Source organism: Aplidium turbinatum, chromosome 7 (assembly GCF_918807975.1).
Source record: "Aplidium turbinatum chromosome 7, kaAplTurb1.1, whole genome shotgun sequence".
Lineage (NCBI taxonomy): Eukaryota > Metazoa > Chordata > Ascidiacea > Aplousobranchia > Polyclinidae > Aplidium > Aplidium turbinatum.
This window is the reverse complement of record NC_137478.1, coordinates 2,756,161-2,814,070: the sequence shown is the minus strand read 5'-3', so window position 1 is coordinate 2,814,070 and position 57,910 is coordinate 2,756,161. Positions and strand designations below refer to the sequence as shown.

At 38.8% G+C, this 57,910-nt stretch overlaps 2 protein-coding genes across 2 annotated transcripts; both read right to left on the bottom strand.

Moving 5' to 3' along the window:
• Positions 1-4,666: 4,666 nt before the first annotated feature.
• On the bottom strand, positions 4,667-45,468 carry LOC145774087 (centriolin-like). The gene is made up of 44 exons (XM_082585235.1): positions 45,296-45,468; positions 44,699-44,829; positions 44,229-44,356; positions 43,433-43,563; positions 42,956-43,097; positions 42,378-42,564; positions 41,392-41,585; positions 39,959-40,063; positions 39,238-39,348; positions 38,792-38,867; positions 38,326-38,501; positions 37,885-38,013; positions 37,052-37,205; positions 36,040-36,263; positions 33,547-33,680; positions 32,647-32,800; positions 32,009-32,228; positions 31,630-31,718; positions 31,179-31,310; positions 30,452-30,558; positions 25,134-25,278; positions 18,125-18,259; positions 17,333-17,449; positions 16,964-17,153; positions 16,504-16,661; positions 15,917-16,164; positions 15,402-15,594; positions 14,940-15,146; positions 14,350-14,496; positions 13,712-13,834; positions 12,840-12,983; positions 12,002-12,093; positions 10,985-11,183; positions 10,675-10,821; positions 10,206-10,334; positions 9,538-9,639; positions 8,700-8,888; positions 8,438-8,607; positions 7,793-7,994; positions 7,171-7,334; positions 6,485-6,680; positions 5,984-6,109; positions 5,607-5,702; positions 4,667-5,171 (listed from the first exon to the last, which is right to left on the bottom strand). Exons 1-44 carry the CDS (start codon positions 45,451-45,453, stop codon positions 5,049-5,051), a joined length of 6,624 nt encoding a protein of 2,207 aa, XP_082441361.1. The 5' UTR covers positions 45,454-45,468; the 3' UTR covers positions 4,667-5,048.
• Positions 45,469-55,126: 9,658 nt separating this feature from the next.
• On the bottom strand, positions 55,127-57,606 carry LOC145774159 (death-associated protein 1 homolog). The gene is made up of 3 exons (XM_082585330.1): positions 57,496-57,606; positions 57,004-57,103; positions 55,127-56,797 (listed from the first exon to the last, which is right to left on the bottom strand). Exons 1-3 carry the CDS (start codon positions 57,548-57,550, stop codon positions 56,641-56,643), a joined length of 312 nt encoding a protein of 103 aa, XP_082441456.1. The 5' UTR covers positions 57,551-57,606; the 3' UTR covers positions 55,127-56,640.
• Between the last annotated feature and the right edge of the window lie 304 nt (positions 57,607-57,910).

The window sequence follows — 57,910 nt, the reverse complement described above, 5'->3', positions numbered from 1 at the left end:
GCATGGGTTTAGTGATGCTTCGAATCAAGCTTTCTCTTCTGTTGTTTACTTACGTAGACTGGTTAACGGAGTTCCGAGTGTGTCTTTCGTTCTGGGTAAATCTACCATTGTTGTAAAAAATCAGTTTTCTTGGCCGATAGCTAGGAAAGAGCTTGTTGCCGCTTTGAATACAGCAAGACTCGTGAAGCAGGCCTACGAGGCATTGAAGATGCCCGACTGCCTTAAGTATTTTGGTGTGATTCTCGTACTGTGTTGCAGTGGGTTAAAAACCATGATTTACGTTTGAATAAGTTTATTACGCGTCGAGTTGAGCATATTTTATTGTTGTCTGGAGCCCAGGATTGGCGTTTTTGCCCTACCGATATGAACCCAGCTGATGTTGGCACAAGACCAAATCTTATTACAAAGAAAGAATTTCGAGAGTTGTGGTTAGCCTAAATGGTTCTAGTCTTCTCTACCAGTGTGAGGAAATTCCATCTGTAGAAAATGCCACTCCAGTACCTGTCCATAGCCTATATCTTCGTGACGAAGAGGAGTCGCTTGACGTTGGACAGGGTGGTCTTCACAGATTGATCGAGGCCGCACCTTCTTTGTATGTTATGAAAAAGAGAATCGCTTATTTGGTTGCTTTTGTTGAATTTTTGTGCTGTAAAACGAGAAAGCGTAGCTTTGTGAAGCCAAAACTGGATGCATCTTATCTTAACAGTGCTTCAGAGTTGGCTGTGAAGTTTGTTCAGAAGAGCGTGTATGGCGATGTGGTACATTTAATGACCAAACGATCGCCGGATGCCCTTGAGGAAGTGATAAAGCGAGGTAGTGTTGGCGCTTCGCAACGTGAGAAGGAACGGTTGAAAGAATTACGTTCACTTAAAAAGTACAGACCTTGTGTAGATGACGCTGGTGTAATCCGCATTGAAGGGCGCTTAAGTAATTCTCCCGAGATCTCTCTTGAAGCAAAGCATCCGATTGTTTTGCCTTCGAAGCACCCCTTCACTAGGCTTGTTGTACTGTCGCATCATAATGGAAATGCGCACTGTGGAGTACAGCACACTTTGTTGTCTACGCGACAGAAGTTTTGGATCGCTAATGGTAATGCCTCCGTGAAGAGGTATCTTAATGACTGTGGTGTATGCGCGATTGAGAAAGCTCGACCTATAAGGCAGCTCATGTCTGATTTACCTTTGTCTCGCACAACTGCGCATAGGAAACCCTTTTTTGATTGCGGCTTAGACTATCTTGGACCTTTAACTTTCGTTGAAGGTAGAAGTCACAAAAAAGCTTGGGGACTCTTGTTCACATGTATGGCATCTCGCGCTATTCATGTTGAGCTGGTTACGTCATTGTCGCTGAGTGATTTTTTACTTGCCTTTACAAGGTTTACAGATTTACGTGGGCAGGTTAATGCTATCTATTCCGACAATGGAAGTACCTTTCAGGCAGCATCTAAGAAGTTACCCGAGTTGATAGGATCAGCTGAATTTCACAACGCCCTGAGACAGAGAGAGATAAACTGGGAATTTATACCTCCGTATGCTCCGGCGCAAGGTGGCGCCTGGGAGGCAATGGTTAAACAATTTAAAATTGCATTTTTTCACATTTTGGACTCTTCAATTCGTAAGCCCAAATTTATTGAACTGCTTACATACACCAGTAGTGCCGTTCGGATCGTGAACGAACGCCCTTTGGTACCTTTGAGTGACGACCCTAGGGATTTTACTGTCATCACCCCTGCCTCACTTTTGACCCCATACTTAGACCCATACTGTGCTGTTGGGCAACCACATGATCGTGACCAATTAAGAAGGGATTATCGGTTCAATTTGTCACTTTCTCAGCAGTTTTGGAGTAAATGGATCGATTTTTACTTGCCAGGTCTTCAGGGTCGGAAAAAATGGCTAAAAATGGCCGAGAATTTGGAGCCTGGTCAACTTGTAGTGGTAGGTTCTCTCCAGGACATTGGTAAACGTGGGAAGTATCAACTTGGGAGGGTGCATGAGGTAGTTCCACAAATTAGGAAAGGGAAGCCTGTAGTTCGTAGAGCTAAAGTTGCCGTCTGCAACTATGATGAGAGTACGGGGAAAGTGAAAGTAGACTGTGTGTTGAGGGATATTTCGTGCCTCGCCCCCGTAAAGAACACCTAAGTGTTAGGGTTTGAGCCTGGTTTTGTCTGCGGTGGCCGACACTTTTCTGAGCCCAGAACAGTCGGTTATTATCGCAACCATGGTATATAGCGTCATTTTTTTGCGTGTACCTACTATCTATGGTACCAATTTCATGTATCGTCGTGTTTATTCTTATTGCTGTTCATTCTTTGCATGCCCTTTGTATTTGCGTATTAACTTAAACGTGAGTGATTCAAACAATTTGTGTATCATGTGTTTTTATTCATTGGCTCACAATTGTCGTCAATTCTTTTTTAGTTATGCCATGTCAGACTGTCATAACTAGGGGCCGCTATGTTACAGACGGTTGTTCGCCTGGTCAAACGTCATGTAGAAACCGTTCGGGTCTACTGAATATTACGTCATGGAAATTCCTAAAACATGAGCCAAAATTGCACCATCGTCCGTAAGACTCGTGTCAGACCGGTTTAAACCTGTTTCAGTTTGAGACCTGTTTGGACATGAAATATTGCGTCACGAACTGCTCTCGTGCCTTTGAGTTATCACAAATTTTTCTGATTCATTCTCGAAGTTGTTTGTTGGAAGTCGGTCGCACATTTAACTGGTTTATTTGGTGCTTGCTAGCTGGACAAACTCTCCGTCTTTTATCCAAGTAATCTGTATTGTAGTGACAGTTTTTAGGTGTACGGCGTTGCACCAGTCATTTCGATAGCCGCGGGCTAATTTTACTGGAATACACTTTTGAATAGACGTTTCGAAAGTGTGTTTATTTTTGGGTCATTGCATGCAGACGAACGGATTTGGGAATCTTACGTTACAATTTTCCCACGAAGAGATTATGGTTTACCGCTGTGACCAAAAAGACAGCCAAAACTTTATATGCAACAAATATGAAGAGATGAAGAAACAATACGAGACCGTGGTTAAATCAAACAAGGTACAGGAAACAGAAATTGAAAAACTAAATACTAGTGCAAAGAAATTAGAAACCAAAACAAACGAAGAATGTATCAAATTAGATAATCTAGAACAATATGAAAGACGACAAAATCTTGAGTTTGTCGGAATACCAGTGAAGAAAAATGAAGACATTTGCAATATCGTTGTTCAACTGGCCAGCAAACTCGATGTTGAAGTAAAAGAAGATGAAATTATAGCAGCACATCGACTACAACAGAAGGATAATGCGAAACCACCTGCGGTCATTGTGCGCTTCAGCAATCGCATCTATAAAAATCGCAAAGCTGCTCGAGACCAAGTATTCCCAATAGAAGGAATGAGAGAACTGTATATCAACGAAAATTTAACACAGCAACGAAAGAGGCTTTTCTGGCTCTGCAAACAAAAAGCAAAAAGCAAAGAATACCGATATGTTTGGACTACAAATGGACGGATATATGTGAGAAAGAGTGATGGTTTCGATTCAATTATAATTAACAAAGAAGACGATCTAAAAAAGCTGTGATGGTGGGTGTATTTGTTATTCCTCTTGTCTTTTCTTTACTTATTACTTTTACCTGTTTTTAACTGTTTTGGAAATACCACAACGGTATGCTTATGGAATTAATAGATGAAGACTTTAGTAGTAACTATCGAAATGTATGTGAAAAACACACAACCACCAGTGTCATAAAAGAATTACTTACTAACACGACGTCAGATCTAATTGTTTGTCATGTTAACATAGTGAGTCTAAATAAAAACATAGAAAAACTAGATCAACTCCTTTCTGACACTTCAAAACTTTCTTTACACATGTATCAGCTATTCATTCGTATAACACCCGACGTTCAAGTTCCAATTCACTTTATACTAAACTGGCAAATACCCAATTATTTCAAAAAAGTTTAAAATGCATGGGAATCAAGGTATGGGACAGTTTACCTCAAAATATGAAAAAAAACATGAACAAAGGCTTCAAATATTTCAGTAAAATGTGCAAAATACACTTCTTCAATAATCAAGAGCTATAAAAACGACATCCACTACCTGACTATGTTAATTGTTATTATTGTTTGTAGCATCTGTATTTGTTTTGTTTTTTCTGTTCTTTCTTCCTTCTTTTTTGTGTCAATTTGCAACAATATTAACAACGCAATACTTTCTTTTGTGTAACTATTTGAATGAGAGAGTGCAGACTCGACGACCTCCAACGCCTTCAGGGCTACGGTCTTTCGCACTCTCTCATTGGATGCACACTGTCAGTTTTTGTTTTATGTATGTTTCGGCGTTTCGCATCCAAACAAAAATAAAATGACCATCCATCCATTTTAAACTGAATTTGCTGACTTTTGACATGTCATGTTTATGCTTGCTCAGGTCGCCTAGGCTATTACTTTCTCAGTTTCATCATTTACAAAACTTCAGCCACTTGCTGAAATGTTGCTAGCCCAGTTGTCATTTTCTCAGTTGTCGCTTGCTCAGTAGGCTACACAACTTGACCTATGCTCACAATAAGTCCTACTTTGATGCTTTGTAATTTACTCCTTCGATCTACCCTTAAAGTAGGCTACTGTCAGACTACCAACAACTTGCTGTTTGAAACATCATGGAATGTGTATTTGTAGTTACACAGTACGCACGCAATACGAAAGCGTCTAAAATTAAGACACAAATATTTTATCCCAAAGGGATATTCAAAGATTTACTGCTGAAAACACACAGTGCACCAAATTTCAGGTCATTAAAACTAAAAGAAAATAAAAATCTTGAAAATGTGCTTCTAAAAACGAGGACGGACAAAATTTGATTTAAAAGGAATATACTTTGGCAAATTAAATAATCTACACAAGATTTTGCATGGCACTAATTCGGTGAATTGTCTCGCGCTAAGCAAATGCACAATCAGCGGACACACGGGAGGGCTGCCAATCAGGCCACGAATCAACTCTATCATCTTTTCACAAAATCAATCATAAAATGAAATCATAAGTAGTCTCTTTCAGGAGGGATGACATTTTCTCTTTCTTCCAAACTTGGAAGAAGCCTTGAAGGAGATAGGTCTCTTCCTCTAGAGTGCGACAGAGAGTCCATAGAGGTGTTGCTTACCTGAGTTATCATAACGTAATATAAATACAAAACATAAAAAATCTATCGCATTGAAATATAGTGGAGTATGGTGACCATTTTGGGGTGTTCACTTGCATTAGAAAGTTTCAAACACATGCTTGATTTGCACAGTGACTGCCGAGTGAGTGCCATATCACATCAGTTTATTTTGATATGATTGTGACAGCCATTGAACAAACTGCAAACCTGTGTGTGTTTAAAGCCTGTTGAAAAAAATGAACACCCAAAAAATGGTTGAGGTACGGCACTACCGGCACTATTAAAATATATATCGCTTGAAAGCTTACAAAAGCTCAGATTTAAGCACAAAAAAACTTTTTATTTCGAAAATTAACTTCTAACAAGCCTATAGCCTACACGACCACTTTTAGGGAACATAACAGTTTTTTTGTTTTTTTTAAAACAAAAGGTTACCAGTTCATCCAACGTGTCGACTTTCTTCTTTAGTGATCTCAATTTTCCTTCCGATTGTAACTTCCTTGCCTCCCATTGCTCTCTGTGCTTACACATCTGCAATCAACAGATCCTTGTTAGCTGCGAAAGTCAGCAAAGCTCAACAAATGTGACAATAATAAAGTGGAAAGGAGTTGCTTTGGTCCATTAGACCGCATCTGGAAAAAGAACAGAGTGTATCGACAACGTTCTAGATTGGAGAGTTGGACTCGGCAAAACGAAAAAAGCTGCTCTAAAGAGATATGCCTACGGCCTTCTTTAGGGCTGTGGTCTGCTGAACTGAACTCTTCTTGTTTTACATGGATGGCACGAAATGATGATGAAAGATCATCACGTACCTGTGTGCGGATTTGAAGAGCGATCTCTTCCTGTTTGGCTTTAAGATCTTCTTGGAGGTTCTGCATAGTTCTATCCTGCCTCCGGGATGAAGGATAACTCCGTTGTGGAGATCGGCTTCTTTGAATCTGTGGAAGACAAAGATCTTATCCACAACGAGGCATATCTCCAGAACTATTTGATATATGACAGGTAAAAATATAAGCTGCCACTATGCTGAAACACCTATCTCTTCTGTATATGTGATTGCACTGATGTAAAATTTGACAAAATAAATTGAATCAAAAAGACATACTAGGGAAAATAAATACTTGGATTAGCTCTGCTTTGCGTTGTATTTCACGTTGACCACTTTAATGAGGTATTTAACAATTAATTGTGGATTAGACATAACCAACGCTAGGGGTGGGCTCAACGGCTCTCCACAAGTTTCCAACCCCTGCTTTAAGAAGCAGAAACAAATGAAGAAATAATCTGAAAGTAAAAATCATCATCCTCTTCACCTCTCGGAGGGTGTTGATCTTCTTCTCGTTGTTCTCCTTCTGCATATAGAGCTCCTTTATGTCATCTACAGCTCCGGAATGGGAGGAGTCGAGGATTTGAACGGTTTCTTCCACCTTGTCGTCAACTTCCTCACGGATGCGACGGGAGTGTCTCTGCATCTCAAGACGTTGTTTTTCCCGTTCTTCCTCAAGGAAGCTAAAGAATACAAAGATAAACTCAACCAAACAAACGTTCTCTCATTCAGGAAAAAAAACAAAAAAAAACGTTTTAATTAAGAAGAATTGTTGATAAAATACAGAATATAAAAAAGATTCATTAATGGCAACAATACTCAATGAATGAAACAGATATGGTCAATTGTGTTCAAACAGGCAGTCAGCTTAAAAAATTACCAAATAATTTGAATAGCTCTATAAAACATTGATCCTAGAAAAACTAAGTTTAACATACAATATATTCGTCATTGCACATGACTAGGGAACTCTGCTCTGAAAGCTAGTGCAAACCGTTGCTACCACAGCGAAGCCGTAGCATCAGGCTAAAGCAGGTCGTTTGTATCTTCTATCTACATTTGTAAAGCTAACATGACAACGATCATGCTGAAAGGCGACGTCAGTATTTGCAATTCGTCTGTGGGCTACGTTTTAAGAAACTGTTGCAAATAACGTAGGAGAGATGTCCGCACCGGATTTCCTTCTTCACTCTGATATGTTCCGCTCTCAGTTGATTGAGCTCGCTTGCCATTCTGGTGGCTCGCTCACAATGATCCTGGGCCATCCTCTCCAGTGACGCAATCTCACTCTCGCTCCTGTTCTTCGCTCTTTCATTTTCTTCTTTAAGGCCGTCAATCTACGTCACAGTTAGAAAGATAAATTTTAGTTCTCTTTCACTTCTTTGATGGAACATGTAATATCTAATATCTGTAAAAGACTTATGTTTATAAATCTCAAAATCGCAAAAATCAGAGGCATCTCATAATTTTTCCAGACTATTTCATCAATGCGAGCTAAAGGAATGCGGAAAAGAAGGATCTTGAATAACAGATTAGTTAGATGAGATTAGCGAAAGATTGAGCGGTGTGGGAACATCTGCCAGCAGAGGCACGACCGGTTGATGATGATAAGAAGACTTTTAGGATTTCGCTTTTTTTACCCAAATTCTTGTATGCTGTCGAAGACAATTTGGAACGAACATCAGATGAACAATCGCACTTGTCTTCCATCCAGTGTAGCGTCATATTGGCAGATGCAGCAAGCCGAAGCTTGCTGAAGTTGAGCATACAAAATGGATTTAAATTATGACCTCACCTTTTCATGCAATCTGCGGACTTCATGGTCAGACTCTACTTTGGTGGCTTTTAACTCTCCCTCCGTGCTGGCAAGGGCTCCTTTAACATCAGCTCGCTCCCGTTGAAGTTGATGGACTTCTCTTTCCCGCTCCGCCAGTCTCGCCTCCAGGACCTCGATGCGAGATTCTGTCTCCTCGTATTTATCTTCCAACCTTCCTAACCTGGAGGATGAGAATAAAATCCATTAAAATGAATAGAAATGAAGACTGTTCTTATTTCAGAGAATTAGCGCAAAGCCATTAGAGTTAATGGACGTTGGTTCGCTGCCCCGGAGGATCAACCAAACACAATAATGTCACCGGATTGTGCTTTTACTCCAAGCCCACTAATAACGGATGACATTTCATGGGATTTTTTTCTCACCTGCAGCACTATGCATCTGCACTGAAACTGTCTGCAGTTAGAAGAAACATTATGATAGGCGCGTGGACCAACAATAAAATGTGATTATGTAATTGATGGCAGCGATAAAATATATAAAACATATTCAATGAAAAAAAAAACTTTTGGAGCTGTAATACCACATGTAAATCTCGCATTAAATGAGTAAATAAAAAGCTGAAGGTATGTTTCCAATGTATGAAGAAATGCATTGTTGTCCTGCCTTTCCATATCTCTCTTCACAGTGTCTCTTTTGATGATGGTGGATTCCAACTCGTCCCGGTTTTCAGCTAACTCGCATTGCAAACGTTGGATGTCGCTATTGAGCTCGGCCACGGTTCTGGATAACCTGTCATCTTCCCGCTGGATGTCGCGTGAGAGGCGCTCAATTTCCTGAAAGTAAACAATTTATTTGTTGACATCAAAGAACGTAGAAGCTCAACTCTCCATGAAAAGGTTTGATTATGACTTTACAATCCACGTACCCTTTCTTTGTCCTCGAGCTCCTCTCGCCTGTCTCTAGCGAGGTCCTCTGCTCTCTGTGCCTCCTCTTTCTTCCTCTTTACTTGCTGATTGAGGAGATCAACTTCCTGGGATCGCGACTTCATTTCCTCCCTGAGCGTGATCACTTCCATTGTGATGTCATCGACTTGCTTGGTGCTGGAGCGGAGATCCTGAAGGTGGAAGATGTAGAGGATGAACACATCAGATTTCAATAATCGATTAGTTCTTCTCAAGGAAATCATTCATCCTCTCAATAACGCTCATTAGATGATGATAAAACCACAAGAAACGGGAATCATGGGGAAGTATGCGATGCATTTTTCAATTTAAGTGGAATGTGTTGAGTGTATACAATGTGTGTACTGTAAAAAACAAAGCACAATTGGTGAACAATGGTCTCTTTCTCCATTTTGCTTCAAAGGAGCCTGGTGCCCAACCAAAACATTAGCACTCACCAATTCTGTAGTGACACAGCCAATCATGATAAGTTACTTGTATTTCTAAAAGTTTACTCAATTATCGTTGGTCAATACTACAGTAAAGTGTCGAAGTCCATTTGCCTATACTTTAATGTGCACTGTTTAGTGTTTACCCTTCCAAATGGGCTAGCTTTTAACAAGACAAGTGTCAATCGAGAGAGTTTTTAACAGATGTTTTTTTTTACATATAGCTGATACATTACATATATATACCCCCACTAGTGGGGAACAAACCGACGATGGATTATGATGATGATGATGACCAGGAATCGAACCGGAATCCTGTAGCACTCGAAACTAACCACCTATCAATCCAGATTGCAGCGCTAAGTGGACTTACCTGTTCCAACAGTTGAAGCTGTTCTTGTGTGTCTTGCAGCTCAGCTTTGTAGGATGCCACTTCTGCGGCTGTGTCTTTGGCACTCGCGCTCATTGTGACGATCTAAGAGGGATTTCAGAAGGATATATTTTGATGAGATGAACAATATGCAATATCCTCCAGCGTGCATCATGTTTGGAACACAGGCCATGAAAAACTTCTATCTTCAAATTGTTTGACTAACACAACAAGCACTAACACCTTGACCTGATAGATTGAGTTTTCGTTTTTATCAGCATGATCGTTGTTTACTTCACAATTAGCCTGATACTGCAGCATCAGGCTAAAACAGGTCGTTTGCATCTCCAATTGTGAAGTAATCTCGACCTACGCATGACTTGCTCACTGGGATTGTATTGTTTGATTTACACCATATTATTCTTCACGGTTTAATAAAACAACTGTGATTACTTTTCATTGTCGGCAGTCGATTGTAGCAAGAATTGACAGCGATAGACACGTGTTTCGCCCATGAGGCTGAGCTCATCAGTATCGCACCACTAATCCATGCCGCAGAGTTCTCACCCGCTATTTTTATTTGCTACTGCATTTAAAACTCCACATCTTTACAAGTAGCAGAGATACGATAAGCATTCGAGCCTCCAATGCATTGAACGCGCCACTCTCACCTCTTTGTTAAGAACAGCCTTCTGCTGGTTCGACTGGTAGACTTCCTTCCTGACGTGACTCAGCTCCTGCTCAAGCTGATCAAGTGTGGCACTGGATTTTTCGATCCCAGTTCGAATCTCGTATAAGTTCTGATATCAAAATTTTCTTTTTTAATAAAATACAAAATATCAGCAATGTTAACGATAAATTAATGTAAAAAAACGTTGTAAGTAAAAATAACATCATTTTTACTGCACCATGGCCGACACCTACAAGAACTTATTCTCAACGCACTTAAGACAAACATGTCAATATGATTCCGAATCCGAGTCCGATCCGTTGGTCCAATACGATATCTCCGTGGACAAGTCAACGACCAACACAGTAATGATTGCTCAAGTTATGCTTTCGCTCAACAAACCAGCAACAATGCCGCTACTCTGTGACATAACACTAATATCATTCACACAGGCATTGTGAATAAGCTACCTTTTTGCCAAGCTGTATCTTGTCTTCCAAGTTTAACGCGGTGTTCGAGAGAATGTCTTTCTCTTTCATCAATGACGTCACAGTGTCTTCGAGAGTTGAGCGTTGTGACGTCAAACAATCGACGTCAGAGCGCAACTTCTCAACGCCCTGGAAAAAGTAAAACTCTCATAGATGCAAAGAAAAGATGACAGTTTGAATTGGAGGTAAAATGGGGTACTACTATTACGCGTGTTATGTATTGAAAGTGGTCAAATATTCTCTTTGGTTGTAACATTTTATTTCATGCCAACGTCTCTACTTTTCCACTAACCTGTTTAACTCTGCTCAAATCAGCCTCCCTCCTTCCAACATCACTGTTCATCCTCTCCAACTCGGCTCTCTCCTCCAGTAATCTTCTTTGTGTATCCGCAAGCTCCGACGACTTGCTTTCATGCTGCCTCCTCAAGCTGTCCAGCTCCTGCTGCTCCAAAGCCACCATTTCAAGGATGTGCTTCAGTTCAGACTTTTGTCTGAAGACAAGAGTAGCCATGACAACCACCAGTCGCAAAAAATTTAGTACTGATGGAAAGTTTCCCACAAGAAAGGAAAGTTTCCCAGAAAGTATTCCTAACAAAGAAACGACACTTGTTTCAACTCCGCTCGTCATTGCACATGCCTAGGGAACTGTGTTTTGAAACCTTGTGACAAACCGCTACTACCACAGCGAACCCGCAACAACGAACAGGTCATTTGTGTCTATTTGTGAAATACAGAAACAGATGATGGAAAGAGTAAAAACGTGGTATGGTGTTATTGGGGAAGGGGGATTCCACTTATTTTGGCTACTACTGGTCCAACATTGTCTCTTTCAATAGGCAGTGGACTAAACTAATAGAAGACCATTGAAAACGGATACCCTGTATCAATATTTGACCATGTGCCCTTTCAAATTAACCGCCTTGTAGTCCAGCAAGTTCACAAATGGACTTGTGAACAACAGGAAATTTAATCAGGTCACTCTAAAATATGTTTGCTTCAGAATAAACAGTGGAGAAGTGGTAAACATCAATTGGCAGTAAACCAGATGGTCATGCATGACCGAAGGGCCACGATAAGGGAGGCCATATAAAAAAAAGGTACCCCCTTACGATATTAAAAAAATGATAAACTTAAAAACACAAATCTGAGAAAAAATACAAAATACAAAAAAAAAATTAAAAAACACTAAATCATATAAAATCGCATCTCCACAGTTGACTGACAGAACACCAGATGATTATTTTATGGAGAAAAATTCCAATAGAAATTGACCAAATAGAATTAGATAATTCGATAGATAGCCACTTACTTGCTGACATCGGATATCCTATTCTGTAGTTCCTCTGATGCTTTGTCCGAGCTCTCGCGTATTCCGGCTATCTCGCTCTTTCGCCGCGATACCTGGAGACGCAATACACGTGACCTTGCAAAGATTGTCAACTCATCACCATATATGGAAGAATAGAAATTATGACGCACGGACTCAGACACCGCATGAAGACGCGCGCTGTTGCACAATGTGAACAGTGAATACTGAGTGGTTACAATATATTTCCAACAAGGGACATGCTAACTATTACTAGCGTGAAAACTCAAATGATGGATGGTTAAGTGTTAGATATTTGTTTATCCCTCGCAAAACATCCACATATTGATGCGTTGTGGTGAAATCAGACGGCAAAATATTTAATTTTCATTTACGCAAGCTTGAAAAAGAAAGGAAGTATCGGTGGAAGGAAATAGATGCAAACAGACGTGTGATAAGTCTTGAAATGATGGAATGGTTGTGGAGTTCAATTTTAAAGAACAAGTTATAAACAAGGACGTTGAGAGATTTCAATTGAAAATACAGAATCTAAAGTGCAGCACTATAATTGTATTTAGCAAACGTTTCATAACTAAACTATTTCCATCTTCAGTGGGATAATACAAAAATAGTGAGATAGAGTTTTCTAAGTGTTTGCTGAATTTGAGTTTAGTTTTGTGTTTAGGACTCTGTACACAACAGGACCAAACGTTTAAAAAATTTTGCTCTAAAAATTAAAACCACCTACTTTGCCAACATTCTTAAAGGTTTTTACAACAACCAAACTACTTCGCCAGAAACCGGGTCGATTTGTGGTCATGGTTGATTGAACACTACCCACCTGGGTTTCCAAATCGCTTTTTGTAGATATTAAATCGTCCACATCGTGGCGCAATTGCTTTATTTGTTTTTGTTTCTCCTGAACGTCAGCCTTCCCTTCCTTCAGGACGTTGGAAAGTTCAATTTGATGCTGCTCGATGTTCTCCTGAGAACAACACAACACAGACTATGACGTCACAAAACAATAACGACATAATGGATCTGCTAGCTACAAGACTTCTCCCACATGGCTGCACCACCGCACGGTAGTGAGAAAGAGTTGTTGTGAACGGTTATTATTTATATTTACGGGTTAATGTTTTTCAACATGAAAGGGAAAAGCAATGCTGATGCAAAGAAACAAAAATTTACCAACAAAACACTGTAGCAGATTTGCAACGCTGACTAATATTGGGTTTTAATAAAAGAACCGGCGTGAAGAGAAGTATGTTGGAGAGAGAATATATAGAAGATCGTAGTTGGTAGAGAGCATTGCTTTCAAGCAAAACCCAGAATTAAAACTGATAGAGAGGAAAACTGTTGAAAACGTGACTTAATTATCAAAATAAGTGGCACAAATAATAATATAAACAAAAAAGGCCCAACGCTCAATTGGCTAGTGTTCCGTATTAGGAAATAAGCTTTCGTTGTACTAAGACCTACGTCACCAATGTACAGTAGTGGTGGCTGATTCCACTCTGTTACTACTCCTTTACCCCTATCTAATTTATTGAACCCAAGACGGAGCAAAGCGGTGCTTATTGAAAGCCAGCTTAGCCAAGCGTCGAACCAACTTTAGCATATTTTTTGTTGTAGCATTCTAAAGAAAGGCGGAGCCGTTTGAATAACCGAGAAACATTTGAGCTTTGCACTTGTAGCGATGTAAAAACATACTTGCAACAATTGGAGCTCCGTGTTTTTCTTCCCCAACATCCTGTCGAGGCCCTCCACTTCATCTCGTTGGGTGAGAGCTTGATCCTTCATCTTGCTCATCTCTTCCCTTCGTTCCGAGAGGATCTGAAGATGGTAAACAAACATTTTTTTATCATAACATGATCTGAAAATGCAAGTTAAACGTTACACAAAAAACATCTTCCAAATGAGAACAACTTTTATAACAAAAAGCTAAACTTTTATAAAGTATAAAAAGTTCAAGAAGAGATTCAGGAATTCTTTCTGTTCCCAATCCAAAGCCCATCCTTTGTCACTCCTCAAAATGCTAACAGTGCAACCAATGATGACCCACCAACCAAAGCAAGCAATGCAAACAATGTTTGAAAGCTCACTAGGTAGATTTTGATTCAAGTCAATGATTTTATGGTTAAAATTGTTTTGGAAGCCATTATGCTGTTGGTGACGGTAAAATGTAGAAAAAATGTTAAATTAAATTTTAAATGTTCAAGCAAAATGTTTTCAATATTTTTGCAAATAAAAGTGTAATGTGATTTCAAGCGTCGACTGAAGCAGCTAATAGCAAAAGCGTTGAAACAATCCATCGCACTTCACTGTTCAATATAAAAACGACATGTCACCTTCTCACTCTCCCTTAGAGCAGCCAGTCTTTCGGCTTCTTTCTCTTCCGCTAAGATCAGCTCCGACTGGAGTCTCTCTAAACTTCCGGTCATGTGGTCAGTCTTTTGTTCCAAGGCGGTAAATTCAGCTTCTTTGTTGGTGACCAACTAAAGAAAAAAAAAAAAAACAGAATTAACCAAATTATTTCGGCTGCGTGACCGCGTGGTGAAAGCGTCCGCCTGACATGCGTAGGTCCGTCTGTTCAACTCCAGCCGAGACAACGTAGGTTGTATTTTAAGAAAAACAATTTCTTTGAAGATGAACACGTAGTTTGACACTCTCTTGCCTTGTCGTGCAGTTAATCTAAATATTTAGCCACGAGACATAATCTTAGACGCATGACACAAGCCTAGATATAAGCACATACATGGCCTTCGCCATGCTATAGCGGCTATTTGTCAAATGAAGTGGTCAGTGGTTTGATTGGGTCAAATTTAAACACAGCATTATTGTTTTATGAAGTCAATGAAACATATACTAATAATAATCTGAAAGTACAAGGAAAAAAGTTACAAGACCAAATATGACAAGTAGTGGAGTCAACACTGACCCTCGCTAGCTGTCTACACTGGTCATCCAGCTGTATCCTCCGGCCCTCTGAGTCTTTGACTTGTTCCTGCAGCTGCCTCAGCTCTTTGCGTGCCCGCACTAATTTTGCTCCGGTGTCCGAAGCTTGACGTTCCAGCTCCTCAGCATCTTGTTCCACGTCGTGCAATCCGTTCCTGGCACTTTCAAACCTCTTCATCATGATTTCCGCCTGAGAGGAACATATTGTCTACTTAAAGTTCCAAAATTGTACCAAAATTATCCGCGTGCCTCAACACATAAGCAATCAGCATCATATACCAAAGAAGGGATAAGTGTCTTCAGTGGAGCCTAATGGAGGTGCGTTGCTCGACTGCACACAAGTTAAAAACTAAACCATAAAAGCTAAATCATTGATCTTGAGATATTCTTTCTCCATATGCTCAAGTGCTTTTCAAAAGTCAAGAAAATAAAAACATTTTCATACCTTCTCTTCCGATCTATCCGACTCTTCCCTTGTTTCCCTGAACAACCTCTCCGCATCTTTGAGTTCTGCTCTTCTCCTGTTGATTGTTCTTTCAAGGGATGATAGTTCCTCTTGCATCTCCTCCTTTTGTATCAACGCTTCTTCAGTGCGCAGTTCTCCAAGAAGATTTTCCACTCTTTCCTCCAACTGATGCCTGAATAGAAAACACAGCGCCACTAAAATAAACAAAGCATCATAATATCTCCTATGGCGGTATGGCCTTGCGGATTAGCTCTCAAGCAGCAACCGTCGCCTAAGCTTCAGCTTCATCAATGCTCGTCGCATTTGTAAAGTCTCATGAAACAAGCTTAAGAGAAACATTTATTAAAAAAGCTTCCCGTGATTGAGATGGATGCTGGTAGGTCAAGGAATAAATCATAACAACTAAGCGAAAAGATAAAAACGTGAGAGACAAGATTGAAAATAAAACGTAAATGGTTAAAAGCTAGTTTCGATGGCAATCAGATCTTGCTTACTTTCTTTGTAGCTTGTTGTTTAGAGTGTCCTTCACGTCAGCTAACTCCCTGGATGTTTCGACCTTTTCTTTTGCCATCCGGTTCTCATCTTCAACTAACTTCTTTATCGTATCTTCATGGGATTGAATGACTTCCTTAAGATGATGCAATCTTGCCTCTCCCTCTTCCAGAGGACCAACAAGTTTCATTGTTTCTTCCAGTTCCATCCGGCTGTTCTTTCTCTTCTCTTTGCACCTCTCTAAGGCATCCTGCAACATCATCATCATTATTATTAACGTATAATGTTGATGCTTGAACTCACAATCTGGCAAAGCATAAGGTGTAGGTTCGGTTCCAGCGTAAATAAAATTGTCTTGTTTAACAAAAATGATATGACATTAGCGAAAGCAAAGGGTCTCTCTTGGCCGCTTACATGTGGGCAACTACGCTGTCTGTCAAACTTGAATTATTCTGCTTCATGATGCTTTTCATGGTGTTTTTAACTTGTTTACGATAAGATTTAAAAACGAGTCCTTCAGATCTTATTCCAACCAGCTGCCAATTGGAAGTTTTCATTGATATGGTGACGTGCAGGAACAATTCGTTACCCGAAGCTCGTTGATTTCATCTTCCAGGTCATGATGTTCCGGAACGTTGCAAAATAATCCTTCAAACGGAACAAGAACAAACGTCCCATCTTCCTGGAGGGCAATCATACCGGGACACCCTGGCTGAAGGCCATGAGATGAAGGATCGACCGGGATCCCTGAAGAAGAGACATCAATCATGCATGGAATGCTAGCGACAACACCAAGCGAGTAATCAGAAATAAGAAACCAACACTGAGAATACAAAAAGCACAAAGTGGGTTGCTAAATTGCACCACACATAAAGCACGGGCTACAAATGACTGAAATAAACGCTAACCTAGCTGTAAAAATTGACCTGTCACGGCTGCAGATGAATAAAAGCTATAATAAAAAAACATCATTGCTGCATAAACACATGAAACTTTAATTGTTCAAAATTGTAGGATCCCTCTTAATATAAGGATAGGATCGCACTTACCTTGAACATGAACCCCAGTGGGAACGGGAGGACCGCTTTTGGACCGTCCCTTGTTGCACACCCAGCGTCCAGGTGGGTCCCCTCCTTCCGGGACATAATAATAGTATCCGGGCCACATGGTTCGTATGTGTTGGTTGTTGGAGGCCAAGGCATTCCGCAAGGCGTCAACTTCGTCCAGCAGGCGATCGATCTAATTGATCATCAAATCGATAATTAATTTATCGTTTTGAAGGCGTAATGCCAAACATCTGACAACCAGCAGCCTACATTCGACCGTAATGGATGAACTTACAAAAAAATAAGCTACCATGAGGTAGGGAGCAAACAATCCTCGACGTATTTAAAAGTGAAGAAAATCCATTAACTCACTTCATCCTGGGACAGAGTGTTGCGTCCGCGGAGAGCAATTTTCAGTCTGTCCACCTCATTCTGCCGGTTTGCGAGAGTGTCCCTGAGTTTCTTCATTGAGCCTCGTCCTCGTACGCCCTGTTTTGAGGTAAGGGAAGCATCGAGATTTTCACATTGCAACAACGGCATTTAACATCGAATTAATACAAATATACTCGACTTACAACCACAGGTGTAAAGTTGGAGTCAAGGAAAGTGTGGAAAAATTGATAAAAATATATCATTTTAAGTTACATCAAAATTAGATGCTAACTCACTAAAAACCTTAACATCCTGTTTCACCTATTAAGTTCCTTCTGATGATTCTATTGAGGTGAAACAGGCTGTTAATATTTTTACTGAACTTTTAACTAATTTTGATGTAATTCGGTCCACTTGGCTTTTCGCTTGGCATTGAGTACTTTTTGTGGCATTAACAGCATTTATTGTTTGATTTCAAGTTATGTGTTTTTTACCTTCAATGCTGTGGATTTAACGGTTGCGTGAGTAAGCAGCAGGTGCTGTGATGCATATTGCGTACATGCACTAAAGCAACAATTGGATGATTATACGACGTGTAGAAGTCCATCCTTGAATATGAGAAAAGAAATCTATTCTCTAACTCTATCAACAAGATGTAAACAAAATGTATAAACATGATAGAAAAGATACAAGGGAATTAGAGTGAAGACAGGTCCAAGGATAGGAACTAAAACAATGGCCCTGAAGACATTGAGCGAAGAAACTACAGAAAGATGTTATTTGTCACATCACCTCCACTCCTTCATGGGCGCGTAGAAGCTCCTCCAGTGCAACAATCTCCTCTTCAGCATGAGCGAGATCACGAAGAGCTTTTGCAGCAGTTGCCTCCGCATCCATGGTATTGGCCAGCTCGTTGGCTCGTTCCTCCTAAGATGAAGATAAATCATAAAGATGAAGCAGGATAAAACAAGTTCAGAAATATCTAATTGCCTAGACTCTAGAGCACCGTGTGTCCGGGATCTAACTTGGAAGAAATAAAAATGAATAAAACAATTTTGGCAAAAGCAGCCGTCGAGAGCTCTTTGACATGAATTAGGAGTGAAATACTAATGGCCCGGCCTTATGGGCGAAGCACGTGTCTATGTTTGTTACAGTACACTGCCGAGAGACAAAAACTTCGCCATAAACAACATCAATGATGCAACTGCTAAAGGAAAACTAATGACTATTTACATGAATCGCGAATGCTTTAGCTTAAAATATATAAGCATGTCTGTGGTACAAGCAATATATAAGTAGCAACCGAAGATAGCTGAGTCGCCTGAAACTATCTACCCACTCTCAACAAACCACTAATGTTTAAGCAGCATTCAACAAACTAAGCACCAGTGTAGTCTTGAAGCGTCTGGCACTACTGCTCGTCCAATCAGACGAGTGATCGTCAGTAAACGATGTCTCGGTCATACTGGAACGTAACCTTTCAGAAATGTAACGTCAAAACAGCACTAATTAACTGTCATAAGCACCAAACGTAGATTCTACATAGATTTGAAAAGCCACGTTACTAAACAATAGCACGCTACACTACACCCAGACAGCAAAATCCGTCATTCTAACATAGATTCAGTTTACATTATCTCAGTAAACATCAATAATCCTATGTGGGTCTACTTTTAATAATCATAAGATAAGACCATCCGAGCTGAAGGTTGCATCTTACAAATTGAACATTGGAACTTTTAACCCTCAACAACTTCCATTAGTTTGGTTAGGCTCTATGTTGTCAAGTGTGATGATTGTGATACATTTCTCCATCAATATTGTAACGATGATGAAAAGCATTTGGGAAAAAATCCAATAATTTAACAATATAGAAATATAGATGTTGTTCAAACTATTTTGACAAATAAATATTTCTGATTGTTAACAAACAATCCAAAGTAGGTGCACTCTGTTGTCCCCTAACTGAGCAATAACGCTTTACATCTTCAGTGATGGGATCACGATACAACTTATCATGAAACGACAAAATGCATGGAAAATATCGCTTTTAACTACATCCTTTCTCAAGCAATGTCAATCAAAACCTTATAGCTATGAAATGCAGCGTTATCTGTAAGCGAAACATCCTTAACCCCTTCTGCTCGAAATAACCTCACAAAAACGCCATAATGTAAAAGCAAGCATAACATCAGACTGAGAACCTCTTGTACCATTCGACTGCTCTTCACTGGAACTGATCACTAACTGGGAAACAGCAGAGTTCGCCTCAAAGTTTGAGGCCAAAATAAAAGTGAAAGCTTTTTAATTGTCCTTCATTCAGTGTTTCTTATCGTCTAAAGTCGTTGCTGTGTTGGCTACATACAAAGCATTTCTATTCAACCCAATCAAACCAGTTAAAACCGGATTAAACCAGTAATTATAAGCAGATCCAAATGCTAACAAGCTAACATCGCTATTTCTAGGTGATTTAGAAACATTTATTGTAAAAATTTTATAAAAAGACTGCAATTACACAAAAAGTGACCAGCCCACTTCAAGAGTGACAACAAGATACATTCCATCCAAAGCAAATAGCATAAAATCTTTGGATGGACAGTGCAGGATTTATGCAGCAAGTAATAATTACTTACCCTTTTTAAGTATTAACTTAATACTTTTCCAGAGCAGTTTGACGTCAGACCTTGGCTGACAAGCGCGCTAACTAGTAGATTCAAACATAACCTTATAAACAACCGGACAAATAGAAATGGCAACAAAAACCAACTGAACTGAGCGTTCCTGCCCTGAGCCACTTGACAAAGTGAAGAGGCGTCAATGAGAAACACAAACATTCAACAAAGACTTCACTTTCGGAAGAACGTTTTATCTGAATGAACAGTTTATAAGTCTGACATTTTATGACGTCATAAACTGCATCTCAGTGCTTAATCAACGACGACAATTACTTTTAGACCGAGAGCCTACGACAGAAGATTTCACCCCATAAGGTACAAAAGGTTTGACCCCTTGAAGTTACTGGGGTCAACCATGTCACTCACAAAAAGTATGGAAGATTGACCGCGCCGGGTGGATCTGGTCCCTAGAGCCCCCTAAAAAGCCCAAAAAGGGGGTTAATTTCACCCCATAAGGGACATGGACCAAACTTGGCGAATACGAAGTTTTATGTCAGGACATCACAAAAATATCAAATCTAACAATATTTTCGAGTGGAAAGGTGATGTAAGACCCCCCCGAAAGTGACCCCCCGGGGGGTTAATTTCACCCCATAAGGTACATGGACCAAAGTTGGTCAAAACGAAGTCTTATGTCAGGACATCACAAAAATATCAAATCTAACAATATTTTCGGGTGGAAAGGTGATGTAAGATGCCTTCAAAGTGACTTCCCTTAATGTGACCCCCTCGGAAGGTTTATTTCACCCCATAAAGTACATGCACCAAACTTGGTCAAAATGGAGTTTTATGTCTGGACATCACAAAAATATCAAATCTAACAATATTTTCGGGTGGAAAGGTGATGTAAGATGACTTCAAAGTGACTTCCCATAATGTGACCCCTCGGAAGGTTTATTTCACCCCATAAAGTACATGGACCAAACTTGGTCAAAACGAAGTCTTATGTCAGGACATCACAAAAATATCAAATCTAACAATAGTTTTGGGAGGAAAGATGATGTAAGACTCCCCTAAAGTGACCCCCCAGGGGGTAATTGCACACCATAAGGTAGGCTACATGGACTAAAGTAGGTTAAATCGAAGTCTTATTTCACGGCATAACAAAAATATCAAATCTAACAATATTTTCGGGTGGAAAGGTGATGTAAGATGTCATCAAAGTAACCCCCAGAGGGTTTATTTCATCATAGAGTACATGGACCAAACGTGGTCAAAACGAAGTCTTACAGGTCCTAGGACACCACAAAATATCAAATCTAACAATACTCTCAGTTGGGAAGATGATAAAAGACCTACCCAAAAGTGAATCTCCTCCTATAGTTTAATTTACTTCATTCCTTACTCGAACCAACCTTGGTGTAACGGAAGTGCTATGCCAGGACAGTACCAATAGATTAAATCTAAAAATATTTTTATATAGGTTTTGGTGAAATACATTCACAAGCTGTCCCATGATGCATGAAATGGAACTATAGCCTACTTTACAAAAAATTTTTGTATAAATCATATTCAGTCAATCGAAAAAAGGCAACAGGACATAACAATACATGGCTTTGTAACACCAAAAACACAAAGTACATGAGAAGTATATAGGCTACAGTCATGGGCGCCGATCGCTCTCTAAGATTGGTGGGGACATTTACTAGGAAAGGGCAGACGAGCGAAGCGAGCTGAAAGATTGGGGTCTGTTCAACAAACAAACAAATAGGCCTACAGTAGATAGGCTACAAGTCTAATGCGATGTATTTTAATTGTCAGTGTCAGCATTGGACAGCAGAAGTCCAAACACTGCAACTCGGCAACGAGTCTCCGGCGAATTAAAAACGAAGTCCTTGGTTGATCCTTGGCTTGTAACGAAGGTTGATCGAATTCAAAACTTTATTATGCACATAGCAGACCATTGCATGATTTGGCCGTTTCTGTGTCATGGTAGATCGTAACAAAGTTTTGATACGTCGCAAAGTTGAAAATGAGCGTTCAGCTGAACACGAGCGGGCTGGTGATATGAGCAAAAGTTCCACTTGCGGAAACATTTGCCGAACAGCGGATGGTATCTTCTTGAATATCATTCAAAAATCTTGTGCAAGGGACTCTGTGTCAAAGAACTGAAGATAATCGTCTACCAAATGTGATTGTAGCTTTCCACTAAACAGTGATTCTTGTAGAATTTTGTAGTGCTCAAGATCGGTCGACTTGAAATAGTCAGTAAGATTTTGCTGCGAGCTGTCAATGACTGCAAAATACTCTGACCGATCGATCTTGAAGTTTAGGAGGTTGACCATGGCCATGTCCATACTGAAGACGATTTGGAACGTGACAAGTCTTTTAAAAATTGGGTAGGGTAAGAGTTTTTTCAATTGAAAAAAAGCTGCCTGCCAGCCTTCCAACTGCTGATTTTCCTTTATACAATTTTTTGCCAAACCGGTTAAGACATTTCAGCAGCTCTTAACCTCAATGTAATAATAACTGAAAAAATAGCTTTTTTCTTATACAAAAGTAACACAAGCTACACTTACTACACTACATGCTTGTACGACTCTTTCAAAGTAATTCTAAAACTCTGCACTGTGTGGCCCTGGCGTAACCAAATTAAATACAATTTGCGAGTTACACCAGGGTTTCTCTGCCTAATAAAACATTTCTACTACGGTTGGGGCTTCCTCGCATAAAACAAAAATGTTGTCCCCTCCTTTCAATATATTTTAAACGTTTGACTGGTAAAATTGTGACATTCGGGTAATATTTTCCCTTTTACGTTACAAAAATAATGTAAAAAGATGATGGGGACATGTAAAAAGATGGGGGGGACATGTAAAAAGATGGTGGGGACATGTCCCCACTGTCCTATAGGGATCGGAGCCGTGGCTACAGTAGCCAGAAAATTGATCCAAGATCTTGATACGACCACTAAATGTTGACTTAATAGAACAACTGACTATCCAAATAAGACGAAGAAAGTGAAAGCGACAGCAGTGACAATGAAGAATAAAGAAACGACCGTTTACATTTACACAAACAATCTCTGTTTATGAATGAACAGTTACAATAACTGATTAGAGACATGAAGCAATTGGCATTAAACAAAAATTTACTACATTGGGTTTATTGGGTTATTTATTGTAGCAGCTGGAAAATGTTCATTACTGCCTGAATTAACGTTCCAAATGATTCACTTCGAAACGTTTTGATTTGGATAGTCAGTTGTTCGATTAATTCAACATTTAGTGGTCGCATCAAGATCTTCGATCAATTTTCTGGCTACTGTAGCCTATATGCTTCTCATGTAGGCCTACTTTCTGTTTTTGGTGTTACAAAGCCATGTATTGTCATGTCCTGTTGCCTTTTTTCGATTGACTGAATATGATTTATACAAAAACTTTTTGTAAAGTAGGCTATAGTTCCATTTCATGCATCATGGGACAGCTTGTGAATGTATTTCACCAAAACCTAAATAAAAATATTTTTAGATTTAATCCATTGGTACTGTCCTGGCATAGCACTTCCGTTACACCAAGGTTGGTTCGAGTAAGGGATGAAGTAAATTAAATTATAGGAGGAGATTCACTTTTGGGTAGGTCTTTTATCATCTTCCCAACTGAGAGTATTGTTAGATTTGATATTTTGTGGTGTCCTAGGACCTGTAAGACTTCGTTTTGACCACGTTTGGTCCATGTACTCTATGGTGAAATAAACCCTCTTAGGGTTACTTTGATGACATCTTACATCACCTTTCCACCCGAAAATATTGTTAGATTTGATATTTTTGTTATGCCGTGAAATAAGGCTTCGATTTAACCTACTTTAGTCCATGTAGCCTACCTTATGGGGGTGCAATTAATCCCCTGGGGGGTCACTTTAGGGGAGTCTTACATCATCTTTCCTCCCAAAACTATTGTTAGATTTGATATTTTTGTGATGTCCTGACATAAGACTTCGTTTTGACCAAGTTTGGTCCATGTACTTTATGGGGTGAAATACACCTTCCGAGGGGGTCACATTAAGAGAAGTCACTTTGAAGTCATCTTACATCATCTTTCCACCCGAAAATATTGTTAGATTTGATATTTTTGTGATGTCCAGACATAAAACTTCATTTTGACCAAGTTTGGTCCATGTACTTTATGGGGTGAAATAAACCTTCCGAGGGGGTCACATTAAGGGAAGTCACTTTGAAGGCATCTTACATCACCTTTCCACCCGAAAATATTGTTAGATTTGATATTTTTGTGATGTCCTGACATAAGACTTCGTTTTGACCAACTTTGGTCCATGTACCTTATGGGGTGAAATTAACCCCCCGGGGAGTCACTTTCGGGGAGGTCTTACATCACCTTTCCACTCGAAAATATTGTTAGATTTGATATTTTTGTGATGTCCTGACATAGAACTTCGTTTTCACCAAGTTTGGTCCATGTACCTTATGGGGTGAAATTAATCCCCTTTTTGGGCTTTTTAGGGGGCTCTAGGGACCAGATCCACCCGGCGCGGTCAATCTTCCATACTTTTTGTGAGTGACATGGTTGACCCCAGTAACTTCAAGGGGTCAAACCTTTTGTACCTTATGGGGTGAAATCTTCTGTCGTAGGCTCCCAGACTATTTGGGACAATTGAATTCCATTTAATTTTTCAAGTCACAAAAATGTTCCCTTTAGCAAGCGCGGTCATTTGAATCTACAAAAATCGCTTCGAAATTGCTCGCATAATCAAGACTGGACGAGGCTCAAGTGGGTGTAGGTTCGACACCTATAGAAGGCACGTTGTTGTGACTTGGCAAGACACCTTCCTGAAAGTGGCGACAAAAGTTGTCATCCATGCCTTCCTACCTACTAAATCAAAATCTTCAACAGCAGTGCATATGTCAGTCACCTACTGTACTCGCAACTCAAGCAGTGTTCTCACAAAAATAACCCCAAAATCCAAACCAGAAAAGACTGATAACACAAAGCAGAGAGTAATATTTAGTTAATACCGGTACAGTTTTAACATTACCAGCACTGTTGCAAGAGCAGCGTAAGATGTACGGCAAATTTAGATTGCCATTACCATAACTTCTTTGCAAACAGATTCATTTCAAAAAGGTTTCATTCTGCGAGAGCAACGTTTGTTCAACGAGAAGAACTTGCCTCTAATCTCTTCAGTTTATCATGCAACGCTTCAATCTTTGCTCTGTTGTAGTTCCGTTCCTTACTGGTAGCCGCGTCCCTGTCCTGCATTCCTCGCTTTGTTGCTCCAAGCTCCCGCTCCAGGTCTCGGATGGCAGCTTGGGATCTAAAAAGAGTTTGTGTTATTTCAAGAAACAGTATATTAAAGGTAAATGTACGACCAAATAACAAATTATATCATGTTGTAGGTCGCGATTTCGGACTTTGAATCCTCTTCAGTACTTTATAATCAGTGCAGCAAAATTGACAGCAGCTAATACGGTAGTTCACTTTAAAAAAAGGTTAAAATTGTCAAGATGCAGCCAAGTTAAGTCTACGAGCAGTCATAACTACAATTATTGTTATGCAACTTATGAAGAGAATTAGATCAAAATTATACATAATACAAAATTATACAAATTGTATAAGTACATAAATGTAGTAAGGATTGACACGGGATCTGTATCGCTGGGATCCGGTCTGTATGACCGTGAAAAACGAAGGCTCGGTTTACAATCAGGCCTCCAACTCATTTATAATTTTAAAAAAAGACTGATTTGCTGACTCGAGTATTAGAAAAGTAATTTGAACTTTTATTGAGATGGTTAAAAGCAAAGTATCTTTTAAAGTTCAAAAAATCTAAGAGTAAAAAAGCATCTGGCTGGCATCTGACTAAGAGGGTGGCAGCTGACCCTGTGGTGTTTCGCTGGAATGCAAGTATCTGTACTGCACTCAGCACTTCAATCATGATGATCTATTTGTATATTAGTATCCTATCCGCTCCTGTGATGAACAAATAATAATAAAAAGAATCTTAACCTGAGAATAGCTCAGTCACATGTGAGTGAATTTGATTGATAGCTTCAATGCTTCTAGGTCATCAAAAATAAATGTTTCAAATCATGCTAAACTACATTGTCATCCTTAAATTTCAAAAGCTTTATCTTTATCATCCCATCCCGATGATTTCCTTTATATACTCACCGGATTGTTCTACTTCCCGATGCAATCATGACGTGTATTAGTTCAAGGTGACACTAACTTACAAAGTTGCCATCACTTCAAATCTTTAAGCTTTCTTTAGAAAACATTTAACCATCAACAAACCTATGTGCTGAAATAATCACGAAATCTACTTATTTTTGCCTCAATATTATAAGAAAATTTTGTGCTCAATCTTGTGTATCAACGTGTTAAAAATTTCCTAATTCTTGCATCGCTATTTTTACGTTTTTTCTATGTTCCTATACATTATATCAATGTAATAAAGACTGCACTGCGTTGGTCTACATAACCTACAACTCCACATCAAGACCACAACACACACAGCTTATAGCGTCTGTATATACACCAGCACAATGGCCAGTCAGGGCTTTCACCATCACAAGGGGTTTGTTTATATAAAAACATGGACATTCCATATCTTAACCGGTTTCGGCAGGTTGCTTCATTTTATGTCGTGTTGATGTTACAACACGTCAAATGAACGTAAAAATAGTACAGAATAAGACACAGAACGACTAAATAATAAGAGCAAAGTTCGTGATTATCTTATAAATTACGGCACAAAAAATTGTAGCAAAATTGCATCTTAACAACATATCTACTAAGATCGGTTTAAAGTGATGCGTCGTTTCTAAAGACAAAACAATAAGCTTTCTCTGATGCTTTCACTGGCGCATGAATAGCTCTCTCACAAGCACCAAGGAGGATACCTTCTATGTAATGGACAGTTATACGTTGAATGACTACTGGCTTAATCTCCTCATTATAATTGGCATTTTAAATACCGCTGAAAATTGTCAAGGTAATTGCGAATGCCATTTCAACTGCTGTTGTTCAACACTACAATAGAGTATTAATTCATGTGGTGTGATCAGTGATTTGTCGCTATATAATTATGATTGAGAAACTTTAAAAGTCAAGTCTAAGTGTGGTTTTTACCCTAAAACATTCCTACTTACACAGTTTAAGTTCACGACCAAACCAAGCCACGTTAACAACTTACATGACTTACAAAAAGTTTAGTGGTTCTGGACCAGAGTTCGATACCAGGTCGGGCCACAAGACGTTTTTCAAAAATGTTACCAATTATAAGCTTTCCTTTGTAAAGCAGCGATGTTGAGGGGGGGAAATAATGTGATCCCGTTGCAAGCAGGAAACAAAACCTAAAATTCGTACAGAAGCAAGCAAAATATTTTCAATTGTTTTTCTTACTTCAACACAGAACTACCTCAGTTCGTCAACAACCCTCTAGATAAGCGATTGATAAACGTGGAGGCGTGGAATGTGAAAACAATGTTTCAGCAAGGAAACGTGAAAGCGGCGAAAATGAAGATTGATGTGTTCGGCATAGCAGGTACCCATTGGAAAGTTGGTAACGCCAGAAAGCTGGGAATTATTCTACGCCGCTCGCCGGAGACAACTCATTTGGCGGGAGTTGATTGATCAGCGTCACCGCCATCAAGAAGCGCAAACAGGTCAGATCAATCCCCGAGAAGGACAAGTCAGCCTGGAGATGGGTCTCTCAGTTAACAACGCCAAGATGGCTATGTGTAATGACAATGTATGGAAACCGAGAAGTAAAAATTGACAGCACTTGGAATTTTACATCATTGCAGATGGATACAGTATACCGGGCATCAAAACAAGACTAGGACAAGCACAGAGCATCACAACTAACCTCACCAGTATTGGGAAATCAAAAACATTACCAACAAGCTCAAAGTAAAGGTAAAGGTGGTCCTATACTTGATTCAAGTGTCGGGTATAAGATAAGTTTCTCATTGTAGTAAGCTTTCGGCACTAAGGAGAGTAGGATGGCCAGTTCCTTTCTCTCGGCCGCCTTTCCTGCAGCAATTATGCCCACCCAATTTAATACACCCTAGGTAGAAGTAAGCGGTGTTTTCAACGATCAGCTGAAGCCATTGCAGTGAGAAGGCGCAACGGATTACGCGTTGGCTTTCCAATTATGCAAACCTGGTTCGACTCCCGGCTTCCTCAAAGTACAGCCAGCAAAAACTATGGAAGGTTGCGCTCTACGGAAGCGAAACGTGGACATTATGAAAACCATAGACATTGGTTCATCACGAAAACATTACGAAAACCAATGTCTATGATTTAAGCAAACCACCTCTACAAAATTTTATTACGAAAACCAGCGAAGAGCGCTGGAGTTGCGAGTGGAAGGTCGTAGAAAACAATGAAGACCCAAGAAACCGTGGAAAAGGCAAGTTGAGGAGGAAAGCAGCAAGGTGGGCTGGACAAGAGAGGATGCGTTAGTTAGACAGATCGATGTGGAGGCAGGGTGTGAAGTAGGGTGGCTCGTTTTTGAACTTTTTTTTTAATTCTTTTTTTCCAAATTTGCATTTTGCTGAAAATTTCGCATTTTTGTGTGTGGTTACATAACCAAAAAACAACAAAACGTCATTGCATTTCTCTTTATAGACCTGCCCTGAGCTGTTGCGTATTTTTTTAAGGAAATTGGGTTAATTTGATAGGAAAAAGTGACGTTTTTTATTTGAATTTACGTCACGACGAAGTTTGTGGTTATGTAACCACAAACAAAAATGCAAAATTTTCAGCAAAATGGAAAATTTCAGAAGCTGTGAGGAAGCTGAAGGAATAGTTCAAATGACTCCAATTTGTTTTTAGGTTAATTAGATATACCTAAACAATATTATATCTACCCAAACTAAAAATATTTTTGGAAAAATTGCGTTTTTGACCCCATTTTTCGATTTTTGAGCCCCACGAGGAGGCTGAAGACAATTTGTTACGAATCTCAAACTTTGTCATGAGCGTTTTCTCACTCATCGGCACCATTTCCCCACTACCCCGAAAGAATTAAAAAAAAATTAAAAAACGAGCCACCCTAGTGTGAAGGTGATTGCGGCACTTTGAGGTAAATCCGGCCACCCTCGGTAACGGGGCTTCACCGGATTAAAACTGGACTACTACTACTACTAGAGGATAATATGATCAATGCTTTTGAAATGTAGTTATGCAGACGAGTCCTAAGGGTTAGTTGGACTGATAGACGCACAATGAATGGGTAAGAAACAAGATGGGAATCTGGCTTGTGGCTTGCTGAACTAAATTGTTGCAGAGTGACAATAAATAAACCATGACAATTTTATTATTTAACTTGCACGTCAAGTTAAGTCCTTCGGCCGCCTTTCCTGCAGCAATTATGCCCACCCAATTTATAACACCCTAGGTAGAAGTAAGCGGTGTTTTCAACAATCAGCTGAAGCCATTGCAGTGAGAAGGCGGAACGGATAACGCATTGGCTTTCCAATTATGCCATCCTGGTTCGACCCCGGCTTCCTCAAAGTAAGGTAAAGGAGAGTCCTATACTTGATCCAAGCATCGGGAGATGAGAAGATAAGGTTCTCATTATACTAAGCCTTCGGCACTAATGAGAGTAGGGCGGCCAGTTCCTTTCTCTCGGCCGCCTTTCCTTCAGCAACTACGCCAACCCAATTTATTACACCCTGGCTAGAAGTGAGCGGTGTTTTTAACAACCAGCCTAAACTGGGAGTCGAACCAGGATTGGATGATTGGAAAGCGAGCGCCTTATCAGCTGCGCTATCCCATCTCAAAGTACAGCCAGCAAAAACTATGGAAGGTTGCGCTCTACGGAAGCGAAACGTGGACATTATGAAAACCATAGACATTGGTTCATCACAAAAACCTTACGAAGACCAATGTCTATGATTCAAGAAAATTATCTCTTTAAAAAAAATTATTACGAAAACCAGCAAAGAGCGCTGGAGTTGCGAGTGGAAGGTCGTAGAAAACAAGGAAGACCCAAGAAAACGTGGAAAATGCAAGTTGAGGAGGAAAGCAGCAAGGTGGGCTTGGCAAGAGAGGACGCGTTAGTTAGACAGATCGATGTGAAGGCAGGGTGTGAAGGCGATTGGGGACATCAACGGATTAAAATTGGACTACTACTACTACTGGAGGAGAATATTGTTCGTCGTATACAGGCTTACACCTGGTGGTTGACGATTTAGTTGAAGTGGACGGGAAGGCAAGGAAGCCAATCTTCGTGTCCACCTTCAAGCACTAGAGGATAATATGGTCAATGCTTTTGAAATACAGACGAGCCCCAAGGGTCAGTTGGACTGATAGACGCACAAATGAATGGATAAGAAATAAGATGGGAATCTGGCTTGTGGCTTGCTGAACTAAATTGTTGCAGAGTGACAATAAATAAACCATGACAATTTTATTATTTAACTTGCACGTCAAGTTTTGACAATCAGATAAATATCATCTTGCTGCAAGTGACTCACTGAGCATCGTGGAATCTCGCTCTTTCTTCTTTTATTTTCAACTCCTCTTCTCTTTGATCTCTCTCCTTGTCAGCGAGAGCTCTCACTAGTTCGGCGTCGTTCTCAGCCTAAACACCAAATAATGGGAGTGTCATCACATGACAAAACAATGTCACGATATAAGTACAAAATTAAGTGTAAACCTTATCGTTGAAATAAAAAAGCAAACATACTTTTTGATATAATTTTGAGTTGGATCCGAGTAGGCTATATATTTTTTCTCTAATACGTCAAGTTTTTGAGATATTTAGATTTCTTTCATAAATCTCGCAACATTACGCCAAAACCTCCAAGCATTACAAACGTATTGCGTATGACGCATAATGGGTTTAAAAAAAAACACTTTTAACAGCGAGGTTTTGAACTTGTGACTTGTATTCAGTGACTTACGTAGGGGGGGAAATTTAGGTTACGCCCCCATTTTAAAGAAATGTTTCAGTAATTTAACGAAGTAGAGTACAGCATTTAACATGTTTTGAATAGCACTGTCAAAGCAATTAATAATGCTTCCATAGACTAAGCAAATACTAAATTTATGGCTCAATGCCCCTCCCCTGCATACGCCACTGCTTGTGTTACATTTTCTTGAGATTGATTTAAATATTCTAAGAGAAGTTATTCGTATATAGTCTGAAAAAACAATTCATATATAAACAAATGACAATTAACTTCCGAAAGTCCTCATCACCTCTTTAAGCTTTCCTCTCATCCTCTTCATGTCTCCATCCAGACGAAGGAGATCTTCTTCATGCTTCCTCCTCTCTGCATCCAACTTCGCCGCTGTGGCAGCTTCCATTGTCGCCTTGTATTCCTGCTGAGCCTGCCCAGACAGCAAAATCCGTCATTATTACAATGATTCAACGTCTGCATACGTTGAATCAATGTAAAATTTGACAGATTTTGCTATCTGGGTGGGTGCACTGTACAAAATATTTGACCACGGACACAGCTAGTAACCGGAACGACATTAAGGATTCTGGGCAAACACCTTTGAAACAATACTTCATCTACTACAATACATGACGTTAAACTTTGTAGAAGAAACAAAATGTCTTAAATAGATGAAAAGCTGCAACTGCGATGTTTCGGAATTGTCGAAAAATCTTGCTATTCAGATAATGTTGAAATTTGGCACAAACCTCCTTCAGTTTCCTTTTCAAATCTGCAACATGCTTTTCCAAGGCTTGCAATGCTTTTTCCGCTTTTTCTTTATCTTTGTTTTCCTTATCTACAAATCAAAGATGGAATAGAAAACTTAAAGATAAAGTTAAATTCTAATTTGCAAACGTGAAATTGGTGATACAAAGTTATAAGATGCATCGAGCAATGCTGCAATATTTACATTGTTTCAACGTCGTCAGACTACGTCAAAACAATGTGAATATAAAAACTTTGGCTAGTTGAAATAGATTGGCCAACATTGCTACATCATTTGCAATGCTTGCTGGTAGGAAAGTAACACGTCATGTTTTTCTCCACTTAAAACTATGAGAAGTTGCTCAAACAGACCAGACTCACCAACTAGATCGAAAACTGTTGCATGGAGGCCTTCCAGGGCGCGGTTTAGGGGGTCCTTTGGGTGGGAACTCCTCAACTTCCCTTTTTTACCGTTCCTCAATGCGTCATTTAGCTCTGACAACCTCTTTGCAACTTCCTCCGGACTAAGCATGGAGTCCATGTTCTCCCGGTACTGCCGGTTGCGGGAGTCCAACTCTTTGCTGAGATCACGATTGTGATTCTGGAGGAAATTTGTCATTTCAATGTTAACGCGATCTAGACTTGAGTCAATCCACTGAGCTAAGTGTCAAACAAAGTGTCAAAAACTTTGAACTTATTGTCAACAAGTTTTCTGAATTCTAGAATTCTAGGTGGAAGAATCACTTCTGAACCCTAAAATGAGAGTGTCAAAACCTATTTGAGACCAAATAAACACAATAAGTTAAAAATTGACACGCTGCTACACCTTACTGACGATGCACAAGAAAATTAAATGTCAGATAAAAAGCAAAGTTCTATTTTTAAACTGATCAGAGGGTGAAATTGATGGCACGATACTGCAACGTTTGTGGCTAGGCTGTGTCTTTATGACTGTGGGAATCCTCTCAAAAGAAAGTAGACGAGTATTAACCGCGTTTCAGTTACTAGAGATTCATCACCTTCAACTTATCGAGCTCCTTCCGCAATGCAGCCGCTTCATGCTCTCTATCGCCAGCCTGGTTCTGCAGTCTGGCCATCTCCTCCATCTGTCGCCCTAGGGTCTCCTTGTCCACCTCGCTGCGCCGGCCCGACTCTTGCATCGACTTGTGCAACCTAGTGATGACGTCACATTGATAAAGTCGTATTTGACAATGACCGCAAACTTTAAAAAGCTGACGACAGTTTTCTCAAACGATAGATATGCGGTAATTGCGGTATATCAATGTTGCTGTAAATAGGCAAGGTATGCAAATCACCCCAGTCAGCAGTGCTAAGACGTCGAAGCATAGTTTGCGCAATAAATGGGGCTCTCATGTATAATTGTGTATGTTATTATTAATGATATTATTTTTATACCGTACCGAATCAATTTTACTTTCTTATCATTTTTGTATCATAAATAACATTAGGGGCAAAGTATTTTTTGTAGCAAAGGGAAAATAAATACGATATTAAGACATACAAGGTGGGACATGACAGAATAAGTAAGCTGTAAAATGCCATATGGATGGATAAGCTAGAGATGAGAGATAGTATAGAACAACTTTCAGGTACAAGTAGAGTAAGAGGGATTGGGCATATCTTGAGGAGGGAGGAAGTTTTCTTCGAAAGGCATTAACATTGAAGGTGGGTAGAAAACGGAAATGGGACGTCAAAAAGAACATGTAAAGAGCAGACAAAGTCGGGCTAAGGAAAGAAGATGTGATGGACAATCTGAAATCGAGACAAGTTGAGACAATCGCTGCCAGCAAGAAAGAAATCTCCCCCCCCCCCCAACAATGGGGAGAACCTGGATTAGGGCGATGATGGTTACAAAACCCATTAAAACCAAGGTCCACAATAGACCAAGTCGCACTTACTGGCCGATCCTTTGTTCAGCGTCTGCCAGTTGCGCCTGAAGTTCGGCGTCATGCTTCCCGAGCGCGGACGCCTCATCTTGCAGTGAGGTATTCAACTCCTGCATCTCCGTCATCGATTTGTTCAGAGCATCCAGCTGGCAAGTGGATCAGGTGATCAGATTAAATTAAACAAACAAATATATCTTGAGTCGCTCTTTTGCAATTGGAAAGGCCAGTTATAAGCGGTCGTTTCAGTCTCATAATCAAATACCAGATTGCTGTAAAAAAGACCAGCCACCAACTATGAACGAAATGAACACAAATTTATTAAACTTTACAAATCAGTGCAATTGTTGATGGTCACGACTGAAGTTGTTTCGTGGATTATTACAGCATAATTAGTCACACACACCATATCACATGCATTGATCATGAGTTATATTCATCATAATAAGTTATTACATGTTACTACATCATGATAAGTTAATTATTACATGGTTTATTAGGTCATAATAAACGCAGTGTTTTTGTGCGACCGTTAAAATATCGTAAGGCATTGTAAGTACAATCATGAATTGCCAGCAAAAACTTGCAAATTAATAAAAGAGCATACCACCTATGAACACAGCAAGCCTGCTAAAGCCGTGTTGCTACAGTGCTTGGTGAATGTGCAATATTGAACACGTGGCACACTTTTCCTAAATTTTAAACTGACATTTTTAAGCAAACAATTTTTGTATAATTGCTTTGCCATTTTTTACAGTCACATCCAATTCTTCTCCACAGAGAGACTAGCTCATTTATGAAACAACCTACTCTTACTAGATTATTTTAACATCTGGCAACGTTAAATTAATGTAAAAAGAGCAAATGTTTCAGCCAACAGACAACAACTACAAACATGCGACAATCATGCGTACTTAGGGGAAGCACCGGCCTATAGTCTCATCGTTACAGAAAAAGCAGAGTAGCGGCAGGTGGAAATGGAAACGAAAGAAAGAAAAGAAAATGGGAAGGAAGCTAGTTTGCTGGTAATGAAAACAACTTTTGTGTTCGAGGTCAAAATACGTTGATTCAAAAGGTCAGGAGGAGTCATAATACAAACCACGGGCTGAACATTTAAAGCAGAATTTCCTATAATAAGTATGAAGTCACTCCAAGTATCCTTGTTTTTAACCTTCACCACAAGAGCAGTGATCAAAAGAGAATATCTGTTGTCATTGCTAATTAATCTGTTCATTGCATTTCACTTAAAATTCAAGAGCCCAACGATAGAGAGAAATAGAGGAGTCATTGCAGACAGCTGTTCAACCGTGGTGTTTTGGGATGGAAATCAGGCGTCTTTGAAGCAAAATAAAGAGAGAGAGAGAGAAAGACAATTTCGTCTGTAAAGCTGTTATTTGCCCCCTAAGCACGCAACTAGTCATGATCATAAGCGTTGACAAACAGCATGATGCTTTGTGCATGGCAATCAACTCCCATGATGTGGATGACTAACAATGAGAACAAGATTTAAAATCTCTCCTCAACACCGATGACACCACATAGCAAGTCACGTGATCACATTAATGATCGTTACCAAACTCTCCAAACAGCTGAGGAAAAAAAGGAACGTATTTAAAATAAACACAAAATTCTTCTATTTCAAAGAATCTGATAAAAATAATCAAGACAGCCAGTGCGGTGCGTGTTGGATTTGTAGACCGAAGCCAAATTCAAACCCAGTCAGCAAATCAATCCTTTACGGTTCAACATCTGCAGACGTTAAATCAATGTAAAACGATGGATTTGCTGGCTGGGACCTAGCAGATGCTGATATGGACAAAATATGATGCCAACTTAAACTGAAGTCCAACAAACATAAACTCAACGACGTTACTGTGAATGACGCCATCTGACGATTTGACAAGTGACAAGCAAACGCGTGAACAGTGAATCTTGTATGTTAAGGTGATGCTGCATTGGTGGCATTCGTGTGGGTTTACTGTGAGCCTTGTAGCTTCTTCAATCTCCTGCGGAGTAGCTTTCCCGGAGGATATCGCGTTTGCTAATTTAGGAGGAAGAGGATTCTCGCTTCGTTGAGGACTTCGAAGCGATCTTTGACCCAGGATGGACTCATTTAAGTCCTGTGTTGCCTGGAGGAGCTCATTTAGCTCTCCTAGAACCGAGACCTGCAGTGTGGCGGCAACAAAAGCTAGACAATGACACTTCATCACTGAATGGAACAGGTGTTGTAGGGAAACTAACTTTGTGGCATCAGAGTTATGAAAAGTTTTGAAATCATAATATGTTTCAAGAACAGTGGCTAAAATTTCGGAATAAAAAGGTTTTCCAACGCTAACCTTAATCGGGAAGTGTCTGTATCAAATATATGAACAAGTGGCAGTTTCAAGTGAAGAAACTTTAAAGCTGAGATTGAATTCAGACTTTTGAGGTTAGATTACTTTATTAAAAAACGTTAGTAACATGTCTTAGTGGGACTTTATCAACCACTCATATCCCATAGAAGATTACTTGTTGTTGGAGTTGGGTATAATCATCCGCATCAGCTGCCATCATGGTCTTTTCTTGCTCCAAAGCAGCTAGTCTTCTGATCAGTCTCTCCTTATCCCGGAGGAGATTGTCAAACTCCGCTCTTTGTGCATCCGCCTTCTGTCGGACATTGATGAGGTAGTCCTGTAATCCACCAACGATATCCTCTAGTTCATGGCGGAGAGCATCATCCGACGACGTAGTCCCTGGAGGAACAAAAGAATAAATCACATGATGTCGTTAGATCTTTCGTTTTCAAGTATCATCTCTATTCCTCGCTTTGAAAATCGATCTTCAACATCTCTTTGGCGAAAAACACTTGTTTACCAAAGAACACCCTTCAGTGTAAAACTATGTAATTGTCACTCATTAGGTCATACATAGGGACAATACATTACGGGACGCACAACTCCGTTGTCCGCCAACAATAGAAGGGTCAACTGCCAAATTGACATTTTTATGCTTTGCTGCTGGCTTGCTTTTAATTAAAAACCTTAAATTATAAACTAACTTCACTCTTCTTATATAACCCATAAAAAGTACATTATTTTGTAAATCAAAAAAAAATACAATTATTATAACCCTTCTAGTGTTGCGGATAAACCACAAGCGGATGTAGTTTCGCATCCCTATGATCTACAATCACTAGGTCATACAGTAGTAAAAAGTTGAAGCAATTATTGGGGAAATGCGGTGATTTACCGACGTTTCACGCAAAATATTAACGCGCATCTTCAGAGAAGAATTTCTTTTATATGTGATATTGCACTGTGACAAACCTCAACCTCAACTTTGGGGAATAGGAAATTAAGAACAAGAATCGGTCACTTTCCTGATAATGATGTGACAAAACGTGAACGGTGAAAAAATAACCAAATTTTTCAATTTTAGTTTTCGTTTAATTGTTGCTAAACGAGGTTCTTAATGGGTGGATGACGTCACAAATGAAATATGCTAGTTGTTGCATCACAGTATCGAATCTGAGATATCAAACCTCTCTCCAGTTGTTGCTCCAGTTGTTTAATGGCATCCGTGTCCACGGCGATGTTCTTCAACAATCGGTCCAGCGTGCTTTCATTGTCACGAATTTGTTGCGTCAGTCCCCGGATCTCGGCTTCTCTCTCCCCCATTTCTGCACGGACTAACCCCTGAAATGAAAGAACGGTTCGATAAGCTATCATCGTCCTATAAAAACATCTAAAAATAACTTTGAGTAAATACAATATAAATAAATGCAAACAATAAATGCTATTAATATATAAAAGTGCTCAATGCCAAGCAATAAAGCCAAGCAGAGCAAATTACATCAAATTCAGTTACTATTTTCTAATAACCTCTACCGCCTGTTTCACCCTAAAAGGGGGATCATCAGAAGGTTCTTATCAAAAGAGAATTTTATTCTATTCTATTCAAATAGGAAGTTTTTTCTATTTGAATAAGAACCTTCTAATGATCTCCAGCAAAGATGAAATAGGTTGTAGAGGTTATAAAAATAATTGTAACTGAATTTTGATGTAAATAGATATGATACAAATATAATAACAAACACCCTTGTGCTGAAGATGACAAACTCTGTCGGCTATAGTGAGTTTATCAAATATTTAATCATTAACATTAAAACGAAGTTAATCTTGACCAAGATCACAGAACTTAAAGCTAATTTATCTAGAAGCTAATAAACTAATTAAAGAAGAAAACTTTGTTTAATTAGAGGAAACTAAACAGCTCAAAATACCATCAAATATTGTTTCGAAAACTACTCTCTACGAGTAATGTCACAAAACCAATTGCTGCGTCAAAATAGTTCACACATCACTAGATGCTCACGTGCTCGGTGCTGTTCGGGTCCAGTGACTTCAGCTTCGCCCTCAGTTCATCGTAAGCTAGCTTTGACCTTTGAACCTGTGCTCTGGAACGTGCGAGGTCATTTTCAAGATTTTCGACGTCACCTTTCATCTGGGAATCAACAAAATTCTTAGTTTAACATTGAAAAGGTTTTTATAATAATGATAATAACGTGTGCGTTTTATATAGCGCTGTATCCATCGTTTTACACTTTCAAAGAAAGTCGCAGTTTTTTCCGGAACCTGCTAAAAGTTGGTTTGCAAGAAACAAAAAAGACAGTTGGAAGCACTGGAAAGAAAGAAATATTTCAATATCTCATGCGGTTTGGTTTAAACTGGTTTCTTCTGGTTTTTACTTTTAGTGAGATTCTTTGCTTGAGTACACAAAGTATTATCGTCAAAGAAGCAACTTTTCATTTCAAACCTGATTGATTCTTTGTATTTTAGCCGCCAGTTTCTGTCTTATCTTTTGCTTCTCGGCCTCCGTCAGTCTTCTAGCGGTAGCAGCCTCCTCCAGTTTATTGAGTTCCTGCGAAGCTTCCACAACCTGGTTCTGAGTCTCTCGTAGTTCCCTCTGTAGGCCAGCCAGTCTCTCGGCGGCTGGAAGGAAATACAGGTTGAACTAATGATGTCAAGGGGTGCACAGTATACAAATACACCCGTGTGATTGCCACTTACCCAGGGGTAAACCACAATTAGGGTGACGACGAAGCATGATGGACAAAGTAACGATTGCTACAATCGAAAGATGGACCAAGCAACTATAACATTGTTTCAATACAAACACAAAGCAATGGTCCAAGTTTGAACGACACCGATAGCATCCAATGCAAGAAATCTTAAAGCGAATAATAATATAGAGCAAGGCTTTTCCACTTTCACATCGCTACCTTCATTTAACTGTCGCTGTTTCTCCGCCAGTTGACCATCCAGGTCTCGCCTTGACTGGTCGTCAGATGCTTTGATCTAAGAAAGAAGATATATGACGATAAACGTTTGTAAGGGCATTAAGTTACGTAGTGCAAAGATACATTTTTATGCCATTCGTTTTACAAATACACGCTTTCCAACACTTTTTTTTCCTCATCTAGCCCAACGGATGAAAAGTAAAACGCCTTTTAAGCACAACTGACATAGCTGGGAGGGGGTCGAAAATCAGCCTCAGGTATTACCTCTGCACCACGCTGTCATTTCACCAAAATCGCTTCTCGGGTATCGAACGAGGATCGTATGATTGCAAGAGACAATCGAGAACTGTTTGTTAATAATGGACTTGGTTTATAACACTTCACTAGACATCGTTAGCAACGCACATTTCCATGAAGATCCTCCTCACCTGATGCATAGTAGCTGGAACCATGCTTTCTGTTGCCAGCTCGTTTCTCTTGAACCGGGATTTCCCTAAATAAGGACTGTCTACCTCGTCTCCACTTTCCATGTGGGGGATCTACGTTGTTAAAGAAATTATTAAAATATACGTCGTTTTTACATAAAACAAACAACGAAACAAAATGTTCAAATAGTAATCTCTCTTGTTGATTACTTTGGATGGGTACATGAGTATCTCTAAATACCCATTGTCAGGTATTGTTAGCAAAAAGCCACAAACTGGCAACACTGGACAGTGTCGACATTTTTAAGGTCCGCAAACATTTTTAAAACATGGCAGACATTTTTAAGGTATGGGAGACATTTTTAAGGGTTGTCAGACCATAACCTTAACTATCCCCTAAACCCTAACTGTAATCTAAAAACTGGTCCCATTGGAACTGGCAACCCTGACAATGCCCGATAATGAGTATTTAGAAGTATCGTTTTGTACTTGACGATGAAGTGATGACAAAGAGAGTGTAGATCGCATACAAGACGGCTCGTGCATGTCGTATCTCTCGAACAAACGCGTTTCAAGAGTGGAAACCCAAGGAATGGAAATGATTTTCTAGCATTCCAATGTCATCAGAAAAAACAGGATAGTTCTTAGTAGCGCTACCACTGCTCAAACCTACAAGAAGATAAAAACAATACGGTATGACGCAACAATTGTCAGTGCCACGTACGTCGAGAGGCTCAAACTTTGCATCCAGTTTGATAAAGGCAAGCTCCTGTTCCAGCTGGTACTGCTTTGCTTGGGCTCTCTGTAATTCCTTCGCCTTCTTCTTCAGCTGGAACAACAACGCAGACATTAGATTGATTAGAAGGTTACTTTTCTTGACAAGTGAAGACATGATATGTTAGTGAAGGAGCGCGTGACACTTCGAAACTGTGTTTTTTTCCTTGCGCAATTAAGCGCCATGTGATTTTGCCTCTCCTCTGCGTTGCCGTTTCGTTCTTACGCAACATTTGCACTAAATACCGAATTTTCGATTCCTCACAACCGACAGAGTTTTTAAGTCACAACAATGTAGTACGATGGTACCCATGACAGCTATAACCAGTTGGATAAATAAACAAACTTTTTGTTCGCCATTGTCATACACAACACCCAGGAGTATGATTCTCAACAAAATATGTTGTTATTAAATTGAACAGTAGTAGTTGGTATGACTTTGCTAATAATAATTACCACCAAAATATGACTTTAAACATTTAAAAGATGCAAGCAATTCGTCTATCACATAATCGAATATTTTAAATTTAAAGAAAAAAGTTAATTTATTCAACTCATCACAAATTAGCTTCATGAGCGAAACGCAGTTAGGTTCTCTCTTCCGTCATTTGACGTTGATTCAACGGCATGTGCAAAAGAATACAATTGGATTCCAAGTGTTAACTACAACGTTACTAGTTCAAAAAACTTATATATTATTGTTAGAGAATGGAAACTATTCGAAAACCTTTTACTAATAAAGCACCTGCAACAACACCAGGGCATGGCAAAAAACAACTAAGCCGTTTGAAGAACCACAAGTTTCAACTGAAAGTTGTCATTGTCTTTTCAAGGTGTTTAAAATAAATTCAAACCAAAACTTAGTAGAGAACCGCTTATCAGGCATGGACATTTGGACAACCAGCTGTATATAAAACTTTCTGATAATAACAAGTGGTTTTAAATACACACTGGCATTGTGGGCAAAGATTAGACGGATGAAATACATTAAAATGCTGACAACAAAGACCATGCAAGCCATCATGGTCACTCGCCATACGATTATATGTCCCATCACACGACAATGAAGGATGGCGGCAAAATATGATCACAAAAAGTAACAACAAAAACGTGGAATCCAAGAAAGTGTGGCTTATGCTGTCACTAACTATGAGCGCGGGTAGTAACAGCATCACTGTGATGGCTTATTCTTTGAAGCTAAACAATCGAAAGAAAATAGCACATTGTTCTTACAACATACATAGCGACAACATGACGTATATTACATAGCAATAAGAAGTGTTCAAACGGTGAAGTGATTAACTGTCTAGAGATTAAATGTCAACTAACTGATATAGTTAACCTCCCAGTTTCTCTATGTCCGATAGCTCTTAGTTTTCTTACCAACTCATCTTTTGTGTCCAATTCTCTTTCCAGCTCTTCCCTACTCTCCAATCCTCTTGTCTCTCGTTCCTGCATCTCCCGCTCCCTGGCCACCAACAAATCCAGCTCCTCCAAGGACTTGTTTTGAAGCTCTTGACTCTGCTGGAGTTGATTACTGGTGTTTTGTAGTTCTCTGTTTAACCTGTCCAACTCCTCTGTAATAATTAACAAGTATTTTGAGTGACATTCTTAGTAAGATTTGCTCAATGATCCTCAGTATAACACACTACTGAGATTCCGCAAAGGTGATTTGAAAATTTTAAAAACTTTAAAACTCTTGATATAAAATATTCTTCATTTTTTCATCTCATGGAATTTTTTCTTTCTGAATTTGTTTGTTTAGAATTTAGATTATATCTGACATTTTTGTTATCTTCTCTCCTACTTTTAAATCAATAAGGCATTTTGATTGATTGAATCTCTATCTTCGGACTGAAAAAGCTTCTTTGGGAGCTTAATCCTGGCAGTTCCTACTTGTAAAGGCTTTGAACCACTGACGCAGGCACAGTTACGAAGATTGACAAAGTGAAGAGTCAGCTTGTTGAAGTGTTGTCGTCAGTGATTTATTCTTAATGGATATCGCTGAATGAAGAGTACTAGTCATAAAATGCGTTGCTCAAGCGCACAGCCCGAGAGCCAAACCAGCGTCGTTTGATCTTGAGTCTGGCGTGTAACCACTGAGCTAACGGGGCGGACTTTCATTTGAATATGTTAGACAGAACATGTATTAGATCAAAATCGGTAAGTTATCTGACATATTGCTATCTGCACTTTATCAAACAATATTGAAAGAAAACTAATAATCATCACTGAATAACAAACAGAAACTTGTTGACTCGTGAGCGATTACAATTACAATGTGATTACAATGATTACGATTACAATGTGATGCTGACAGCCATCTTGTGCTGTGTTTGTATTCATACAAGCATCCTCCTCTTCCTTACCTTGGGAGAATCGGGATGAGGCATCACCACGATCGGAGGAAGATACATTCCTCCCATCTAGTTGATTGAGGACTCTCAGGTGGAAGATGATGTAGGATCGGTGATGTGGTAGTTCACAGAGAGGGTTACCGGCTATTGTGAGTGTATGGAGATCGTGGAAGCCTCTTAGACGAACAACATCGGTTAGCTGGAAAACAACTTGCCATGATTAGCTCCTGGGTGAAGATTGAAGATGGTGTTCACCAAACGCAATTGTCACAAACACGTGAAAGTATACACTCTTTTACTACAAGTAACGTATAACTAATATAAAAGTAGATTTACAAGTAAAGTATCGGTTCGGTACCGTACAATGATCACAATAGTAACATAATAATGCGTCATGGTTATTTTCAATAAAATTTATGAATATTTCTAGCTTTTTGTAAATTAATTTTATCTGGTTTTCCTTAAAGTTAGGAAAAAATTAGCTGCAAACATGTTGCTAAAATTAAGTCTTTCTTTAGACCGCTGCAACATTGAGAACGACGACATTAAAAGGCCATACATGTTCACTAATTATTGTTCGTCCTACTTACCGATGATATATTATTATGTGCCAGCTTTATCATACGCAATAAACGCAGTTTCTTAACAAGCCATAGAGGAATGCGCTCGATAAAATTTTCTTCCAAATTTAAAACTTGCAAATGAACCAATGTTTCCATCCCTTCAATCTTCCTGAAAAACATAGTTGCTGATTCATTCTCTGGGCTTGATAAAACACAATAAGATTTTGTTAAATTCTAGTCCAAACTAATGTATGGTGGTGGAAGACTTAAGTGGAGAGAGAAATAAAGATGAAAATCTTCGTGTCCACCTTCAGGTGTGCTATTGTATATCTGAGTGACATAGCAACATACTTATAAATGGTAGGTGTCAAACCGACGCCTTCATGCTCTTATCACTTAGTTACACAAATTAGATGTTCAACAGCAAACTGCAATCACAAATCCATTTTAAGTTTCAAATTAGATGTTCAGGTTCACAATGTGCGAATCAAAACAAAAACTTACGATATTTTATTATTAGATAAATCTAAATGTCGTAGGTTTGTGAGATGATCTATTTTTTCGATACGTTGAATGATGTGGCCTCGCAATATCAATGTTGTTAGGTTCCGTAATCCATCCAAGTTTTCGATGTACTAAACAAAGGTATATTTAACCTTTAGACTATCTTCTGCTGTGAGAATCTGAACCCGTGCAATCAAGCAAACTGTTATTTCTTGCAATTACATTTCATTATGACGAATGTCTGATGTTATAGCAGCAATAAAAAGTGTAGTTTTTTAATGATCAATAAAATTTAAAAAAGCAAACTTTGTAGCTTCAATGCATACAAAATTTGAACTAACGTAAAGAGAGCATTTTCCTTGCTTTCAAATTAACCAAATTTAACTTAGAATGTGTGCTTTTTACAAACTAACCATATTCAGAAGTATAATAATATTAACTTTAAAAACAAATAAAATGTAGTTTCAATTTATATATGCAATAAAAACATAAATTTAATGTAACTTTAGGTGCAAAGTAAGTAAAGTCTTTATATAAGCACAATCTAAAGTTTCATGGAGAGAACTTTGCTTGTCCTTGAAAATCATGATCTACGCTAAGTATAAGTCTGCTTTTTTTTGTATAAAAAGAATGTAGAAAACAAACAAATGGTGCTATTCAAAACAATACTTATAATATACTCAGTACAAATACTGTACTATAAATATGGTCCTTGCTTCTTGAATGCTTCTTGCATTAGTCAATGTTTCCATTGTGTTTTTAAATAAAGGTTTACTGTAAGCAATAAGCATGTTACCCGGATTTTCTTTTCGCCACTTAAGTTGAAACTGAGGGTCTTGATATGTTCAAACTGATCTTCCTTAGACAGTCGTCTTATCATGTCGGGGCTGATGTATCGAACAAAGTTCTTACTGCTGCCTCCCTCTGTGGAAATATTTTTAGATTATTGTGTCTTAACTAAAATACTGAAACATATAAGAGTTCAATAAACGCTTGAAAACAGTTCAATCTAAATCCATAAACCAATAAAATATAACCATGCATAAAACAAAACAAAAAAACACTGTGTATCAGTAAACGTAAAGGAAAATAAGTGTCCTACGGTACATAAACCATTTATAAACACAAACAGTGATCCTTTATGTTCAAGCAGGCACCCATGATAAAAGTATGCTCATTTTAATGAAGTTATGCTTGCAAACATGGTGTTATTTAGCTTTCCAAAAGGAAACTTGGGGCTTGCCAAGCAAGTCGAGTCATTCTCACCTGTTTGTAAATCACTTAATCGAGATACTCCCATGTCAGGTCGAATGGGACTCAAATTTTCAAGACTTTTACTAGAATAGGAAGGGCTAACAGCTCCTGCACGCGTTGGTGACATGCTTGATGATCTTGACCTAATGTTTCATGTTGTAGATAGTATTTAAACATTTCTATTTGAATAGAAATAATGTAGTGATAAAGCTTTGAGTGATGAAAGCTTTGAGATGAATTTGATTTTATCAGTTTAGTGTTATATATACCCTCTGCATTTCCTTCTATGTGCACAAAGTATTCTTACGGTAACAGTAGTCTACATATGTGCAATGTGCATTGAAAACTAAGAAATTTGAATTTTTTAATGAAATTTTTATTGAAATTTTTTAAAACTAAGAAATTTTTTAACATTTAGAAAAAATAAGAATTCAAACTTATAAAATTGGCATATAAAATCGCAATTGTTAGGCTTACTATACAATTGTGTGCCAAGTTAATAACTAAAAATCAAAATATGCAAATGTAATTTACTTATGCTTACACAACATCCTTCAGTTCTTGCAATCAATACAAAATAGTTTCTTAAAACATAGAATTTTAATCAACCTTTCATGTTGTGGGGTTGAAGCTCGACTTCCTCTGCGACTTGTGTATCCAGTCGGTGTTCTTTTAGGGGAAGGTATTCTGGATGACTTTTGAAGATTACTTCCAATAAAGATATCGTCAGCACTAGCTCCTCTTGCACGAGCTTTTCCTCGTTTCATTTCACATATATTTAATTCATATAGTTCACTACAAAAGTGGTAGACAAGAATTGATTGAAAACTACAAAGACTAATTCCAGTCTAAGTTGTATGAAAATAATCCTGTACCAATTGTAAACAAATTACTCTATTTGTGTAACTACCAAATACAATTCATTAAAAAGCGTCTAAAAAGATCCTTTACATAGTCAATGAAAAATAAATGACAGTAGTCAGCTTGAAAAACTGCTTCGATGTAGTTTTTAAAAGCTGTTTCAGTTTGCTAGTAAAACTTTTAGCTCATAGCAATTACCTTTTAACTTATAGCAATGCTGAGTAGTAGTAAAGTAGGCTAGTGGCTATGCACATCGCATATAGTAGGCATAGTCTCTAAAGCTAAGATCACCTAGTCCAGGGCTACTCAAGTGGCGGACCGCGGTCCGAATCCGGACCTTCTGAGTGTTAATGGTGGACCTTAAGCTTTTGGAAAAATAACCTCTTTGCCACGTTTCAGGGCTTCTTTAAACATATTTCTACTGGGAGGAAGCAATTTTTACTGTGATTATCCTAGTTGCTGGGGGGCTTCGACTCACAGACTCCCCAACGCTTTCTCAGAAATCCAATTCGAGTTACATTTTACCTAAAAAATGGTTTGGTACAGATGGTTTCACTTTCGTGGTTGCGTGTGAAATAACTTATTCACCGGACCGCTAAAAATATTCAACTTGTAAAACTGGACCTTTGTTAACATTAGTTGAGTAACCCTGACCTAGTCACTTAAGCATGATAGTATAAGTTTCACCTGGAGTACAAAGAATTTGAAATACACAGCCTGCAAGCGTATTGTGCATCCCACAACAGGTATGTCCACTAAAAGCAATGCACAATTGCACATGCACAACACACCAACTGCTGTAAATCAGTAGAGGATATCGGAGTTACAATACACCACCCCTCGAAAACGTGGTACCCGGTCAATTGGTCGAAAGACATTTGGTCGACAGTCATTTGGTCGACAGACATTTGGTCGACAGGACGTTTGGTCGACAGACATTTGGTCGACAAGACATTTGGTCGACAGACATTTGGTCGACAGACATTTGGTCGACAGACATTTGGTCGACAAACATTTGGTCGACAGGACATTTGGTCGACAAGACATTTGGTCGACAGGACATTTGGTCGACGGAACGATTCATTTTAGGGTTAACTAACCCTAACCTAACCCAGGGATATCTATAAATACGGGATTGGAAACTCTATTCAGTGCTATACATCAGTAGGGTCATCACATTACTACGACTACAGAAAGATTAACAAAATACAATACCCACTAAAAGATATACACAATTCGATTTTACAATAATAATACAAAATGTACACTCACATTAAAACTTAATTGATGTATAAAAGATTAAAAGTACATTTACGCTGCTAGAAAAAAAAAACGATGAATCCAAAAAATGAATGAATGCAATGAGTCCAAAAACCGCCTACTGTTGTTCTTTAGCATTTTGCGTACTGCAAATCGGATCAGAAGTAAATGAGGACTGTTCAGCAATCAGTGAAATGTGCTGTTGTATCATCAACTTGTTCACAGAGACCAATCCAGTACGGTACGAAACCAATAGGCTACGTTTACAATGTTATCAGAACTAAAACCAATAGTCATTCTGGAAATTTTTTAAGCAGCAAACAAAATACTACATGACTGCACTAATGGAATACAAACAAATAAACAAACCAGGCAAGCGCAGTCTTTACAATTTACAGCAGGTGAATTGATTGTTACACTTTTGGTTGTTCGTTTAGCCTACCACTTGCTGCCCTTTGAGGTCAATTTATGTGATTATTTATCACAGCAGCGCACAAAGAAAAGTGACCCTACTGGTGTATAAAATGGTTTTCAGTTCCACAGAGTTTCCAATCCCGTAGTTATAGATATCCCTGACCTAACCTAACCCTAATCCTAACCCTAACCTAACCCTAACCTAACCTTAACCTTAACCCTAACCTAACCCTAACCTAACCTTAACTCTAACCCAAATGTCCTGTCGACCAAATGTCTTGTCGACTAAATGTCCTGTCGACCAAATGTCTGTCAACCAATTGTCTGTCGACCAAACGTCTTGTCTACCAAACGTCTGTCGACCAATTGACTGTCAACCAAATGTCTTTCGAACAATCGACCAGCCACCGAAAACGTGATGAGAGAATATAACACACCATGAAAATTTAAATAAATACCGGTAACACTTTTTCTTATTGCTCAAATCAAAACACTAAACTGATTAGATTTAAATGAAAGATGTGGCAATTGCAATAAAATAACACATTAAAACATCACCTTGTTAACTAAAAATTTAAACAATTATATATATATACAAGCAAATTCAAAAAGAGGTGCAGTTTGACATTTGCCACATTGATTAAATGCCAATTAATTTAACACAGCTTTTAATCTGATTTTTCATGCTACAGATTGCAACAAAAAAAAACGTTTATAAAGCATTATCTTTGCATTTATAGCAACTTTAATGTTTCTTATTTAAATCAATATTGCAGGCTGCAGCCCTTGCCTTGGTCTAATCAAGCAAATTTCATTTGGTTTACAAACTCTTTGTTAGACAATAACTGTGCTAAATGAGAAAACAATCAATTTATTAATACAAGCAAACTTCAAGTTCAATCAATGCATTAGAAAAAAAAATACTAACAACCAAAATTGAAAATAAGAGGCATACCGGTACTAGCCTATTTGAATAGCCTACCAATACCAAATATTCCTATACCAAGGCTTATCAATCACTGCATGACTACTGTAAACATGTGTTGCGACTGCTGCAACAGTAGTTTTTCTCACACTTTATCCGTTGAGTTTAAATCCTGTAATTAGTCTGTATACACACAAAACAAACAAAACAGAAGACCTGTTTCAACTGGTAACATTGTCTCACTGCTTCCTTTTGTTTTCAAAATCACCGGGACCAATTTTCTATTATTCTTGGACATGGTCGGTTGACTCTGACTTTCTGACCGTTGCTTTGTTACTACGAACGCAGAAATGATGCGTGACTTATATGTTCATTTTTTGAAGGGAAAATTCACAATATATTAAAATAAATTCAGTTCAGTTGTTTTTATTTCTGACCATCACAGAAAAAAAAACAACATTACACGTCAACATAGAAAAGGTCGAGAAAAGGTAGAAGCGACAAAACGCGAACGTTAATCAGGTTTGGTGGCCGTGCTTAACTATATTTATTGATGCATATACCGCAATATTAGATCCTTTCATGCACGTCTTAAACCATTAAGGTTTTGCCACCTTTTCTTTTTGTTAGTTTTGTTACTGTATTTCTTTTTCACCATATCATTTCTTTTGCATTCTGACAAAGAAAAATAAATTGAATTGAATTGAATTAAAACGTGCTTGTGACCGAAGTAAGTTATTAAGTTGAAAGAAATTTGGCACGGTCACAACAGTTCAGTTCAGTTCAGTTGTTTTTATTTCTGACCATCATAACAAAAACAATACACGTCAACATAGCAAAAGTCGAGAAAAAGGTAGAAGCGACAAAACGCAAACGTTAAAACGTGCTTGTGACCAAAGTAAGTTATTGAGTTGAAAAAAATTTGGCACGGTCGCAACACCTTCAGAACAATTTAAGATGTAAAGGGAAAATAAAAAAATAAAATGTTATAAAAAAATAAAATATAAAACATAAATTTAGGCTATAGCTTGTGCAAGGCCTGGTGCGTTGCGGTTGAAATGGCTTTGCCCGTGGTAGGATTTCTTTGTGGGGTTTTCTTTGCCTGCCTTGCTCTTCTTTGCTATGAGCTAAACGCATCAAGACGTGTTCCTCTCACGACCATCAGCACTCTTGATAACGCACCATGGCCAATCTTCATAGCAACTGTCCATACAAATCTTAAATATATCAGCTAAAGCTATTTGGGCTAATAAATCTATAGCTTAAATATATGTTGTAGCCTATATTTGTTGTTTTTTTATAACATTTTATTTTTTTTTTTCCTTTTATATCTTAAATTTTTCTGAAGGTGTTGCGACCGTGCCAATTTTTTTTCAACTCAATAACTTAGCCTACTTCGGTCACAAGCACGTTTTAACGTTCGTGTTTTGTCGCTTCTACCTTTTCTCGACCCTTGCTATGTTGACGTGTAAATTGTTTTTGATATGATGGTCAGAAATAAAAAACAATTGAACTGAACAAATGTTTTGAAATGCTTGTGTTTCTACAAAGTAATAACTAATAAGCTAAAGCAGCTAATTACAATACAGTCTCAAAACATAAAACCTGCTCTTTTATTAGGCTATAGCTATTGTTAGCCTACACTTGGTAGAAATACTTCCGTTTTGTGAGACCCTGGCTAAAATAGCGCTAGAAATTAGCGCTGACGCTGACGCCGTCAATTTCTTTACGAGCTGAAGCAGTAGCCTACTTTACGCCGTAAAGTTTTTAGGCAATTCGCGGTGACGCTGACGCCGTCAATTTATTTCATTGACACGTACAACACTGGCTAAAGGTAGGTCTATCTAAGATGTTTTTCAAACTATAGGTTGTGAATTCGGATTAAAAACATCAGACTGACTCCACAATGTGTTGGGACTCCATCTTTGATTACACAACAATGCAAAGGGCTATGGAGTTTAATTAAAATAAGTACCGTAAAAGATTTTACAGGGCTGTTTGCAGAGGATAATTTAGCAATGAAAAAGGCCGTCTTCAAAACATGTAGCTTATATCACTCTTGAAATACCTACAGAAACTCAAAGCTAGAGAAAAGAATGACGCATTGTTTGTCAGAATGACGCATTGTTTGTCTGTAATAAAATTAGACGCTGGGTTGAATGCAGAACAGTCTACTTTAACAAGGTACGGTAGTTAAAATTTTTTGGCAAAGTGGAGTTTCCTTCCGTATGCAGGCTCCTCCCCCCTCCTAAAATGTTTTTGAATTAAAAATAATCACATCGAATGCAAAGATATAGCCTATACGCTGGATAATCCCTGCCAACGCTTCTGGATGTCATTGTTGAACATCTTCATCGTTTCATGAGCATTTAAGCTTGGACAACTTCAAGTCTTATGCTATCAACCGTTGAAACACATTTTCCCAGAAAGCGAGAGCGTAGTAGGCTAGGCCATTATTCAACAAATTAGCATAGATTAGGCTACTGGTTTCGCTGATTTAAAATCATTTATTCCGAATGATGACCAACAATAGCCTACAATACCGATGGATGCAACCTAAGCTATAGGCTAAAATGTTGAGTTTTTATAGTACCAGTAGGCCTGTTGGCTATAGTAGCCTACCAGTAGGCCTGTTTGGCTACAGCCTACCAACATTGTTTACATAAAAATGTCGAAAAACGACCACTAGGCCTAAATATGCCAACTAGGCCTAAATATGAATAAAGGTGCTGGGCCCCTAAACAGAGATGTGGTCCCACTAACTGGGGTTTTGGAAGCGGTAAATAGGGCATTGCGTAGTTTATACGATAATATACAGCTTCTGTAACAACATTTAGAACATTTATTTTTATTTCAAATAGCCAAAAAAAATCATTGAACAAATTGAAATGAGTGGGGCCCTAAACACTTGTGAACCCACCCCTGTAAGTATGAGGGGCAGTTATTATGGCCCTGCTACCCAAGACCACTCTTGAACAATAACGTCTGCACTACACAATCACAACAACGCTAAAAATCAGCATGTTTGGAGGAGGCATGGCCCAATGCCCCGCTGCGTATAGCCTACGCCAGGGCTTCTTAAACTTTTTTGCTCTGCGACCCCATTTTGAAAAATACATTTCTATGCGACCCCATTTATTCATTTATTTATTTATTTATTTATTTACATCAGACTCAACATGGTCCATTTTACAATCAAACATAAAATGTAGAAACAAAGCAGATACTCAACTCCGAAGAGCTGAGTTGCATTGTACCACATACAAGGATTGATAGTAACAGTCTGTTGGCATTATTTCATAAATTCATTGATTGGAAAACAAGTTACATCGTGTTACAAACTGGTATAATGTTTTACGAATGAGAGCTTGAAAAGTTGTGGTATTGTTATCAACGAATGCAGAGGTGATGCTGCGTCGTCTCTGCAGATTAAACAACATTCTGCAACAATTATTGTATCCAACACGTAAGCGATTACTACTGGATGAAAGATAGTTGCACCATAGTTGACAGGCATAAAAAGGCATACAATAGGAACGAAACAACACATTTTTAACAGCAATCGAACATTTGGAAAACCTTGCTATTAACATGTTTCCAGCACAATACAACGACCGTAATTGTCGTTTCGTGTCTTCATCATCGGATAGCAAGTCGTTAATTATTACTCCTAAATATTTCACTAGGTCTCAAAGCAGATACGTTTTTCATTTAAATATATGATCGGATTAAAGTCAAGTTTCAACATCTTGGATTTAAATAAAACACCAACAGTTTTGTTGCAATTAAAGTTTTGTTGCATTATGGGGACATCCACGTTAATGACATTAAAACGGATCATTTTGATCATTATATTTTCACACCGACGGTTGCGGTCAATTGACATCATGGCAAGACTACAACCCACCGGCACTAGAATTTCATTACGACCCCAAAATTTTATTACGCGACCCCATTTGGGGTCGCGACCCATAGTTTGAGAAGCCCTGGCCTACGCTACTGAGTGTGTGTCTTCATATTAGTGGATGGGAGGCTTGTTTGAAGGAGCAAAGACCTATAATTGGAGTGAAGGTTGCTTGGATCAAGCGTTCATCAACTGAGAAAAAAATTGTACCGGTAATCAACTTTGCAGTAAGACTTAATAGTAAGAAGCTGTATCGATTGCAGCAGGCTCTTTTGTATTGTATTTGTAGTGCCATCGCTTCACCCGTCGTAAAGCACGTTTGATCACTTGTCCGAGTTCCATCGCGTTCGGGACAAGTGACAAAAATTTTAACGGTCGGTGTTGTGACCGCAGAAACATCTCAATCGCACGTCTGTCTGGAAGAGAACTGCCGACACTTGCGAACGCCAAGTCAGGTTTGTTGTTGTCCTCCAGCGATCTGAGTGGAAACTGGCTCTTTCTTTTGATTGTAGGCTATTCATTCATTCATAGCTTGTCACGCCAGTGTCGAAGCCAGGTAAGAGCATTGTTTGTGATGTTTTTGAGGTTGTTGTCATCACATGAGGGGCTAAGGGGGCAGTTGGTGAGGATGTGTTTTATCGTCTGAATGTCTAGGCCTCAATCACACGTTGGGTCAGGAGTCATCTTCCATCGGAAAAGATTGCTTTTATTTCTCCCGACTCCGCAGTGGGCTTTATTTAGGCAGCACAACTCTCTTCTCTCAAGGGTAGGAGTTTGTTGAAGACTTTCGGAAGGTCTTGGTATGGCAGGATGTTGTGTCCTATCGGGCTCAGAGGTCCACATTTCTAATCGTGCAGCTGCCGCGCTTGTGTGTTCCAATGGGCTGACTTTGATGAAGCTCTTGCGTGACTTGAGTCTTGTTGGAATACGTTTGTGTTCACAGAGAGGGTGGCGTAATGGTCGGATATTTGTTTTACTCTTTCCTTTTTTGTAGCGACTTCTCTTCGGATATGAGGTGGAGCTATAGTTGCTAAGTTACTTACAGAGGTCGGATATTGGTGTTGGACGGAGTATGCCAGTTATGATTCTACATGCTTGGCTTAATTCGGAGTCAATTAGGCTACTTTAGATTGTAGGCTATAGGAGAGCAAGATGGTTGGTAGCGGCCCAGTCGGCCAACAGTTCTCCGTCGCTACTAGTGTTTTTATAACCCAGTCAGTGTTTTGGCAGTTGAAGTCACCAGCGTGTATAAGTTGTGGGAAAAATTAGAATGGATTGATTGAATATTTATCCTTGGACTGGGAAATCGTAGAGACTTCGGAGTGGGTCAGTTAGGTTATACCAAGGAGTCGTAGGCTATATGTTGTCAGTAATGTAGCTCTGAGCTGAACAGATGGATGAAGGACACACCGACCTTATGCTCGTTGGTATGATGATCACTCAACTTGGTGCAAGCGGCTGAGCACATCACACAGCTGGCTTGCAGTCTCATTTTGGCCTCAAGCCAAATTACGTGCATTTCTTGTCTCCAATAACTGTCAAATCGTTAAAAATCATTGCAAGTTGTTTATTTATAAGCAACTCTATTGCTTTCAATACAAAGCAACTTCTAATTTGGCGCAGCCTAACTTCCCGGCCACATGTACGTAAACCAGAAGTTGTTGTGATCAAATATCAGCTCCAGCAGAAAGACTTTCTTCGATGGCTGGCAACTTTTGTAGCCTACCGGTACGTCAAAAACGAACAAACTGGTAGTGCTACAAACAATTTTCGCAACCTAAAAATCTTTATCAAATGTAAATCTACTACCGTACTGTTTTTGATATTATCAAACTATAAAAATCCTCGTTGGATAAAACTAATGAAACATTTAATGTTTGTTATTGAAGTGGATAATTAACTACTTTTCAAACTAATTGTACTTGTAATTTGAAAATTTCAGAATAATGTAATTGTAAAAATCTTGATGTTGTAATTCAGTAATTGTAATTGAACCTGAAACTATGTAACTGATCCAACTCTGAACTGGTGGCCCACCCAGGGGCGGCTCGCTAGTGTGTGCTGCAGCACTCCCTTAAAAGTTTCTCAAATATCTTAGCGTTTATTCTGCCCAAAATGTATTTTATGTTCTCTGTTCACAGAATTGCTGACTGTTATACGGTAAGTGTAACTTATACTTGGAAACTCTGCGTGCTAGGAAATATGTGCTGTTTTGAAACAGCACATGAGCATAACGTCGTAGAGGCATCGATCGTGACCTCGTAGAGCCGCGTGTTTTCTTGAATTGTCTGTACAAACGAATTGCAAAGCGATGTGCTGTCTTAGCACATCGGGCAGAACGTGAAAAAAGGCGGTGTGAAAAGTCGATGCACTGTGTCTGGCTTCGTGGTGACGTCAAAAGTAGTTTACGACGCAATAGCGACACCAGTGTGAATCCACCTTCACGTTGTGAAATTACGCATTGTTAAATATTACGCAATAAACCAATTAGTAGTTTACATTTTCGCTGATTAGTATTAGGGTAGTTTTAGTTAAAGAAGAACACAAATACGGAGGCACTAGAAAAACTGATACTTTTTAGGATAGATCTACTGTAGCCTACTTCCCATCTGTGGAAAAAACTACTTAAATGTCATGCAACAAGCAACGTATCTACATCCAAAATGTAAAGTGACATAGGCCACGGGAGAACTTTTTGTCGAGTAGGTAATGAAAAAAAAAAACAAGCATTTTCTCTTTCATCATTAAGAACGTGTTATTCACATATGTTTGTTGATCGTCCCCTTCAAAATATTGCACATTTGCAAAACCTTTAAGCCAAGTTTTACCTTAAACTTGTATCACAATTTAGAGCTAAAATATGCTCAGAATGCACCAAATCAAATGTAATTTTCTGAAAGAGACCCCCCCGCCGTTGTAGGCTATTCGCCTTCGGCAGACACGTGGTCGAGCGAAGCCCGGCCGCAGCACCTCCATTTCTGGGACTCACCAGCCGCCACTGGGCCAACCTATAGTGCACTGCATTAACATCACAGCGGCATTTTTCATAATTATGTGAAGATGAACACAATGTGGCTGGTGAAATCGAGCGTGCTTTTTATTGATCGAAAAGCGAAGAACATCGAAATGACGTAAATCAGTGATGAAGCATAAACAGTAAACACAGGGAGGTTTCAATGGAACTATTGCATCAAACCATCGACTTTGTCGAAACCAAACAATAAGAGTCAATCAACTCGCCAGTGAATTAGCGTCAAATGGCAGCTGAAAGAAGCGTTTGAAATGGATGACAGTACCTCCCACAAACACAAAACTGCGTACGAATTATGTCTTCAAATGGTAATACAGTACGATGTTGGGCATTTGCCATACGCTAATCTGATTCTTTCAAATGATTGATTGAATACACGTCGGCACGGTCCGTCGGTACGAAAAAGTCCCAATAAACAACCAGACTTGTCAGTGGGGGCCCTAACCCGTTTTAAGCCATTTTAGCTGAAACTTTGTATGTTGAGCTATCGGTATTCGAGAGATTGATAATGAAAAATATTAGGGTACAGCTTAAGCTTCTGCTGAAAAGGTTTGAATTAGTTCCGCGAAATTACATTGCCATTTTCTCTATAAGGTTGAAAAGCATTGGATGTGTCCTTTTGTCGATTTAATTGAAATGAGTAAAATATCCAAGATCGAACTAATTATCTAATCCACGATTGCAAACCGGATTTCGTTACTGTGACACACAAAAAATAGCAAATACCGATTATACCATCAAAGCATTTCAAAGAAGAATTTAACTTTTTACATAAATACCAGATTTAAAAACTCAAAGGTAAGAACGATCCCAGACTTCTTTAAAACAAGTCATCAAAGGCGATGATTAACATAAAGCAGCACTTTGTTACCTCCTGTATGTACTGTGTAGTACTTAACTGAGGAAAACAAGTTTGTAGGGAACGTTAAAGCATAACATTACGGGCAACACATTTCAACAGTTGAAATAGTTATTTTAACAGTTGCAACTCAACATCTTAGTTCTACTACGCAAGAGAAAATATACACAGCAAATTGAAATGCATGCAACACTTCACCCAAATGCTCAGACTTTCACTTTCAAAGAGTTTTGAATATGTTTAGAACAAAATTGAGCAAAAATAGTTTAAATCTTGTTAAAACAGTGCAACCACATCAGATAACGGCAGAATATGGTGCAAGGGTTGTTAAGTTTTGAACACCTAAAAATAGCATTCCGATATGTTCTTATGCCACAACTTTATTTGAAAAACTCATAGAAAAGACAAATAATTTGGCAGTTAAAACAGTATGGAATTAGGTTTCAAAACGTCAAATAATTTGAGAAAAAATATTATGCTACTTTCTAGTAACAACTTACTGAAGAATGTGGAACTCGGCAGATAAGAATTTGTTACACATACTCTAACTAACTCATTGTATTTACATTTCTTTGTCATAAAAGATAACAAGCAAGCCACCACACCATACCTAATCCTTGGATATGCAACAAAATGTACCAAAAAATTATAACGATGCTCGATTGAATGTTTTAAGCAGTGTCGGGGTGAAATCTTCAGTTTATCGTGGTTGCTGAATGGTTCTATTAACCTGTTTGTTCATAACTGGCTTGATTGCAGTTGGCACAGGCTTCTCATGGGCTACTTTGACAGCTTCCGGAGTAAAGTCTTTATCACCGTGAGTTACTGCTCCAGATACTACAACTGTTTGTGTACTCCTTTAAAAAGATAGAGACAAAGTAATTAAACTTCTTTAATTTTCTTAAAGAACTGCAGATTGCAATATGAATTGGCAAAGCGGTCAGAGGAAAATAGAAACAAAAACTTTGATTGCGTAACTGTTTAAATTGTCTTGTATTTCTTTCCAACAAAGAAGTGACTTAGATAAAAACGTTTATGGCATAATGTAAGACAGAATACTCACTCCTTTGCATGGTCTCCTTCCCATGGAGATTCAGTTTCTTCTTTCGTCAATTTTTGCTCATGAACTCTGGCTCCTTTTATTCGCATTCCACCTGCTTTCACTGTGAATACAAACAATCATGTTTCATTATCTATTAGTGGGTTGAATCTTTGAAATGATTGATTGCAAAATAATAATAATCGTGTTTTTATTTGCGCCCATTGCGATAACATACAGTACACTGCGATCACAGATGCGATACAACAGACGACAGGAAGCAGCAAAGTGGCATCTTCGAGTTAGCTGCTCCCCTTATTTTGGCTTGCCATTAAGTGTCTTTGTCGAGACACAAAACATGGAACGTCTAGTTTTATGACAAGTATAAGACTGCAGAGTGCAGATACATAGTAAACATCTTATTTCGACTCGGTTAAAACATTAAACCCAAGAGCATTTACTTTGAAGTGCTGTAATGATTGACATCCATATAACAAATACATAATGTAACCATACCTGCTGGAGGATGTCCAGCTTTGAGATGTGCACTTTCCTTTTCAGGTGAAGACATTTTTTACTTCAATACAAAGTTATGCAAAGTTTACTTCTTATCGATGTATTTTTTCTGCATGACCCAGTAGGAAGTTATAAAAACAAGACTATTTAAAGTGGTATGAAACTACTCATCCACGGATGGTTATTTTATTTGGATGCATTGTAATAAAGGCACATTGCAAGCCAAATATGAACAATTTTCCATAGAACTAGCCAGTAGCCATGTTTATGACTTTATTTTATTTTGTGATTGACTATTGAGACTACATACAGAGAACCACATACTTGCAGTTAAACAGGAGCTGGAAGCAGCGAAGGGACATGTAGTCACCAATTCAGCTGCTAACAGGTATTTTGCCATGCTGTTAAGTGTCTG

What these genes read in the sequence shown, in the direction of transcription:
- LOC145774087 (XM_082585235.1), bottom strand. Translation starts at nt 45,453, where the DNA reads ATGAAACGAGGAAAAGCTCGTGCAAGAGGAGCTAGTGCTGACGATATC. An exon ending in TTCCAGCTACTATGCATCAG is followed by an intron (nt 38,868 to 39,237) that starts GTGAGGAGGATC and finishes CTTCTTTCTTAG; the next exon opens with ATCAAAGCATCTGACGACCA. An exon ending in ATGAAATCAACGAGCTTCGG is followed by an intron (nt 16,165 to 16,503) that starts GTAACGAATTGT and finishes ATGATGTTGCAG; the next exon opens with GATGCCTTAGAGAGGTGCAA.
- LOC145774159 (XM_082585330.1), bottom strand. Translation starts at nt 57,550, where the DNA reads ATGTCTTCACCTGAAAAGGAAAGTGCACATCTCAAAGCTGGACATCCT. An exon ending in AGCTGGACATCCTCCAGCAG is followed by an intron (nt 57,104 to 57,495) that starts GTATGGTTACAT and finishes TTGTATTCACAG; the next exon opens with TGAAAGCAGGTGGAATGCGA. An exon ending in GAAGGAGACCATGCAAAGGA is followed by an intron (nt 56,798 to 57,003) that starts GTGAGTATTCTG and finishes ATCTTTTTAAAG; the next exon opens with GAGTACACAAACAGTTGTAG.